This window comes from Cryptomeria japonica, chromosome 4, assembly GCF_030272615.1.
Source record: "Cryptomeria japonica chromosome 4, Sugi_1.0, whole genome shotgun sequence".
In the NCBI taxonomy this organism is placed as follows: Eukaryota; Viridiplantae; Streptophyta; class Pinopsida; order Cupressales; family Cupressaceae; genus Cryptomeria; species Cryptomeria japonica.
Window position 1 is genome coordinate 494,917,951 of NC_081408.1, and position 72,089 is coordinate 494,990,039.

Sequence of the window (72,089 nt, forward strand, 5' to 3'; positions counted from 1 at the left end):
AATTCAAGAGGCACCTGGCGACTCTGGAACATTCTACCTCAAATAAGAGTCAGATTCAGAAAAGGGTAGTAACATTTTGGCAACTCTTGAAGGTTCTTCATGTGCAATCCTAACAAGGAATCAACGTACCTCCCAGCCTTCTTCCTTTGTGAATCCTTCTGGAAACAATTTCAAAAGCAAAGATCTCCCAGGTAATAGTTTTTCAAAGGTTCCCGAGGTTAAGATTTTGCAAAGGAACCATGAAGATCATGAGAGCTCTTCCTCTTCTTCCTCCTTTGATATCATTGAATTCTGTAAGGCCTCAACCATTCAACTACCTACCACTGAGTACTTAAAGCTTAACCCAAAAGAGTTGGATAAACTGGTCAAATACGTTAAAGGGGATTCCTTTTCAGAGTCTCAAGTACACAGCTACATGGAAAATAGTGATTTAGCTGCTGCCGACGAGTCTTCATCTATCCCCTCCTCATTAGCTAATCTAGCAAATTCCTATGCTTTTCATGACACAAGGTCTGGGCATGAGGTCGAGATTCTAAAACCTGAACCTTTCTATATTTCCCTCCTCCTAAATGGCCAAAAGTTAAGTAATTGCATAATTGACTCAGGGGCTTCAGACAATATAATGCCTTCTTCTATAGCTAAATCTTTAGGTTTAACCCTTACTAAAACGTTTGGAAGATGCTTTTCAATGGATGGAAAATAGGTTCCTCTTATTGGTCAGGTAAAGGATGTCCAGGCAGTGCTGGCAGCATGCCCAAACAAAAGAGTAAGATTAACTATACTGGTCGCTAATATTCTGGTGAGTTACGGAATGCTTCTGAGTAGGACATTTTGCAAGGATCTTGGAGGCAAAATCAAAATGGACTGGTCTGAAGCCGTTATTCCCCTTGGAAACCAAAAAATCAAGCTTGAACCTGAACCCAAGAATAAGTATACTGTATTTCCCTCAGATAACCCGAAAGCCCATATTCTATTTCAGGAATGTGAGTTTGGAAACTATCTTGTCCTTGCGCCTGGTGAAAAGAAAATGGATAAGACAGCTGATGAACTTGGTGGACTATGGCAGATGGAGTTTGATGGAAGCTGCGCTAACTCCGATTCTGGAGCAAGGGTGGTTTTGCTGTCACCAACTGGTAATATTTTGCCCTTTTCCTTCAAGTTGGATTTTAAAAACACTAATAATACTGCTGAATATGAGGCACTATTATTGGGATTAAGTGAGGCTAAATGTAAAGGAATTGAGTTGCTTAAAGTCAAAGGTGATGCAGAGTTAATTGTTAGGCAGGTGAGGAATGTTTATACGGTTAAGAATGATAGGTTGAGGCATTACAGGAATAGAGTTTGGGATGAGATAGAATTCTTTGACGCCTTCTCGATTGAAGCAATTTTGAGGGAACAAAATAGTAGGGTAGCTTCATTGGCCGTGTCTACCTCACTTTTATTACCACATCCGGATTTTAAAGATAACTCATATAGGATCGAAATGATCTATAGGCCTAGTGTTCCCGATAATGTAGACCATTGGCAGGTTTTTGATGTAGATGCACAGATCAAAGATTTCCTAGAATGTGCTCAATCATATTTTGAAGGCTCTGAGAGTGTTTGCAAAGAGTTCAATCCAGACCCAGAGGTGGATCCTACAAATAGCTTTATTCAGTTCAAAGGTAACAAAATTCCTAAGGGGTTAGTGACTTTAGAGAGATTTTTCACCAGAGATGACGCATTCATAGGTAATAAAGTTCCCAAGGATGATGGGAAAGGATAAGGTGAGAAAATAAACTTGGGAGATGAAGCTAATCCAAAAGAAGTGACAATCGGTCGGTGTTGTTCTGCAGAGGAAAAGAGAGCACTTGGTACACTTCTTAAGGAATATATTGATGTTTTTGTTTGGCCTTATGATGTTCTAAAGGAGTTTAGAAATGGACATTTTCAACATCAGATTCCACTGAAGCCAGGCGTCTCTCCTTTTAGGCAAAAATTAAGGAACTTTAATCCCATCATGGCGGATGCAATTTCTAAGGAAGTTGAGAAAATGCTTAAGGCCCGAATCATATATCCAATTCACCATTCCACCTGGGTAGCTAACATTGTACCCATAAGAAAGAAAAATGGGGAAATTCGTATTTGTGTTGATTTTTGAAATTTGAATCAAGCAAGCCTCAAGGACAACTACGCCTTACCAAATATGGATCACATATTACAAACAGTGTCTGGGTCGGAGATGATGTCGATGTTGGATGGTTTTTCTGGTTATAACCAGATATCTATAGCAGAACATGAGCAGCACAAGATAGCATTTATCACTCCATGGGGAACATTCACATACAACTGCATGCCTTTTGGTTTAATAAATGTCGGAGCCACTTTTCAAAGGGCTATGGATTCCTCTTTCAAGGATTTTTGAGATAGAATAATTGTAGTTTATCTAGATGACCTCACGGTGTTTTCAAAAAGAAGGACAGATCATTTTCGGGATTTGAGTGCAGTATTACAGCGTTGTTGTGAACACGGGATTTCTCTGAATCCTAAGAAATCAGTTTTTTGCATCACTGAGGGCAAATTGTTAGGACATATTGTCTCAAAAGAGGGAGTCAAGATTGATCCCGATAGGGTTAATGCAATTCAACGTCTCAGTTTACCCTCTAGCCGAACTAGAGTAAGATCGTTCTTTGGTCAAGTGAATTTCCTGAGGAGATTTGTTCTAGAATTTGCTGAGATCACAAAACATATTGTTGGTTTGCTAAGAAAGCAACATCCTTTCAAGTGGACCGAAGAAGCCAAAAATGCTTTCGAGAAAATTAAAGGATCAGTTGCAAATGCGCCCACTCTTGTTAACCCAGATTTCATGAAAGATTTTATTCTGTATTGTTATGCATCAGACCATACTATGTCTGGAATTCTGTTGCAATTGGATGAACATGGGGCTGAAATGCCTATAGCGTTCATGAGTACTCCGCTCAAGAAGCATGAGCTCAAATATTCATCTATGGAGAAACATGCATATGCTGTTGTAAAAGCCGTGAAACAGTTTCGATATTATATCCTGCATTCTCACTCTGTGGTTTTTGTTCCAGATTCAGCCGTGAAAAGCATTTTGACTCAACAGGAAGTTGGGCTAAATAAGCGAGCAACATGGGTGACGAAAATTCAAGAGTATGACTTAGATATTCGCCCAACGAAGACAATTAAAGGGCAGGGCTTATGCAAGTTGATAGCGGAAAATGAGGTGGAAACTAAAGCGGAGTTACCATTAACTCTTTTTGTTGGATTGCAGGATACTTGGTTCTCTGATGTGGCCTACTATTTAACTTATGGTAGTTGCCCAAATCATCTGTCGGCTAAAGAACAAAGGAATTTAAAATTAAAGGCTGCAAAGTATGTAATTTGGCAAGATGTTCTATACAAAAAGGGGTTAGATGGAACGTACTTAAGGTGTGTAGATAAACCTCAACAACAAAAGCTCCTGGAAGCTTATCATGGAGACGTTTATGGAGGACACTTTTCATCATCTATTACTGCATTCAAAATTCTAAGAAATTGTTTTTACTGGCCCGACATGTTTCGGGATGCCTATATTCACGTAAAAGAATGCGAAAAATGTCAATTGTTTTCTAGGAAGCCACATTTAGCAGCACTGCCTCTAAGGCCTGTAGTAATGGATGAATCTTTCATGCAGTGGGGCATTGATTTCATAGGCCCAATAAACCCTCATTCCAGTGCAGGTCACATGTATATTTTGACAGCCACTGACTACTTTACAAAGTGGGTAGAAGTCATTCCTACCAAAAAGGCCAATTCAGAGATTGTGTGTAGTTTTCTCATGGATTACATCCTAGTTCGTTTTGGGGTACCCCAAAAAATTGTGACAGATAATGCGTCATATTTCTCCTCTGAAGAGTTGACCATGTTTTGCTATGATCATCAAATTTCACTCTCACATTCTTCTGATTATTTTCCACAGGGCAATGGTTTGGCCGAATCTAGCAACAAGAATTTGATAGTCATCATGAAGAAGCTAGTTGACGAGAATGCTAGGAATTGGCATAAGAAGTTATATGAATATTTATGGGCGGACAAGATCACACCCAAGAGGGCTATTGGGATGGCACCTTTTGAACTTGTGTATGGTGTAGGAGCGAAACTTTCTCTGCCACTGGAGTTATCAGCAACCAAGCTGCAAACAGTAGTGGAAGATTCCTTCTTTCAAAATGCTTTGGAGAAAAGAATGATGTATCTGACAAAGTTAGAAGAAGAGAGGGAATTGCTGGTGGATAGGATTTCAGAACATCAGAGCCGAGTAAAGAGGATTTTTGACATGCGAGCACGACCAAGAGGTTTCCTGGTAGGAGATGAGGTGCTGCTATGGGACAAAAGGAAAGAGTCCAAAGGTGCTCACAGCAAGTTTGATTCATTATGGAAAGGTCCTTTCAGAATTTGTGAAGTCGTAGGACAAAATGCATTCAGACTCAACTATGTTGATGGAACGATCGTGCCTTATACCTACAATGGGCAAGATCTCAAGCTCTATAAATTATAAGTCCAGTGTTTGAGTCACTTGTACATAGTAGTCTAGATATTTTTGGTTGTGCTTTTAACCCTTTCCCCATTGTTTTATGTTTTGCGAAACCAGAGTCTGTGAGTTCTTTGCATTTTCCTTTGAAAAATACAATCCCCAGTCAGAGCCAATGTTACCGCGTCATTTATTCTTCATGCCGAGAATGGGTCATAATTTCCTTTTTTTATGTTGGAGTCCTAGTTCATACCATATTACCTTGGTTCGAGTCTTTAAACGCGGCCTCAAGTCCTTTCTCTAGTCATTTTCATTCAAGTTCGAACAATTCATTGCACTCCTTGAACGCGTCAAACCGTTCTGAACTAGGTTCAAGATGTTCATTTAGGTTCAATAGGTTCCGAAGGGTTCAAAAAAGGATCTTCGTACTAACATTTTCTCTAAGTTTTTGCAGCAGCTCTTTAATAAAGTTTTTCTTGTTCGGTGACATAATATTTGTGTTCAACTTGTTGAACTAAGTTCAAAGGGTTCAAATATGTTCAACGTGTTCAACACGGCAAAGCAGTCAACAATTTGACGCGGCGTACATCTTGAACTACTTGAACACTCAAGAAGTTGGTTCAAGATGTTCGCACAGGTTCAAGGCTGGTGGGTCCCGCCTTTCTAATGTTTCGAGAAGTGCATTTATTGCTAAATACGGAGAGGCAGAACCATATTGTAAAGTGATGTCGTTCTTTTCTTTTTTTTGAAGTAAGTGAACGTTGCGGGAACTGGCAGTTTCTTAAAGTACGCCGCCATGCATTCAATGCATGCGTGCTGGGGTCTAATCTATCAATTTGCCGCGTTCGGAATGAAATTGTGAAATCATTGCATTTAATGTGTCTGCATTATTACCTTTCTTTATAAGGTATGAAAATCATTTGTGTTCTGCGTTTGCTCTTGCTGCTGGATTTGTGTTTATATTGTCCTTGGATAGGAGTTTTTCTTGCCGCTAGCCATCGTCCAATTATACAGCTGTGAAGGTGAGTTTTTCCTTATTCTCTCCAGTGTTTTCCCTTGCATTTTCTCTCATACAGAGGTTTGGTTTCATTGCAATCAAGTTTGGGTTTCTTGTTTTGAAATCATGAAGTCCACCCTGCACTTGTTTGGAAACGTCTTTAGCATGGCGTCCACAGAAGCCATAGTTAGTGATACTGACCTCAAGGGTGAGAACCTTGAAGATTTGAAAGAAAGGGTGTTCAGGGGTGTTGATAAGTCTTTCTGTATAGAGATTTTGAGTAGTGGACTTTTAGAAGCTGCAGCCTTTCCTCCGGCAATCCCTTGTCCAGAGCTTGTTCGGGAGTGTATTGCCAGATACGAACCTGTATCTGAAACCATCAAAAGGGATAACAACGAAACCCTTCTCGCCATTAACCGCGAAGTGATTGCTTCGGTGTTCAAAATACTAGATTATCAGTTTTCTAATTTCTCCCCTGCTCAATCAATTAGCGAATTCAATGCGGATAGAGCTAGACACAGGAATAATGTGGTGAAGTACTGGTTGAAAGTCCCTCAGAGAGGTGGTTCTAGACTGCCTAAAAATAATAACAAGAACCACATGTTGCCGCATATCCACGATGTAATGCTTCTGTTACATCGAGCCAGAGGTTCTGCCGAAGCTTATAGCTTTGATGATTGGATATATTGCTATGTACAATTAGTTCTGGAAGGAAAACAAAATCTGGATTGGGCGGAGTTAATTGCTGATTTGATGAAAGAGCAGTTGAGTCTAGCCAAGCAATTTCAACAAAATTTCTTCATGTCCTTGTATCTTTTGTATTGTCTAGCCTGTGTTAAGTAGTTAACCGACATACCCAAGCAGCACGCTGAGGAAGATGTTCTGGTGTATGAGTTTTATCCAATGCTACAAAAGGACAACGCCCTACAAGATTTTAGAAGGGTACATAATGCATTCCTGGGTGATATGTGTCATGAACTGAAAGGTACAAAAGCCAAACAGATTTCAGATGAGGCACAAGCTTTGATTAAGAAGTTCGGAAGCTTTTACATCCAGTTTCCATGCTTTTGCTATATACGAGTGGGAGAATTTGAAGAGGAACCCTTCAAACTTCCGCATTTCTGTTTTGATTGTTTTTTCCTAGCAGAAGTATGCAGACGACTGACTTTCGTGGTCAAGAAGGCATAGCCAAAGGACAAGTGGGAAGGCCATTTTCCAATACACTTGGGAGTGTTATCCTGTAATTCAATGTCTGATGCACTAAGTATAGGAGCAGACCTTCGAAATTTTAATTTCTCTCTATATGCTGAAAGAAAAGGGTTTGACAACAAAGGATTTTCTCAGAGCCTTGGTTTAATGCCTTACCTCCCCACACCACAGTTAGAAGATTTCTGGGAAGACTGTTCAGATGAACTTGAAGTCTTCAAAAGAGAAAATATGAGACTGGTGCTGGAACAGGTTATTTCTCTGCAAATAAAGATAGATATTAAAGGGCTTGAAGAAGATTATCTTGAACTGTTTGAACCAGGGTATTTAGCCCACGCAGAGACTGAAATGCCCCCAATTAATTGGGATGAAGATGAAAATGATGACATTCAATCAAGAATCGATCTAGTTTTGGATAGAACAATGGCATGGGTGACCAAGAAGAAAGCAATGAAGCCAGACGCCAAGCCTCTTTCTATGAGAAGTATGTCTTCACCAAAACATCCTTCTAACAGTGCTCCTATTCGTGCAGGTAAGGAAATCAAGTCGGCTCAGCCTAGACGCAGACCTAGCCCAACTCTGGATTTCAGTACCCCTCGGTATACTCGATCACGTAGTGTTGCCCAGAAGAGGATGGACCAGGTCAAGGATATGGGAGCCAAAGATGTCGTACTTGAAGCTCAGATCTTTGAAATTGCAGATTTGGATGGTGAAGTTGCTTGTGCTCTAGACTCTCAAACGGTGACTATAGCAATGACGCCACTCCCAAAAATGATTGAAGGAACTTCTCATTCTGCTGCGACTCCTAAATGGTTAACAACCTCAGTGAACAAGAAAAGGAGCTCTCTTCCTGTGACCATTCCAATTCAAGAGATGGTTGCCAAGCACTCTGAGAAGAATCCAAAGCCAAAGAGGTTCAAGACCACCACGCACCTAAACAATGACGAGGAAACTGGTAAGTGGACGGCGGAAATTGCTTCTTACAAACCAAGAGATGAGAACAAAGAGGCCGATTCTAATGATTTTGAAATAACAAAAATAGAATTGGGAAAGATGAGCCGGGATACAGATAACCATTTTTTCCAAGTGTCAGCAAAGAAGATGCTTACCTGGTCAGAGAAAGATGGACAGGAGAAAAGAGAACTTAAAAGACATATCAGTGTTTTGGCTTAGTTCATCGAGAGCATCGGTTGCCTTGGAGCAATGCCAATATCCCATGCCACTGAGAATTTTGACCCAACTTCTCCAGAAAATAGGAAGTTGATGGATCAAGTTCAACGGGCTAAGAGCATCACTGAAGCAGTTGAAAAATGGATTGAACAAGTAATCAATGATGGTGAAAAATACATTACTGACTCCCGGAAGTTGTGTGGTGAGGTACAGGGCCTGATTTTCAAAATCCAAAATCAGCTTGTACCATGGGAGAAAGAAGAGCACAAATGGCAAAATGTCCTGCCTCTGTTTACCAAAATCAAAGAGTACGGAACTACCAGATTTCTCACAAAACATTCAATTAAGCTGGTATTAGATGAATGCCAACTTTTCGGGCTTAAGAAGACTATCATGTGGTGGGTTCTCACCTTTTAGTCAATAATTGCGGATGCAAAAACCTCCGTCTATGAACTCCAGGATTTGCAGAGCAGTATTGTCAAAGATAATAAAGTGGTTAATCCCGATTATGACTAGGAACTAGGAATCTGCAGGGCAAGTACACAGGAAGCAGTCAAGTCATTTCGGTTGAACATGGAGAAGATTAGAGTTAGGAGTAGTTTCACATCGGAGGATATAACCAAAGTGGCTAGGAGCGAATCAATGGTATTCATTGGGAATGATTAGTTGCCGAAGCATTCAGAGAAAATGGTGCAACACAGGTGGAATAAAGAGGTGGCAAAGGCGAAGCTTAATGCAATGAAAGTCCCAAGCCAATCAATGATCTAAGAACTCACGGCTGCTCATGACGCTCATGAAGACAGAGAAGAGGTTGATGATGAGATATAACATAGTGCATCGGCTTTAGGCTTGTTTTCTTTATTTTTTAAAACAAAACATTTTTCATAGTTATGCAAAAACTTTGGGACAACTGTCCCAAAATATTTTCTGTTGGTTTCGTAACTGTTTTATCGGGGAGTGGTCAAGTTTTCAAGGAGACCCCCCCTGTTTAGACTATAAATTAAGTAGAATCGATGGTAGAAGGGTTAGATTTTTAGTAACTGATTTTAAAGAAAACTGAAACGTGTGTTTATTTTTTGTATTTTCTCATTCCTAATTAGAGGAGGAATCAGATGGTTGAAATCTGTGGTGGAAAAAGATTAGCAGATGTATCGTTATGTCTTTGATTACATAAAGATATATATATGAAATCTGGTGATATTGTTTTTGGGGAGAAGAAAGATCTGTGCATTTTGAATCCGAATAGATAACATGTCTTTGCACATGTTTATCCGATCAAGAAACAGTATTTGATTATTTCATTGCAGTTTGTCATTATTCCTCTGATGTTTTTTTTCCTTTGAATGTGTTGATTACTCTGGAAAAGATTCATGTTTGTGGGTGCATTCATGTTCTCTGAATCTGTTCGTCTTTATTTGGAAGAAGTATATTGAACTTTGTTTTAGTTACTGTAATTACATACTTTGAAAATTAAGAAGATAGTTTCTATTATTTATGAGATATGAGGAAAGTTATAGCCTTTCATCCAAGAATGATATAGGTGGCCTTATACGCTTTCTGGTTAAAAGCTTTCATTTGGATATAAATATAAAAACAAAAACATACTTTATGAAAATCTAGATAGTGAGTTGTACCTAGGCAAAAATTCAGAGGGAGGTGATTGAACAAACGCCGACCCAACTGTTCAGTGAACCATTTGTTCTTAAAAGAAGGTAACAAAGTCCTAAAATTAATCATTTAAATGCAAAGAGCAAAATTTGTTCACTAACAGGTCCCATCTAATGTTTTTATTTTCAAAGTGTCAGGAATGGTAGCATATCTAGATGCCTGATGAATAAGATTCTTTCATTGATTTCTTGAAAGATCAGGAGACATGTATTGGTCATTTAAGTATGCATATATTTCATTATACCATGGGGATTTAGGACCCATGATCACGCACACATATTCAGATGATGGGACCTCATATGCAGGTATCATCAATTGTTCTACTAAGAACTCAAACTGAGTTTCATTGTTCATCATATCTAATAGAGAACCTACAATTGGCATTGCATTCATTTCTTTGTTTTGTATCTTTGGAATCTGCTCAAAAGTTATGTGGTTGAAGTATTGTTTGAAAGCCTCCACCATCTATTTTTAGGGCATCAATTCTTCATCCTTGGTGTTATAATCATCATTGACTCGATTAACAATGAGCTAGTAATATCCATAAACTTGTAGTTCTATTATCTTCCACTATATGGTGATGTGAAGTCCTATGATGAGGGCCTCATACTCAGCTATGTTATTTGTGCATAGAAAGTTGATTCTAAATGACTTCGAAATCGAATCACCTTGAGGAGTGATGATGATAATTTTGACATCTACTCCATGGTTTGCGTAGGAACCATCAAATTATAATTTCTAGCTTGTGGATGTTGTTAATGTGAACACAGACTCATTAGGAAATTCTATCAAAAGAGGGTGACTATCTTGTATGGGTGATTCCGATAATTGATCTGCTATGATCTGACCTTTGATTGTCTTTCTATGCATATATTCTATGTCAAAATCACTCAAGATCATGACCCACTTGACCAATCTTCTAGTTAGTGTTGCTCTACTCAAAAGGTACTTAAAAGGATCAAAACGTGCAATTAGTTGAACTTTATGAATTAACATATAGTGTTTAAGATTTTGAGATGCGAAGATCACTACTAAACATGCTCATTCTATGGGAGTGTAGTTGAGTTCATACCCTACAAGTATTCTACTGATGTAGTAGATATCTCTTTCCTTCCCTTGGTCATCATGTTGTGCTAAGAGGGCTTCCAAAGATGAATTTGTCGCTACTATATATAGGAGAAAAGGTTTTCTTGGAATTTTTGGAACTAGAATTGGTGTTGTCAAGAGATAATCCTTCAATGCCTGGAATGCTTCTTGTAATTGATCTATCGACTTGAAGGTGACTCCTTTCTTTAGTAGGTTTTGGAATGGGTGATATTTGTCAGATATCTGTGCAATGAACCTCCTTATTGATTGTAATCTTCCTTACAATTACCTTAACTATTTGAGTGTGAATGGTGGCGAGATTTCAAGAATTGATTTTACCTTTGCGGGATCCACCTCAATACCTCTATGATAAACAATGAAACCCAAAATTTGCCAATTGTGACACCGGACACACAATTATTTGGATTCAACCTGAATTTTTATTGTTCAAGTATGTCAAATATCTTGGGAAGAACATCTAGGTGACCATCTTTGGTTATGGATTTTGTTAATATATCATCCACATAGTCCTCCATGACATCATGTATCATGTCATGCAACAATGTTGTCATTTCCCTTTGATAAGTGGCACCAATGTTCTTGAGGTCGAAAGGCATTACATTCCAACAGTAATTCCCCCATGGACAAGTGAATGTTGTTTTGTTTTAGTCCTCTGGAGAAATTCTGATTTTATTATAGCTCAAGAAACCATCCATGAGTGACAACATTTTATTTCCAGCAATTAAGTCAATAATTGTATCTATATTGGAGAGTGGGAAATCGTCCTTAGGACATGATTTGTTCATATCCCTGAAATTTGTGTAGATTCTTATGCCCCCAATGGGTTTAGTCACAAGTACCAAATTTGATATCCATTAAGCATAATCAATGGGTCTTATGAATCCCACGTCTAACAACTTTTGTAATTCCACTTTTACTAGCAAAGCAATCTGCGGATGCATCTTACGAAGTCTTTGCTTGTATGGCTTGATTCCTGGTAATAATGGTAAATGATGTAGTACTAATTCTGGATCAATCCCTGGCATATTAGCATATGACCAAGCAAATTTTATCAGTCATTGTTTGAAAAACTGGATGAATTTGTCTTTCCCTTTAGGATTCAATGATTCAACCAAGTGTATTTTATGTACCACTTCACCTTCTCCTATATTGACTTCTTCTGTCTTTTCCACTAGCAATGCAGAAATTTCTTGTTCAATAGGAAGATCATCTAGTCTACCTTTATTGGTGTTTTCAATCTCATCATGATCTTGTGAGGTAGAGGGGATTTCTTCTCCAAAGTATGATGTCTTGTCTAGGTCTATTGTAAATCAGGCTTTATGATCATCATATGGGAATACATCTCTTACACAAAGGAATTTTGCTATAGCTTCATCATTTTCAAACCAATCCAAATGTGGTTGTCCTTCTTGCCCCCAGTCTATAAAATGTGGATATATGAGACAAAGGTCTTTATCTTCATCAAAAGAAGGTGTCGTTGATATCATGCAAGCCCAGCTATCATAAATGTATTTTATTGACTTTGGATCTAGTTCATTATCTTCATAAGTAATTCCATCATCAACAGGTGGTTGATTGTCATAATATTTGTCTATTGTATATGTGATATAGCTATGAAGAGATAGGAATTCATAATCATGGAAATCCATTATACTTTTGATTGATGTCTCAATGTTCGATCCTTCTTCATATGGTTCATCAACCTCCTCAATTGGAGAAAGTAAATTTTTAGCTATATTGATAAATAGCGAGGCATTCCCACAACTTTTAGATCCTTGTTCTATGAAGGGGATACTTCTTATTTTTGGCATAAGGAGTTCTAGTCCTTCGACACTTGAATGAATTGATGGTGCCTAACCCATTTCCATTACTATATTAGCTTGTGATGATGATGCAAGTTCCATATGTGAATCATTGGCGGGCACTACACTGGTTTCTTGAAGGAGTTGGAGGTCTTCATCACTTGGTTCATTAGTAGGGTATTCTTCAGTTAATTCACTTGTTTGAGATGATGGCGCAAACACCATCATTGAGAGATTAATTTGAGATGCTAATTCAAAATTTTGTGTTGTCGGAGTAGGAATATTTAGTATAGCCAGTGTATGTTATCTATCCTTTGATCTTTGTGTTATATCTCCATACCCTAGACCTTGATTCCTTGGATTCTCTTGAGGAAAAATAGGTTTTATTCTTCTTTTTTTTGTGGTACCAGGCCCATTGTACCATCATAGCCATGTTTTTGCAACATTCTGAAACCATTTCCATATTAATCTAGCGGAAGCTTGATATTAGTCATGTCGTCCTCTTCTCTGTATAGTCATTGGTTCACATCTTCATCCCCAAATATTCCTCTTGTAAATCACCCCATCGGATGAAAGAGAAAGATTATGAGTATCTAACTATTTCCTTTCATTTGTCTTGTCTAGTTGGAGTAGATAGAGGCCTCCCAAAAGATCTTAGGGAGAGAGATAATTGTCTAACAGTTAGTGTGTCTGATATGGAATACTACCCACATCCTACTTCTTTGATTTCCAAAGAAGGTGCAGTCGGTGTATGAGGTGTAGATGCCTGCGTATCTATAACTATTAATGACCCCAACTTTGATGTGAGAGGAGCCACTTGATTAATAGGCACTTATTATCAATACTTTCCTTCAAATAGTTGCAATGTTGGAATGGGTTAGGGTCACTGGGTATTGTGATCTCAATGTCATTATATAATAATTTGACATAGTGATAAAATGTTGATGGCATGACCTACATTGTATGAATCCATGGGTGACCTAGCAGCATGTTGTACCCTATCTCTCTATCCAAGACTTGGAATGTAACATCAATTGTAACATGACCTACTTGTACTAGTAGAGTAACTAAACTTTTTGACAGTTGTTCATCATCATCATATGCCTTAATGTTTATCCTTTTTGTTGGATCAATATGTAGATATGAATATCCCAAAGCCTTGATCAAGTTGAGTGTACATATGTTTAAACTATCTTCACCATCTATCAACACTCTTCTAACCTTTCTCTTCTATATGAAAACTTCCAAGTGTAGCAGATCATTATTTAAAGGTGTGTTTTTAGGAACGTCCCACTCTGTAAAAGTAATGCAGGTACCAGTAGACAAATTTCCAACCATGAATTGGAAAGTGTTTTCATCTATATCATGGGCAAAAACTGAGCCCTGAAGAGCCTTGTCTAGAATAACTCTATGATTTGGCAATATTGAGAGCAACTCAAAGAGTGATATCTGTGTTGGAGTCTTTTTTAGTTGATCAACCACATTGTAATTTTCTATTGTCGGAGGTGGATTAGAAGGCACTCCTTCTAGTGTAACTTTTGACCAGAACATAATTATTGCATAATATATATTCCTTGGATTTACAGTGATGGTAACAACTATCTAATTTCTTCAACTGAGAGTATTAATGGCATAGTCATATGAAACCTTAGTATAATTTGCAGTATTTTCTTGTTTCCCTGAGCTCAAAGTATTTCCCTTATCATGTTTTCCAAAGGGATCTTTAAGATATTATGATTTGTATTAGTTGGTCCCTTGTTGGTGTCCATAGTTATGTCACCTTGGTCTATAAGATCTTGAATCAAGTTTTTCAGTTTGTAACAAATTGATGTCTTGTGGCCCTTTGTGCGATTATAAGCACAGAAGTCATTGTTGTTCCACCACATCATTTTGAAGGGACCCAGTTCGTATACCCTGATTTCTAGCAAAGTGATTACATTAGTCTGTATCAGTTTCTTAAGAGTCGACTTAATCGGTTCTCCAAGTGGTGTGTAATTTCTTCCTGGGGTGTTAACCCTTGGAGTTCTTGCATTCGTTGAAGCCGTATTGTTCTATTGAAACTGATTTGTATTTGGAAATGATGATTGGATTGGTCCTTGTAATGACATCACTGGATGAACTCTATTCACTACACGAGCATCCACAACACCATCATTGGTCACATTTTTGCTCTCTAATCAAAACTCTGGTTTGTCATTGTTTGCATTGTTAGTTGAACCATCATACTTCTGAATGCCTTGTTATATAAGTCCCTTCTCACAATTTAGGGCTTTTTCAGTAATTTTCTTGAATGAGGAAAGACGTTGCATTTGTATCGAATAGTTGAGTTGAGGCATTAGGTTTTTTGTGAAAATGTCTACTTGTTCAATTTTTGGAATATGACTTTAACATTTGCGATAAAGTGATCTGCACCATTGTATAAATGATGCAAAGGTTTCACTTTCTTTTTGCCTTGTGGCACATAGATCCATTAAAGTCACTGGGGTGTCAATGTTATGTGAGAAATTCTCTATAAACTGTTCAGCTAACTCACTCCCATGATGCAATATTTCATGGAAGATGTGAAAACCATTTCAAGGCGGAACCTCCAAGACTTTTGGGCAATAACCTCATCAAGTATGTATCCTCATAGGCAACCTCAATACAAACATTGAAAAATTCTTTAATATGATCCCTGGGATCAACTTTTTCCTTTGTATCTGTCAAATTTGGGAGTTTCAAAATGAGGAAACGTCAGCATGTATAATACGTGATCAAAACGATACGAACGTATATCTTGCATTGTATAGTTTTTCTTGCTATTTCTTGATTGGATGTTTGTCATTTGTTGTTGAAGGTTTTACACTTGTTGAGAAAGAATCTCCATTTGAGTTAAGGGTGCATTATGTGTGTACATATTGCTAACAAATGGATTAGTGTTGGTATATATCGGAGGTTGTTGAAATGTGTCATAATTATAACTTTGTGTGTTCGAAGTCCCACTAGGCAGAGTAAAATAAGCAAATTTTGTGCTAACATTTGGTTGAGTTATGCCAAACAAGCTAGTGGGACCTGGATTCACATTCTCATGACTATACATTGATCCAATTGAATGGGAAATCGTAGGTTGAGTTGTACTTGTTGGGTTTGAAACTTGTGATGCTTGTGTTTGAATCTGTGTAGGAGTACTTGCTATAGCTGGCGTAGTTTGGGAAGTGACACTAGTCTGTGTTTGAGTATTAACATTTACGCTTGATGATACCATGCCAAATTGTGAGCTTTTAGCTGAAACTATAGTTGCTTGTGTTGATGATACTTGTGCACTTTTAGTAGTGTTTTGTGTGGAGCTTGAAGCTGCAGCTTGGGTTTGCGACACACTCAGTGTTTGACTGAAATTTTGACTCAAAGTAACCCTTGGTGATAAAATTGTAACGTCAAATTTTTTGGGTAACTTAGCATCATTTTGCAATAATAGGGAAATATGTATATTTCTGTCGTTATTAATAAGTGCATTGAGAATCATGAGGAGCTGCAAATCTTGTTGCGCAGCCTCGAGTTCTTTGTGTGTTAAGTTGTGTTGGAATTCTTCTATTGTAGGCATAGTGTTTATGTTTCCAGACATTGTTGTATTCTTGTGGGTTTGACTATTTGACATATCCATGCTCCAAGTAGGATTAATTAATGGGTCACTATTTGGATCCATCTTAATTTTTGCCTTTTGTGATCTTGTTATGGGCATTAAGGACTTTAATGATGACACTAAGACCTATGTAAGACTATAATGCACCTAGGATGTTAATGCTAGACTTGAGACTAAAGGACTATAATGTATATACTAACACCCTATTGAGGATTAGGATAGGGAAGTTTTTGAGGAGCTTGTCGAGGACGTTGTTGTTGTAATGTGAGCCTCCCAAGCCTTTGTTGAAGGAGTTCTTGTGCAAATTCTCTCTCAATTATGGGGGTCTTCCTATATATGCATTTATGACAAACTTAACTCCTATATACTAAGGAGCACTCATTTTTAACTCCCAAGCAAGATTATATAAGTCGTCAAGGATTTCTCTTTGACCGTTGTTTGGTTCTAGGTTGGGTTGTTCAAACAAGAGTACACCATCACCTGGTAGATGCATCTTGACTAATGTTCTGATACCTATAATGAATATGCATCTAGTGGAAGACTATGAAGGATGTAAATGGACACTGTGCAAGGACTTATACAAGGATTATGATGATTGTGCAAGGATTTATGCAAGGATTATGATGACTTTGCAAGGACATATCCAAGGATTATGGTGACTATGCAAGGACTTATGTAAGTATTATGACGACTTACACAAGGATTATGATGACTATGAAAGGACTATGTAAGGACTATATGAGAACTACGTTGGGACTAAGGACTCTAAGAAAACCTATGATCGCCAAAGATAAGAAATTTTGTCTTGTTTTGAAAGTGAGGACATTGTTTGCACTGTTGTTGTTTGATCAAATTGCTAAATTGATTTTGTTTGAGTAACAATTTTTTTGATTTTGAGAGCACATTTTACGGTTTACAGATAAGTATGGCCAAATGAATTATGTTCTAACACACTAGGTGAATAAGAGTTACACAAGGTGAAGGGCTTAGATTATCCCGAGATCAAAAATGACTCTATACTAGTTTAAAACATGAGCGATACACATAAAATCACAACAAACATATACCTAGGTTGGAAAGTGGACACCATTCAATTGGGCCTCTATGAAATACCCAAAGAAAATAGATAGATAGAGAATCTAGTAGCACTAGCTCCACTCCATGGCACACACTTCTTGAGCATGCCATTTGCTCTTACCCTAAAGATCCAAAGATCTTATTATTGTGGAATTTTTATCTCATTAGGAAGGGTCAATGAGAGGTATCTATAGGGTATGATCCACACACCCTAAACCATCAAATGTAAGGATTTTTGGATACTCAAATTGGTTCGTATTGGGGGAACTTTTGGGGTAAATCAAGTGGTTATACATGTAGTGGCTAGCTAATTTTAGATATATCTTAGCCTATAGAACATAGGTTTTTTATGGATCTAGCACACAAGCACCAAAGGATTTTCACTTTCCTTAAGACCACAAAGGTATTTGCATGTCGATACTAAGGAAAACCATTGGTATAACACAACAGCACTAGTTGATTTATGATTTTTACCAAAATCACAAATATTTCTATAGTAGACCGAAAGAAATTACCCCTTGGGTTGTACCCTTCCAGAACTAGCAGGTTCCCAAAAGGCGAGACCTGTTTCTAAAAAATAAAATTTTGAGAGTCATTAACACTTTTTTCTTGCACCTAGGTCCATGAAAATCAAAGGGAGAGGATAGTATGTGTTAATAGTAGGACCACTCTAGACAAAGAGCAAGTGCTCAAAAGTTCTTTCCCTTAAGATATTGCAATGTGTGATATAATCTACTCATAAGCTAGGTGCATGTCCTTTATAAACCCAAAATTGAGGTGTAAGATTTGCATGTTCATGTCACTTTTAACCACCAAAATCCAAAAGTGAGATATATGCATGTCCATTTTAAGCACCAAATGAAATATGAAATACATGCATGTCCATTTTAAGCACCAAAATCCAAGTGTGAACTAAAATGTAAAGGATTCTGCAATCGCACATGTTAGTAGTTTCACAAAAAATACTTGCAATCGCACATGTTAGTCATTTCACAAAAAATATTGGACCGATCAAGCCTCTTTTTTTTTTCCTACCACACATTGCAGATAGAATATCAGTTACACTAGAAAACCATAACAAGAAAAAAAAACCAGAAATAGAAAACCTCAAATTTTTCCAGACGAATGTGAAACTCTATTTATACAAACGCGAAATGAAATATATACTAATGCAAATTTTTGATACACTAATGTGAATTTTTGATAAAATGATTGTGAATTACTGACAACGCGAATGTGCAATGATGCTAATACTAATATGAAATAGAAAGTTGAATGAGAAACAAAAACTAAGAAAACTTTCAAAAAATGAGAATCGGAACAAAATTATCAAAAAACGGAGAGCTAGAATCTCAGAGTTGTCCCCTATATTATCTTCTATCTTCAAATGTAGCCTAGGAAAATTTTACGATAACGCTAAAAAGCAATCTTATAATTGTGTTCTCTTTCTATCAACTCTGCTTTTAAGGTTCTCTGGAAATTCTTTTGTTGTCTACTATGTTCTGCTTTCCTTATAGCTCCTAAAATTTTGAATATAAATTAGATACCATAAGATTTAATGCATGTTAAGAAGCATATGAAAGTAATTTTCAAAAACTCCAAAATTGTAAACTAAATGTAGAATTGGACAAAACAAAATCACAAATACAAATGACAAAACTAAATTACTGTAAATCTACCCTAAACGGATGTGAGGTGAAACACAAACGAATGTGATATTAGAAAAGGACAAATGGAAATTTTTGTATGAACAAATGAGAAAAGTTAAATGAACGAATACGAGATGATGTAAGGACAAATGCGAAAAAGGTGTATCAACAAATGCAAAATTATATTAGCGCTTGCGAAAATCTATACGAAAACTTGCAAAACCTGCAAAAACATAGAAAAACACACAAAAAATTAGTAGCTATAGTTCACGTCAGGTTCACCAAATATTTATCAGTAAAATTCACCATAGCTAACTAGAATAATAGGAAATCACAAATCCTATTCTAGCTAACGAATTCTAAATAAATATCAAGGAAAGTAAGCAAATATGATAACAAGGTTATAAAATAAATCAAGTAAAAGCCCCTATCGCATAATTGTGTGTTGCTTCCATTGTCCTATCTTCCTTGAGTAATGTTGGCTCTTAGATATTGCGCTGATAACCTGCAAAATGGCACAAATATTTGAAGTTCGTGATTGTTGAAAATGAAGAATCGAGATTGAATTTATAGATTTTAGGAGGAGATTGATTGAGAGATGGAACTCAAGTGAGCTAAAAAGTTGTTTGATAATTGAACTGATGATTGAGAGGTGGAACTCAATTGATTGAATTGATGACTGAATAGATTGAATAGTTAACTAGGTCCAGATGACTGATTGAATGCTTTTTAGAAAAAGCTGATTGAAAGTTAGAAATAGAGATTGACGAGTTAACTGAATTGATTAATCAATTAATTGAATTGATCAATTAATTATAAATTTAGCATGTGTTGTAGGATTTTTAATTGAAATTCAATTCCATTTGCATGTAAGTTAAACATGATTTAGATATTCAATTTGATTTTGCATGTTATTGAATTTAGATTTTTGAAAAGTGAAATTGAAATGCACATGTATTTGGAATTTGGGGAAATTGGAATTCGAATTTGAATTAGAAGAATATTGAAATTAGATGAAATTAGAATTTGGGGATTTGGAATTGAAGAATAAATTAGTTGATTAAATAATTTAAAGAAACTATTTAATTATTTAGAAATTAAATTTAATTAAATAATAAAGATTATTCAATTAAAGGTATTAAATCATAATTAGTTAAATAATAAATATTTAATTAATAATAAGAAATGGGAAATTAAATGATTAAATGATGATAGAATTGGAAATTGAATCATTAGTGAGGCGAAGAAATATGAATCAATCTAGAAGAATAATAATTAGCTTAATTAAATTATTAAAGAATTATTTAACTAATAAGATGAATAATTAGTACACTATCAATGAGACATTTTTAGGTGTCAACAATATATATGTATGTATAAGTATGTATATGTATATGTATGTATATGTATGTATATGTATGTATGTATATGTATGTATATGTATGTATATGTATGTATGTATGTATGTATGTATGTGTGTGTATGTATGTATGCATATACATACATGCACACACATACATATATACATGCATGTACGTATACATATACGTATGCAAATACATATACATATACATACACACACACACACACACACACACACACACACACACACACACACACACATATTTATATACACACATATATATGCTTACACAAATATATATATGTATACACACACACATATATATATATACATACATACACACATACATACATACATATATACATTTAATTATTTAAATAATATATATATAAATTAAATATATTTAATATTTAATTTTTATATAAATTATTATTTAAATTAAATAATAAATATACACAAAAAAAAAATTTGCTCGATAAAAGGTCATAGCCAAGATTTTATTAATATTTAAAAGGAGTATTACATCTTACTACCAGACCAAAATGTTCTGGACTACTAAACCAGAGATAAGAGATTACATATAATTGCCAAAACCCAAAATGTTTCAGGCAATAAGCCTGAACTGACCAGATAAGCTAAAGAGGAGAAAGCTAAGTCCTGACTACCAGATAACCATTATGTTTGTATAAGCTACAATCCATAGATCCAAAATGAACTTTCAACATACCTAGAAAATAGACAATAAATACACCAACTAAGAGAAGCATGACATATTAGAAAGACATAGATATGATGACAGAAAGAGCCCAGAAAACCACAAGCAGAAAACCTTTAACATATAGGGATAAGTGAGGCATCCACAACAACCTCTATCAGTTCCACATTTGAACTACTACTACTTGAAGAATCAACATCATCGTCATCCCTCAATCCATTCAATATTTTATATTTCTTGACCCAAGGCACTCAAGCATCAACTGCATTGCCAATCAGAGCCTCAAAAGTGCCATCCTCTGCAAAACCCATTAGTCTTTTCAAGAAGTTTGGGCTCATCTGAATGGTTGACTTTCTAATCTCCCACAGATTTTGATTCCAAACGTATAAAATGGGAATATGAGGCACCACAATGTAATGCATGCCAAAATACCCTAGAGAAAATAACTAATCTAACTAATAGATAGAGATTCATTTTATTTTTTTAAATCTACTAATGCATCATATTACGCTATAAATACTCATATGTATTAATCATATCATCTCATGAAATCAACTTAAACATTATCATATTCACATCAACATATTCTTAACAATAACATAATACGCAAGCAGAGTAACAATGCATCTCACTAATAATCATTCCCTATGATATCTTAGTGCCATTACTTAATTAACAATACCACATAAGCAAATTCATGACTATGATACCAAACACATCCATTGCATTTAGTTCTTAATCAATTACTTCCTTCGTAATATGAGAATGCAAATCCTACATATCCCCATTATCTTTTGGGTTCATTTTAAGACACCAAATCAAATGTTCCTAGTTATCTTCTAAGAACCATCTAGCATGATAACATCTTCCTTCCACATAAGTATCATCTAATGAAATTCTAATTTATTTTCCTTTAAGAGTAACTACATAACCTACAAGCTACTCATTCATATTCAAATTCTAAAGATAACCAATGTTAGGGAATATCATCTTTTCTTTCTAGTACTTTCACTCATATATATATGTGTGTGTGTGTGTGTGTGTGTGTGTGTGTGTGTGTGTGTGTGTGTGTGTGTGTGTGTGTGTGTGTGTGTGTGTGTGTGTGTGTGTGCGTGTGTGTGTGTGTGTGTGTGTGTGTGTGTGGGTGTGGTAATACAATCACATTACTTAATCATTTAATTCTTTTCCAATCTAGAATTACATATAGAATGAAAATCTAGTTACAACAATCATAACCTATTACAACTTATCATGGACTCATCCTACTACAATTCCTATTATGATCATAATATACTAGTTACATAATCTTCTAAGCCTCAATTATCCATATATATCCACTCTTAAATTCTAAAGTATAAACTTTTCTCATTTCTGATGGAATATCCCATACAAGTCTAAAACATAATTTTCAATTCATTCACATAAGACACACATATTCCCAATCCAATAGCTTAATTACTCATCCATGAACCTTAACCCCCTAAAGCATAGATACTGATAAACCAAGATACGATATAGGGCCAACAAGGATCACTACACTATATTATATTACAACAGTGATGGTCACGACATACCACGTCATAATCCACTCTTAACCACATTAGACATACATGCAACACTAATGCACATCATTAATTCCATTCACATTATCTCTATAAATAAATTAATATCCAAAATATAACAATTACATCAATGTGGTCTCTTACAAGAGTCATAACCATATCCCAACACATCAACTATAATTACATATATGTTATCGGAGCATAGCTCTCATTTGCATTTACAATTATCTTATGAAATCCATAATACATATGCTAAAAGAATCATGTGCATCCATTTGTTCCAATATCTATCCATAAGTTAAAGAGATAAGAATCCACATACACGCACCAGAGCATCTAGTAAGAACATCCCAATGGAAGAAGGTATCAAACCACTTGAAAATGTGGAACCATAAGAAACCACCCCCCATGCTAGGAGATGACATGAGGTTCCAACTAACACTCTAGATCTAGGCTGACACCTAACAACCAAGGGACTCAACATGACATACACAAAAGATAAACCACCAAATAGTATTAACCAAATCACATCACAAGGCTAAATCAAAAAAATAAACTCCCAAAGGCATACCAAAAATCAAGGCATAAGGATCATAGACACATGTAAGGAAAGAGTGTCATCACATGTTATCCTCACAAAGAAGGGGCCAAGCCACACCTTGATAGACATGTGGAGCCATCTCAACCTTGGAGCCAATCAAGGGAGTTTGTCTTACCATTGCAATGGTCTTCCCATGCTCATCCTGAGTCATTCATCAAGGTCTATGAGGTGGGGCCACACAAACTATTCATTATCTTGATTATGTGAATCCTAAGTACCTAGCCTGCTAATCAAATTATTATGTTTATCACTTACAAATTAAACATAAACCCTCCATGTGGTCCCATGATAGGTCTAGACCCTAAGCATCCATACAAGGAATTCTCTTAGAAGCCTATTGCTCATGACCTTAGTCCTACACATGCAAGAGCCCACTCCCCCTAATCATAAACCAAGACCTTAGGGTGAAATATAACAACAACAACAACAACAACATCACAAGGAGGCTCATACATATAATCCATCAATAATAACATCACACTGATAAAATATGAAGCATAACAAGAACCATAATGCCAGCATGAAGATCAAGAGCGTCGACCATCAAAAGCGCAACAACAAACAAGAGTAAGGAAAACAACATGTTACTCAATAATATGCAAAAACATCCTCAAGAGTGAGGCAATCCATCACATTGGAGCTCATATAAAATCATCCTCAACAACAAGGCATTCTCCTTCTTGCTAGAGCTAAATCAACATATGTGCACAATCCTCAACGGCAAGGCATTATCCCTCTTATTAGAGGACAAATCATAAATAAAATAAATGATACTAAATCATAAGCATCTCAAATAAACTCAAAACAATCACTAGAAAGCCTTTGGTAAAAGCCAAATTTCAAAAAGTGACCTCAGATGGACCAAAACCATCAAACTGGCAAAATAGGGCATAATGGCACATCCATGGGAAAGAGTAGCACATCCATGGCATTCTACAATGCATACAAGGCATTATGCAACACATAGAAAGTTTGAACACATTTGCACAAAAAGACTCAAGAAACAAAATTATTGACACATTCAAGAGGTCATATAAGCTATCCAAGACACCAAAAACGCAACAACCTGATACGCAAAGGCAAATAGAAGCCAAAGAACTCATCAAAAACATCATACAACTATCCCAAGCATAGAATTGATCAAAAAATCTTAAAAATGGGACTCCTGACAGAGTCAAAAAAATAATCTACTTACAAGGAGAAATAGAAAGACTCTTTCAATTACAAAACAACAATACACTTCAAAATCCTCACAACACAATACCATTCCAAATGAAGCAAAACCATCAAGAATACACAATATAATCACAGTTTGCAAGAAACATTTCCGACATATATATATATTTCATTTTCCCCCTTTAAATTAATAATAGTATCACAAATATATATCCAGAAAACATTTTCTCCCACAACCAATTTCATTCACAAAGCATACAATCTTTTCCAAAAAGTAAAATACGTAGAGAAGAAAAAACTCCCACAACCTGGAAACCGAAGCCAAGGCAATGCGAATTTGTAGAAGAGCAAAATCCAATTACAGCTAGCTTCCCAAATCCAAAATCAAAGTCCAACCAAGCAACTCCAACTCCAAGCAAATCGAAACTCCAAAGTCGCAGAAGAATTCATTCAGAAGGCAACCCCAACAACGCACAGAGAAAGACAATAAATAAAAATTGAAACCAAAACCATAGAAAATTCCAACCAATCAAAAAATTACCAAAAACTATATCCTATACCTGCCATCCATAGTTTCGAGGTAAATATTATGTAATAGTATTATTTACTTACCTCCACAAAATCAGGCAATAGGGTAAAAGGGTAGGTAACAAATATATTATATCGATTAACCATATTATACCAAGAGAAATAATAAATCAAAGCCATTAAATAAAGTAACCTCATGGGCAAAATAAAATATAAAAGCCCAATAATCAAATAAATCAAAATCAATACAATATAAAATAATTATCACAACTATATAAATAAACAAATAAACAATAAACCAAAGGCGTAATAAATAAATAAATTAACCAAGGGCAATAAATAAATAATTAAATAACCAAGGCTCATAAGACTATAATCAACAATACAAATAAATATTAAAATCCAATAATAAATTATAGAAATAATAATTAAACAGCCAAACTATACAATAAATTTATTTTATCATTATTAAATTATATTAATCAATTATTAATTAATTAATTATAAAATCACAAACTCACCTAGCCACAAGGCAACCCAACACAAGGGTCTATTGACACGCTGCAAGACACCACAAGACAACTCAACTGAGACACTAGACCAACTAGGATATCAACTAAGACCTAGAGTACATAGAGGGAAACTTATGTCATCTCTGACAACTTGCCATTGGGATAGAGACATGCTTATACTCATGAGACCAGGTGGAGTCGATGCCTAGTACCTGCAATCTTGCAACCACCAATACCCATGATACAACATATACAACAATATATCATAAATGAATAGGCAAGTGATAGAGAATAATAACGCCATATCATGCTCGTAGTGAGTGGTATGACATCATCCCTATCACAAATATAGTAATAAGAGAGTTACATACATCATAGCATCATCTCATCCAATATATTCATTAAGTGGGGTTAGTATAACCTATATGCATCATAATCTCGTAAACAATATAATCCATCTAGAATAGTAAGTGCATATGGAACATCAAATGTAACCCTGTCATCATAATAGTCTAGGACATTGTCCACATAAATCATAGTGAATCCACCAATATCAACGAGACTATTAGTATAAAGAATGAGGCAAGAAATATCAAAACATGCACAAATCTAAAAATGTTTATCATATCCTCTCATGAAGGATGAGTCGGGGAGGGGCACTACACACAATCCCATTTTGCCTAATCACTCCATAATTGGAAGCATGGGGAATGGTTAGGTTGTGATAAATCTATCGAAGGACATTATCCAAACCCTCCAGATACTCTCACTTGAAAAATTGACTACATAACACCTGAGCCGCAATCGTAGGCTCTTCAACATTTAGCACTATGGAAAGAAAAAAGGCCAAAATATTTGGGTTAACCCTATACTTGTGGTTTGTTAACAAGAATTCCACCGCAGAGTTTTCTAGATAGCATGAATAAAGAGGTCATGTGAGAAGTTAGTGATTTCCAGCAACCTCTTATCCGTAATATGACCTAAAAAATCCATCTGCTTTTTACTAGCCACTAGAAAAATGTTGGAGTTCATCCCTAACCTGTCGCTAACAATTGAATGCAGAAAATCAAAATGAGTTTGAAGACCAACCCACTACCTATTTAATGACGTAATTGATCATCTTCTCAAGAAAGTTTCTATAATGAAAATAAATTCTAAAAAATTTGCGCATCATAACAAATCAGCAATAATCTCTCCCTGTAGTCTCCTACATGCGACGATGCAAAACCATTCGCTAGAGAATTGGTGATGGCAGTGTACTACTGTCGATGCATGGAAAAATGGAGTAACTAGATGAATAAGCTTTTTTTTTTTAAATCATCAATAAATGATGGCCCGTCTCATTACTCTATTTACCTCAACAAAGATGCCACTTATGCGGCTAGTGAGTTGGAAATCCACATAAGCCACCATGTTGGCCAGTGGGCCCTAACTTCCACTTATACTTAGAAAGAAACTAACTGCCCTACTATGTCAAATTATCATATACTTGCACTCCCCTTTAATTACATTAAATATTGAACTAGTCCCAAAAAAGGTTTAGAAATTCAACTTTGAAAGCAAACTATGGCTCACAAAATTGGCCTTGGTGCTCTAAACAATCCAACAAACTATGATTGAAGCTCCTCTATCAACTCACCATCTACCCCTTTGTCAGGTAACCCATCTGCCAATCCATTCTCTTCCTTGAAAATGTGGTTGAGTGTTACTACATCAAAGAGTTTTAAAATCTCCAATACGCTTCCAAGAAAAGCATTCAATCTCCAATTTGTGGTCGACTCCCTTCTTAGTGCATTAATCATTATAGCTAAATCTCCTTCTATTTCCAACCTCTGAATACCTAAATCCTTACATTTCAAGAGACCTAAAAAGTGCTTAAAATTTTAAAGCATTATTGGTGCCATGATCCAATGGTCTTACCACCTTAGCAATTATCTCTCTATCCCATCAATGAATAATACCTTCCCCAAATATACTTGTATTTCCTCAGGTTGAACCATCAAAGTTCAATTTGTGCCAACCCTCTTGGGGGGGCCACCCAAATATAGTCCAATTGATGCAGAGCCCTGGTATAGTGGTATAGGTATAGGATAGGTTCCCCTAATACAAGAGCACACCAAGGACCCTATAAATCACACAGCACTACAAGGGGTTCAGTAATATCAGTTGGATAATTCCCACATCCCTTTCTTCTGAAAAGACTTCCTCACAAGGTCTCTTTCATTGAGCATCTCATAAGGTCTTCAAGAGGCTCCTAAGGACCCTATGGCCAACAATGGGTTGGTCCCTTCTCCAATGAAGAAAAGGTTATTTAAGGTGTGGTTTGTTGTTCCCTAGGTCAGGGAGACCTCCTTCAATCATTACATTTAGTTTCCCTCTACCGGTTTGGGTAACTGATGCAACAAGGCTTGCTAATCCTAGTAGCCCTGCCAGACCGGTTTTCCGAACTTAACTCCTCATTTCCCCAAAATAATTAAACAAAAAATACCAAATTTGGATACCCTTTTGGGAGTTACAAAACATATCCTAAGGGTTCTAACCGATTGGGAACACAAGAATCCAAACCCTATTCTAGTTAAGAGACCTAATAGCCCCAATTAGGCCTATTTTACAAAGGAGTGTGTAGACATAGATCTTAAATCAACAAACCAACTCAAGGAACACTCTTAGGACATGTAAAATAAACCAATTCCTAAGTCTAGGGTCATGATCAAACCTCTAACCCCTGATGTGAGACCCGTTTACTTACACTTGCACGGTGTCCACATGGAGTTGCCCACCTTAATGCATCAAACCCTCACCTCCAAATGGTCCTAAACTGAAAAAGGCCTTCAAAATCATATAATAAATTGGCCATACTTGCATCCCCTCCAAAGCCATGAACCACCAATGAAGGATCAACAAGATGAGGCCATTTCTTTGCAAAACCCTAGGCAAAACTGTCAAATCTAGACCACTTCCACAAAAATATAGGTTTCTCTCTTGTCTTGGTGAATTAAGACCTTAGACTTGATGCATCTTAAATTTGATTGGCCACTCTAGCACATCCTAGTGGTTTCCTAATCCCAAAACATCTATACAGTATCGTACACCGTGTAAAATAACATAATTGTAGGAAATTCTCAGAATTATATTACTTCAATGATGCCAAATGTTTACAAAGTCATTCTCTCCCTCAATGATGATTGGGAATTAAATTTTATACCTTCCTCAATGGTTATCAAACACCTTTTGAACCAAGGTAACTGTTGGAAAGAAGTTTCTATTTGCAACCAAAAGTTGTCATTAAAAGTTGTCAACAAAAGTTGTCAAGTTTGAGCAACTTTTGACATATGTTAAATCTGCCTACCTAGATATGTTTCAACATGTCCTAAACCTTCATAAGAAATATCCAACACATAAGCACCTATAAAATACTCAACTAAATACACCTAGGCCCATAAATACCTTGTCATTGGGTGACAAGGTGGGGTTTATTACAAAAATCAAACAAACAAGACTATCTTATTACATTGATTGGAAGGTCACATTCCCATGTGTGACTTTAGCCTTTATTTATCTTATCATATTAGTCAAGAGCTGCTCCTGCACCATATTAGTCCACTTGAGATGAGGTCATGTAATGTAATTCCATGTTAGAGTAATCGGGTCTTTACTTGATTAATTAAACAACATTTGTTTAATTATTTAAGTTCCCTTTATCTATTTTACACTTAAGCTAACTTTAGGTGCATAATAATTAATTCTTTTATTAATTATTATGGGCAAGCCTAGGGTTTTCCCTTTTAGGGTTTCTTGACCTATTAGAGGTTAAATTCTTTTCTTTTGTATTATTCGATTATCAGATTACACATTTTGGTGAATATTAAGCTCTCATCTTTTTTAGCATATTTTATGTGTATTTGTTTTTCCTTTGTTGTTTCCTTGCTTCTCCTTGTAATAGGTTTATTTCACTTGCAGAGATAATTTGGGCTCTTGTGGTGTTTTATTTCTCAACTCTCACATGGTATCAGAGCTTCAGATCTACAGCTATTTGTTCTTGTTTTGAGAGTTTTTGCATTGGAAGCAGGTCAAGGGTTTTTCAGAAGTTTTTTTATGCACCTAGGGATAGGCCTTTTTTTTAGCACTTTGGGCCTAAACGGACCTCACCATCATGCTCAGAAGGCCCAAAAACCCTTATGATCATATAAAACTTGACCATTTTTGTCACTTGAGCCTCTGGGGGTGTATTTTTTTCAGTACCAGGCATGCACGCCGAAAATTGATTTTTTGCCAAAAAAAATTTAATAAACAGCAATTTTTTTTTAAAATATCAAAAATCAAAGTCTTTTGGGGTTTCCCCATGGTACGCAGGGTACCATGGGGCCCCTTGGCTACCGCAGGCCCTGTCGGTGTCAGAGCGGGCCCCCGTCGGTGCCCGCCCTCTGGCCCCCGTCAGCCCCCTCCGACCCCCACCGGCCCCCTCTAATGCCCTCCTTGCCGGTCACCACTGCAGCCCGCCCACCACTGGTGTGCCGCCCACAGGCCACCTCCACCTGGCCTTGCCTCCAGACCTCCTCCCTCTTGCCTTTTTTTGGGGGGGGGTTGGTTGTTTCACCATAACTTGGGCAAACGGAGTCATTTTTTCGAAAACAAATAAGCGTCAGAAAGCTAGTTTCGAGCCAGACCTCGTGGTGTTGGAATTTTTTTCCAATTTTTTTGTTTGACTTTACTTTTTTCCAGTCAAAGTGGGGTCTCTTTTCTGCACTTCAGAGGATGTAGAATGAGCATTTGAACTTCGTTTTTTGAAAATTTTATATTGTTGGAAAGCTTGTTCTGTGCACTTTCCAGTCATATGAGTTTTCTTTCCAGATTTTGATCTAGGAATATTTTATTCAGTTTTTTTCTTTTTAGCACTCTGGTAAATATCTTGGATGTTTCAGGTCCTAGGATCTCTTCTTTGAGTAGGATGTCTCAGTTTTGGCTGTTCTTTTTATTTCCAGTTTTCTATCTCTTCTTATCATTGTAGCATTTTTGCAAATGCACTGAGATAAAGTGCCACCATGCATTGTATACTTGGGATCTTGCACATCTTGCCTTATTGTACATGCACTACTTATAAAGTTCCATGGGGGGGTTGATGTTTGCCTTTTGTTTTCCATCTACCTTTGTCCAGTGAGTGTTCCTTCCACAACATTCACCTCATGATGTGTGTCAAGTGAGTGTTCCTTCCACGACACTATGTACTTTCTCAGCACCTTTGTTGTTCCCAGTTCTTCATCATGCAATTCTTGTTTGATGCAGAGGGATCCCCTACTCTAGAACTCTCAAGGTTCAGTCACTCCAAGTGACACTCCAGAGGACCCTTCTACATGCTAGGTGAAACCAACTTCCCATTCCAACTCCTATTGATCATGATTGATCATCTCATCATTTGCTTAAGACTGCACTCTCAATGTTTTTGTGACTTACTCACACCTTTGGACCCTACTCAAGGATCAATACTTGACTCTTAAGCCTCTCCATATCCTAACACAAGGTATACTCTTCCTACAATGCATTTGAAATTCTTACAAACCCAACCAAACTCCAAACTAGGATCACAAGGCAAAATGGCTTATCATTGTCCTATCACTGGTTGTTTGACAGTCACCAATTACCCCCTCAGGATGAACACTCAAACAATTATATACACCACTCCCAACACTAAAGGAATTTTAAAGAACATCTAAGGTCTATTCACAACCCATCGCATCCTCAAAAACCGACTAGACTTGGCAAATACTCCTCCTTGTCTCATGTTGTCCTTATCATGACAATTTGTTGCTATCTCTAGGAAAACCACCGGTTTAAGCCCTCCTTTGGGCACTCCACTTGCTCCAACACTTTGGAAAGGTTGTAGAAACACCAACCTACACTCCCCTAAGCCCTCCTAGCCTTAACATGCTCTGCCATAACAAACAAGGCCTCCACCATCTGACTGTAACAGTCAATTTGCCCCTATGACTGCAACAGTCATAAAACCATCATGCATGCATGTGCCATCTCCTTCATGGAACCCTACACACACCTTGGACAGGTAGAATACATCCTTGGCCTCATCCTTTCCCAAAATGAGGTTTGGTTATGCATCAAAACAAAAGATATCACATTTATGAGGTCACGGGATACCCTAGTTCAAGGTTATGACAGTTTTCACTAAAATGCAAATAACTTTGATAAAACACAATAAAAACAAGTACCACCACCTCCAAAGCAATGCTAAATCATTCCTCTATCACCTTTAAACAAGTAATTTGCAAGATATAAACATCAAATGCATCAAAATTAACAAAAGATCTGACTATCACGTTGAAAACTCAAAAAATGCAAATCAAAATATGGTTTTTATTGCTTCAAATGATTGTCTTCGACCAAACACTTACAATATCCCACAATATCATTGTTTTACAACCTTTTATAGAACTTGTGGCCTTCAACCCCACCATGGCTTCTCCATTCTTCCTCTATGGCTGCATACAATGCCCATAGATCGGGTTCTTCTCCTTCACCAAATTCATTCTCATTCTCATGCCATTCACCTTGGCATACCAACTCATCCTTCACCTTCAAGGCTTCCTCATTGTCCTTCTTCTTTGCTGCTATTAGCCTCTTCATAGGCCAAACTATCCTCTTTTGCACCCTCAAGTGCCAACTCTTCACTTTTCTCTCTAGGTTTTCCAACCTCAACTTCATTTGTGCTTCATGAAGTTCATTTTCCTTTCTCAATTGCTCCCTCTCTTCTGCAAGTCTTCTTAACTTCTCATCAATCTCACCAAGTTCTTTCTTCAATCTACTCAACTCTTCTTCATCTACCATCTTCCTCTCTTCTTCTTTCTTCTTTCTCTCATCTTCCTCTCTCGTCTTCTTTCTCTCTACTTCTCTTCCTTTTTGCTTCCTTCCACCATCCAAGTATTTTGTGAAAGCATTACACAACTCTCTTTCTGACCTTGTCAGATACATCTTCTCACTTATCTAGGATTCCTACACACATATCCCAGAGCTTTTTCTTTATCTGATAGCATCTGATGCGAAGGGATCCCCTACTCTAGAACTCATAAGGTTCATTCACTCCAAGTGACACTCTAGAGGACCCTTCTACATGCTAGGTGAAACCAACTTCCCATTCCAACTCCTATTGATCATGATTGATGATCTCATCATTTGCTTAAGACTGCACTCTCAAGGTTTTGGTGACTTACTCACACCTTTGGACCCTACTCAAGGATCAATACTTGACTCTTAAGCCTCCCCATACCCTAACACAAGGTATACTCTTCCTACAATGCATTTGAAAGTCTTACAAACCCAACCAAACTCCAAACTAGGTTCTCAAGACAAAAATGCTTAACACTGTCCTAATACCGATTGTTTGACAGTCAACTAATCACCCTTCAAGATGGTCACCAAAAAATGGTATACACTCACTCCCAACACTCAAGGCACTTTCAAAAGCAACTAGACTCTATCCACACTCCATGACATATTAGGAAACAACTTGTTTTGACAAAAACCCTCCTTATCTCATATTGTCCTTATTATGACAATTTGCTGCTATTTTTAGAAACCCACTAGTTTAAGCCCTCCTTTAGGCACTCCACTTGCACCAACGCCTTGTAAAGGTAGTCAACAAACCCTCCAACACTCCTCTAACCACCTATTTTTGTCATTTTTTGCATTTTTGACAATAAAAGTTGCTCAAAAGTTGTCATTTGACCAACAAAGTTGTCAACATGACCAACTTGACCCCTAACTCTACCAACACATAAAAATGGTCTTTAGATGACCTTAAAAACATTTTAAACATGTTTTATTCCTCACAAAACCTATTCTACCCTTCAAAACCCAATTTTAGCCCTTTCTAGGCCTAATTGCCAATTTTGACAATTTTACACTTTTTGACCTTTTTATTACATTTCATTGCTTTTATTGGCTCCAATGGCCATGATTACATTGTTTTAAGACCTTAAAGGCCTTTTATACTTCATTTCCACTTGATTCTCCATGAGGGCCTATCAGTGACCCTAGTGCACCTTGTCTCCATAGGTCTTCATAGGTGCTTCATAGGTGTTCCATAGGTGCTCCTGCACCATTGTTGGTCATTCTTTTCAGTGTACATGTCCCTCTCCCTTTTCAGCATTATGGGGAAGTTTTTCTTGGTGGTTCTAATGCTTTCGTGGTTCGATCGATCAGTGCTTCAGGCTTTGGTTTCTCATGCCATATGTATCATTGATTTTAGTTGTTTGTCTTTGTTTGCCATTTGATTCGAGTAGTGTCATTTGAGGGCACTCGTGCAGATTATAGTCTTCTCTACCTAGTCATGTTCTATTTCAGTAGAGGTTTTTCATATCAGCAGTTATTCTTCGACAATGTTTGCAGGTTCTTCATGCTTCAGTGATTCTTTTGATCTTCTCTTGTTCCTATCTTTTTGGAACATTCTTGTTTGGAGGCTTTTTCAGTCTTTCACTTGCCTTTTCCATCTCTTTTTGGAGTAGAGTTTTTTTTTCCCACATGGTTTTCTCTATTTCTTCAGTTCATAGAGATTTGGTTGTATTTGGGTACCTAATTAGGACTTATTGTCGGGACCCATCTTTCCTGCTTTCAGTAGTTGTTCTAGGTTTTAGCTTCTCCCTAAGTCTAGCTTAAGGGGGGTGTTAGAGTAATCGGGTCTTTACTTGATTAATTAAACAACATTTGTTTAATTATTTAAGTTCTCTTTATCTCTTTTACACTTAAGCTAACTTTAGGTGCATAATAATTAATTCTTTTATTAATTATTATGTGCAAGCCTAGGGTTTTCCCTTTTAGGGTTTCTTGACCTATTAGAGGTTAAATTCTTTTCTTTTGTATTATTTGATTAACACATTACACATTTTGGTGAATATTGAGCTCTCATCTTTTTGAGCATATTTTATGTGTATTTGTTTTTCCTTTGTTGCTTCCTTGCTTCTCACTGTAACAGGTTTATTCAGCTTGCAGAGATCATTTGGACTCCTGTGGTGTTTTATTTCTCAACTCTCATAGTAATGTAGTGTCATGCTTCTTGATCTGATCTTCATCCAACCAAATGGCTTCAGAGTCTGGTTTTCCTTTCCATTTGACCAAGTATTTTTTGTACTCAATATTCCTAGTCTTCTTTACAATCTTAGTGTCCAACACTTTCTCAAGCTTAGGTGGCTCATGTTTGGGAATGCCTATATCTGCTACATCTTCTAGGTCTTGTTGTGAGTTGCCTGTATTAGAGTCACCTTTAAAAGGAGTTAGATCACAAACATTAAAAATAGGAGATATGCCAAGGTCTAATGGTAATTGAATTTCATAAGCATTGGTGCCAAACTTCTTCAAGATTTGACATGGTCCTACTTTCCTCTTCATGAGCTTAGTGTGTTTGCCCTTGGGTAACCTTTCCTTCTTCAAATTTGCCCAAACCAAATCTCCAACTTGAAACTGTACTTCTCTCCTTTTCTGATCTATGTGTTCCTTGTACTTGTCTGATGACCTTTGAAGTTGTATTTTGACCTGCTCATGAACTTCCTTAATATCTTCAGCAATCCTCTCACCATCTACGCTTATGGGATACGTATGGGGTATTTTTTCTAAACTCCAACACCCCTCTTGGATGCAACCCATACACAATCTAAAATGGTGACTTCCATATGCTTCTGTTTACAATGTCATTATGGGCAAACTTGGCCGAGGTAAGATTGAATCCCACTTTTCACCATGCTACCTTGTAAGACATCTCAGCAAATTCCCTAATGGCTGGTTTAATACCTTTGTTTGTCCATCTGTTTGTGGATGAAAGGCTGATGAGAAGGATAGATTGGTGCCAAGTTTCTTCCATAAAGTTCTCCAAAAATGGCCAACAAATTTGACATCCCTATCAGACACTATGTTTAATGGGAGTCCATAAATCCTTTCTACTTCTCTGAAAAACAAATTTGCTATATAAGATGCATCACTAGTGGACTTGCATGGCAAGAAATGTGTCATTTTACTAAACCTATCCACTACCACAAATACACTGTCAAACCCCTTTTGGGTCCTAGGTAAACCCATGACAAAGTCCATTGACACACTTTCCCAAGGTCTTGAGGGAATGGGAAGGGTTGATAGAGACCAGCATTGGTACTTCTTCCTTTTGCCTTTTGGAAAATGGTGCATGCATCTACAAACTTTATTACATCAACCTGCAATTTGGGTCAAAAGTAGTGCCTCCTTACCAATTCAAGTGTCTTGTCCAAACCAAAATGACCTGCCATAGCCCCCCTATATTTTTCCTTGATGATATTAGTCCTCATTGAGAACTTTGGTATGCACAATTGCCCACCTTTGAAAAGAAGTCCATCTTGGATCAGAAAATTAAAAAACTCCACATGATACCTTTCACCAAATTTATTACATGCCTTGTAAATCTCCTTAAAGTTCTTATCTGCAACATACATATCTTTCATTGCATCAATCCCAATGCTTTCTAATTAGATTTTAGATATGGTTAGCACTCTCCTACTCAGTGCATCAGCCACTTTGTTGGTTACTCCTTTCTTGTGTTTTATGGAAAAGGTATAGGCTTGTAGGGATTCTACCCACTTCATATGCCTATGGTTTAACTTTTCTTGGCTATTAATGAAACTCAAGGCTTGGTTGTCAGTATAGACTACAAATTCCTTTGGTAGCAGATAGTGCCTCCATTTTTTCAAAGTTTGAACTAGTGCATACATTTCTAGGTCATAAGAAGAATATTTTCTCTTTGCCTCATTGAGATTTTCACTAAAGACTGTTATAGGTCTGCCTTCTTGGCTTATGACTGCTCCTATGGCCACATGACTAGCATCACATTCAATCTGAAACACTATTAAAATTAGGTATAGCAAGTACCGATTGTTGAGATACCTTTTTTCTTGAGAGTTTCAATTGTCTCATCCGCCTCCTTTGTCCAAGAGAACCTGCACTTTTGACCACCTTTTATAGTTTCCAACATTGGATCACATATCTAACTGAAACCTCTTATGAACTTTCTATAAAATATAGCTAAAACATGGAAACTTATAACTTCACCAATAGTCTTAGTAGTAGGCCAAGAAAGAATTACATTTACCTTATCCTGGTCCATCTTCAAGTGACCTTTGGAGATCACAAATCCAAGGTAGATGAGTTCTTCCTATATGAACAAACACTTCTCCATATTGATCATCAATTCCTCTTCACTCAACTTTTTCAAAACCATGTCTAGATGCCTCAAGTGTTCTTCCTTGGTCCTGCTAAATACTAAGATGTCATCCAAGTACACTATTACAAACTTCCCTGTGATTTCTTTCAAAACTTCATTCACGAGTCTCATGAATGTACTTGGGGCATTAGACAAACCAAATGGCATAACCTTCCACTCATACAACCCTTCATTTGTTTTGAAGGTTGTTTTCCACTCATCACTAGGCCTAATCCTAATTTGGTGGTATCCACTCTTCAAATCAATTTTAGAAAAATATTTTGCACCCCCCAAACAATTAAGCAAATCCTCTATCCTAGGTATTGGAAATCTATACCTTATGGTAATCTTGTTGAGATCTCCTGAGTCAGAACAAAGCCTCCATGTTCCATCCTTTTTGGGTGCCAAAACTGCAGGTACTGCACATGGGCTAAGACTCTTTCCAATCAGATTAGAATCTAGCAACTCTTGAATCTGCCTTGCCATCTCCTCATTTTGTTGTGGTGTGAGTTTGTATGCATCCTTGTTAGGCAAAGTAGCCCCTGGGATCAAGTCAATACAGTGACTAATCTCTCTCATTGCTGGCAAACTCCTTTGTACTCCATTTTCAACTATGCCTTGGTATCTACCAATGATCTCCTTCACTTCCGGACTAAGATCCTTGTCCTTTCCTTCTACTCTGTCATATGTAGCAGGCTTCTCCTTTAAGGTTGGTATCGGAAGCAATGCAAAGCATATTCATTCTTCCATCTTTATCTCCTTGGGGAATGGCCATTCTTTGTGATGGAGTAGGTATTCCTAAATCCATCATGGTGTGCTTTGATATTGTACTATCATGGTCTTCCAAACAAGAGGTGACAAACATCAATGTTAACAATATCAAACAAAATATTATCTTTATATGCACCTATCTGGAATTCTACCCATGACTGCTCTTCTACAAGTGTTTGTTGCCCCTTTGTGAGCCAAGACACCTTATAGGGGTATGGATGGGGTATCCTCCTCAATTTCAACTTCTCTGCCATTTCTATTGACACAAAATTCTCAGTAGACCCTGAGTCAATCATAACTTTACATACCTTTCCTCATGATTGGCAAGTGGTGCGGAAGATAGACTTCCTTTGAGGTGGCTCCATAGGTGTTGGTACCTTCAAGAGGGTTCTTCTCAATATTAGTGCCTCTCTGGTCTCTGGATAACCATATGAATTAGATTTACTACTACCTTGATAATCTGATTCTTGGGTTAGATGGGCTCTCATTTCTCCTAGGGAACTAGACCCCATCTTCTTTGGGCAACTGCTGGCAATGTGTCCCTCTTGGTTGCAGTTAAAAATTTTTATTGGTCCTGCTCCTCTTCTTGATGATCTACCTCTGAAATCGGGCCTTCTCCCTCTGAAGTTACCTTTGTTGTTGTTGTCATTCCTTGAGGAGTCTTGACTGCTCTCTCCTTGAAACTCAAAATTTGATCCTCTTCCTCTGAAGTTGTTCCTTCCTTGTGGTTGCTTACCCCTTCTTCTACTGCTCTGTTCTCGTCTTCTTTTGAGGTTCTCCTCCACCTTTAATGCTAATTGATAGCATTTATGAACAATGTCAAGGCACAAGAGGTCCAACTCTTCTTGTATGCTCCACCTTAGGCCGTTTAGATACCTTGCCACTCTTTCACTTTCATTTTCAACCTTCTTAGGCTTTATACTCAAGTTTTTTTATTCTTCAGTATAGGCACACACATCAATCTCTTTCTGTCTAAGATTATGCCCTCTCTTGTGTAATTGGACTTCATAGTCCTCAAGTACATATACTCCCTTTATCTTTGTAATCATCTTCTTCCAAGAGGTGATCATTCCTCTTCCCTCTTTTACTCTTTCTCCTTGCACAAAGTTCCACCATGTCAAGGTTGCTCCCTGCATTTTTGACTTTGCAATCTTTATCTTTTGGTTGTCAGCAATGTCTTCACATTCAAAGAAGTTGTTTAAGCACTCTATCCAGTCCATTACTCCATCGACATCCATCTTCCCATTGAAAATAGGAAGGTTTGATTTCTGGTCCATGGTTCTCCTCTCCATAGACTTCAAGGCATTGACCAGGTACCTATGCTTTGCAGGAACTTCCTCTTCTTCCTGCCCTTGTGGGTTCTCCTCTTCTTCTCCCACTTCCTCTAAGTCATCAGGTCTCTCTAACCTACCTTCCAAGTTCTCAATCAACTTTCTAAGTTGATCATTCTCTTCTCTGTTCTCTTGCACCATCCTAGAAAGTTCCACATTTGTCATCTTTGGAGGAATTCTTCTAGCCCCACCCTCTGATTCTTTTGCTGACATGTACTATTCGTCTTCCCAAAAGGATTCCTCCTTTGCTCTGATACCAATCTGATGCAAACTCTTGGTATAGGTATAGGATAGGTTCCCCTAATCCAAGAGCACACCAAGGACCCTAGAAATCACACAACACTACAAGGGGTTCAAGAATATCAGTTTGACAAGTCCCACATCCATTTATTCTGAAAAGACTTCCTCACAAGGTCTCTTTCATTGAGCATCTCATAAGGTCTTCAAGAGGCTCCTAAGGACCCTATGGCCAACAATGGGTTGGTCCCTTCTCTAATGCAGAAAAGGTTATTTAAGGTTTGGTTTGTCATACCCTAGGTCAAGGAGACCTCCTTCAATCATTACATTTAGGTTCCCTCTACCAGTTTGGGTAACTACTGCAACAAGGCATGTTAATCCTAGTAGCCTTACCAGACCGGTTTTCCGCACTTAACTCCTAATTTCCCCAAAATAATTAAACAAAAAATCCTATATTTGGATACCCTTTTGGGAGTTACAAAATTTATCCTAAGGGTTCTGACCGGTTGGGAACACAAGAATCCAAACCCTATTCTAGTTAAGAGACCTAATATCCCCAATTAGGCCTATTTTACAGTGGAGTGTGTAGACACATATCTTAACTCACCAAAAAAACTCAAGGAACACTCTTAGGACATGGAAAATACACCAATTCCTAAGTCTAGGGTCATGATTAGATCTCTAACCCCTGATGTGAGACCTGTTTACTTACACTTGCACGGTGGCCACATGGAGTTGCCCACCTTAATGCATCAAACCCTCACCTCCAACTGGTCCTAACCTGCAAAAGGCCTTCAAAATCCTAGAATAAATTTTCCATACTTGCATCCCCTCCAAATTCTTGAACCACCAATGAAGGATCAACAAGATGAGGCCATTTCTTTGCAAAACCCTAAGCAAAACTGTCAAATCTAGACCACTTCCACAAAATTATAGGTTTCTCTCTTATCCTGGTGAATTAAGACCTTTGAATTGATGCATATGAAAGGTTATTGGCCACTCCAGCACATCCTAGTGGTTTCCTAATCCCAAAATGTTTGTACAGTATCGTACACCGTGTAAAATAATAGAACCGCAGGAAAATCTTAGAATTATATTACTTCAATAATGCCAAATGCTTACAAAGTCATCCTCTCCCTCAATGATGATTGGGAATGAATTTTATACCTTCCTCAATGGTTGTCAACCACCTTTTTAACCGAGGTGACCATTGGAAAAAAGTTTCTATTTGCAACCAAAAGTTGTCATTAAAAGTTGTCAAGTTTGAGCACTTTTGACATATGTTAAATTCACCTACCTAGAGATGTTTCAACATGTCCTAAACCTTCATAAGACATCTCCAACACATAAACACCTATAAAATACTCAACTAAATACCCCTAGGCCCATATGTTGGCTTATCAATTTGCCAAATCCATGTCATTGGGTGACAAGGTAGGGTTTATTACAAAAATCAAACAAACAAGACTATCATATTACATTGATTGGAAGGTAACATTCCCATGTGTGACCTTTAGCCTTTATTTATCTTATCATCTTAGTCAGAAGGTGCTTCTGCACCACCAATCTTACTTGATTTCTCTCCTTCTCCCCTTTGTCGAAGAAGTGAGGTGCTTTGATTCCATCCAATCAACTTCTAGTAATGTCATCCCAGTTCAATAAAAGTTGGAATTCTTATGAGAGAGTTTTTCATTTATACTGTTAACTACTTCCACAATTGTAGATTCTATCTTTTTTAGGATGCAATCTTCATGCATTTTAACCCCTTTGAATATCCTACTATTCATTTCCTTCCATAATTCTCAAGCCAAAATTGAGGGGCTAACTATCCAAAAACCACTAAATAGACTAGACCTATTGAGATTGAGTCAGCTCTGAAAATATTTTGAATATCCAAAGGCATGGCTATTGACCATCCTAATTTCACATATATCCACTGCCAACATCTTAAGGAGAAAGGACAATGAAGGAAGAGGTGGTTAATTGTTTCTTCCTCCTCTTCATACAAAACACATATGGAAGGACCACTAAATCCAATCTTTTGAAACCATTCCACTTTGAGGATCCTACCTTTTAACATTACCCAAGCAAACATACCTGCTTTTGGTAAGCACTATTTACTCCAGCATAACTGAAGAGGCAGATCTGACTGAACCCAATTCTACTTCCTAATGATATCCCTATAGCCATCTTTAGCATTATAAGATCCTAATTTGGTCCCCGCCCATACCAATCTATCTCTTGTATCCCTAAAAGCTAGGGACTTGCCCTGAAGAATATCATTGACTTTCCCAATGTCAACCCTTCAAAGCCAAAGGTCCTGAAAGGATTTCCAAGCCCACCCTAATGCTTTACCTTCATTGTTGAAATTCATATAATCCTTCACATGAATACCCCAACTCATTTCCATTGCTTCTCTTAATCAAGTTGTGTCCATAGAGGCATTGATTAGGGCATAAACACCCCAAAAATCACTCCAAAATAGAGCCTTTGAACCATTTGCCACATCCTAGGATAGTTTATCCGTAATCACACCTCTACACATTAAGATGAAGTTCCAAACCCTTGACCCTCTAGGAGGGTTGTGTTGAAATCAAGGAATACTAAGAGGGGGGGTGAATCAATGTTCTACCGATAAATAAATTTTCAAACTTATTCTCAAACCATCAGAAGAAAATGCAAGAAAGTAAAATGCAGAAACACGAGATAATCAACCAAAAAATCATAACACCAATATTTTTATGTGGAAACCCAGAAAGGGAAAAACCACTGTGGGATTGGAACCCACAATATTCATATACTGTGATCAGGAGTACATAAATATTACATAAGGGGAATGCACATGCATTCAAGCACACTACTTAGAACCAAAGGTTCAATTATAATATGGAAGTCTCACTGACTTACATATCATTTACAATGATAACTATAGTGATTGAACTCCAAAATAGCATCAAATAATGCCTGGATGAGTTTCAGTTAAGTGCAAAAGGTATGATTGTAACACCTCTATAACTCTGCCCTATTCTGCTTCTAAATCAACTACCTGATCAAGAATGTGAATGTGAAACTGTGCCAAATAGGTTTCTCGATCACCACTCGCTCATAAAATTGCCAAAAAGGATCTTCCACCTCGGTCATATATATCCACAATCACAAAATAAAATATTCATCAAGTCGACCAAGCATAATAGGCAATGTAACATGTAACCAAGTGTCAGCTTAGACTGGATCGCGAAAACATATGCGGATCAACCAATGATGTCAAAATGATTTCTACATGTCGGCCCTATCATTCCATGCATGAATCCAACCACCGCAATCACCGCAAAAATACCAAACCAAAAGTGCTTTGCTTATCTTGAAATATCGGAGACACATTACCAAATCATTTCATATACCGGTTACCAAAAACCATGACTACCAGATAGAATTTCCAAGGAGATTTTCCATCAATGACAATCCTAATCCATTATCCATGAACTAGAATCCACCATATGAGTGTCAATTGCCAACAATATCCCCCTTTGGCATTGATGGCAACACTCATGAAAAATGACTAAGTGTTGAATCCTATATACCGGATCAAAATTTCTAAGGCTCCCCCTTAGACCAAAAACTCAAAAACTTATATCATTCTCTATACATTTTTCACTCTACTCTCCCCTTTTGAAAACAATGCCAAAGACGGGGTGCTGCTCAAAAACTTATATACAAGGATATATATCGGATATTATACATACTTGAAGATATCTGCAAAAAAATTCTTCAAAAATCCTAAGTGGGTATCCCACCCATTCTTCAAGTTATCCAAAATTGTGATAAAAGCACTGAAAACATAAGCATATATCTCCACATCCTTCAATTTTGACAAAACTGGTTGTGCCATTGTCTTCAAGCAATTAGCTTTGTTGCTCAGCATGGTGTCCATCTAGGGAGCAATAAGGTTTCAGAGTTCACCAACCTGCCTCAGTATCTTGTCCTTTTCTGAGTTTAGGCTCAATATTTGATTAGTTAGAGCCATCACCTGACCTTCTATGTTGTTAGCAAGGGCTACATTGGAATCAAATAGCTGAGATATACTATCAAGCTTGCCCTGGCAAACATTGATCTGCTTATCTATATCTGAGGTGAATTTGGGCAGTATAAGGCATGACTTGTATATCTTTCATCCTTCACTCAATGCCTCAGAGATAGTCTACATTCCTTTTTTCAATCTAATTTTGTCATCTTCAATCATCTTTTGGAAGGTCTGCATGCGCACCTCCTTGAATTTGTCCAATACTTTCTTGGTGGTTGCCTTCTCCAATGACTCAAAATTGGTATTGATATTGTTGATTAATTGTCGCAGTTTGTCGGAGGGGTTAGAATTTGCATCTAATTGCAATTCCAGTACCACCTTTTGCAAATCGCCTACAGACATCTCAATCGGCTTCTTGTCCTCAGTCTCTGATTTAACCAAGTACTGACTAGATTGAGCCTGGACTGCTGCAACAACCATCAACCTTTTAGCCAAAGACATCTGACCAATATCAATAGGTCTATCAAAATTGATGAAGATTTGCGGGAAGCTCTTTTTTCCTTGGTCCTTCGATGTGTCAATTGCCATGATTATCAGGACATTATCAGATTTATGTTTATCCTTATTGACCTCTTCTCCCTTGTCTTGTACCTTGTCCTTCTCTGTTTCACTTTTTCCTACATCCTTTTCTTTATCCTATGTATCAATGTCACCACTTGGTGCAGTATCATCTTTAGGTGTCTCTTGGGCCTCTTCACCTTTCATTTCCACCATCTCTAGGTGATCGACTAGAGAATTTTGACTATCTGTTGCATCAAGGGTTATATGGCCCTGGTCTACCGGATGAGAAGTATCTTCCTTCTAAGATTCATCATCATTGATTTGCAATCGATTGTTCTTTAGAAACTTTTTCCACATCTCTTTAGTTTCTTTTCTTACTTCCTCAACCCTACCAACCATAAGCCTGTTTACTCTGTTTTTTCTTCTGAATTCCTTTTTGTTGGCTAGCTCCATGAGTCTATCAACTTCTTCTTCATAAATGCAAGCACTAATATTGATCAATTCATGCTCTTTCATTTCCTTATCTAATTGGCTTGCAGTCAGCCTTCTAGCATCAAGAATGTTATATAAATCTTTTGGAATGTTGTGTTCTAACTCAATTAATGATTTGCTGAAGTTATGCAAATGCAACACAACAACTTCCTCAATTTCCCTCTTATCATTCTCATCAAGATCATCATAGTATGCACTAATATTCTTGAGATTACCATCATTAACTATTTCATCAATCAATTCTTTTACAGACAATGGGGGAATAAAGGTATATTTACCTTCCACCTTGCCAGATTCAAGATCTTTATCAAACTCTGTCCTTAGCTTTCTTGCTCTTTTAGACCTACTGGTTAGAGAGGGTTCAGATTTTGTCTTTTTGCTTTTCTCACCACCGAACTATGGTTTCCTAATTACTCTAACAAATTCCCCTTTCTTATTTTCTTTCTCTGCTTCCTCGTCTGACTCTGTCTCATATGCAATAGGAGATACAACTACATAAGTTATTTTTGGCTTCTACTTCAACACTCCTTTTCTAGATGAGCTTTGAGTTGTTGATGAGTTCACTGGAGTGGGAGAAGACTTAGTCTCCTTAGGCTTTGCTTGGGAGGGAACCGGTTCAGTCTTAGGATTTTTTGATTCCATATTTGCTTCCATCTAAGCCTTCTTCTCCTTAGCTTTCTTGATCGTTTCTCTAGGAAAGCCCATCTGTTTAGATACAACCTCGACCATTTTTGTTACTTTTGTTTTTCTTTCAGGCTGAGTGAACTTCTTATGTAATTCTATATCTTTTTCTTTGAGTGTGCCAAATTCTTCTTCTCGAGGGTCAATTGGTTTTCTCAAAAGATGTTAAGAATAGCTTTCAAGAGTTTCGACATCAACCTCATAGTCCATTGGCATTATCCATATTGTTCTTGGCTCTACAACCTCCATATGGCACTAGTCTTTGTCCACCATGAAACAAATAGTATCTGCATATTTATCCACTACTTCCTTAGGGATCCTTTCCCATTCTGTCTTGGAGGGTTTTGAAGAAACTCCATAGGGCAGCTGTCTGATTCTCTCTATTTCCTAGTCTCTGCAAACCTTGTTTGATCTGAGTGGCTACCAGTAAGTCATATGCCCATTGGACCTTGCATGTCTCAGGGATCTCATTCATGAAGTACAATGCTAGAAAAACAATTAATGAACTGAATTTGAAAATATTCTTCTTGTCATTTTTTATTTTCTTTAAGTTTCTCAGGAGCTCTTCAAGAAGAACTGTGCACAAGTCATACTGCATATCCTCTTTCACCATCTGATAGGCTACATATATTGCAGTACTAGAGAGTGAATTCAATCTGCTTGATTGATAAACTTTTTATCGAATAATCATTTATGTAAATTTAACATCATGCTCCAAGATATCATCAATCGTCATTGATCTGCTATCAAATTGAGCATTGGTTAGTTTTGTGACGGTAGGGTTTGTTACCTTCCTCAGATTGGGCTTTCCACCGGTTTGATTGAGGTATGTGATTGCATGGATTGTCTGCATGGTTATCTTGTACGGTTTGTCTAGCCATATAAATTCATCGTGAACACAACTCAAAATTTACCTTACCCACTCATCCTAATCGAATATTGGAAGATGAACAAACTACGTGAAACCCTTCCTTTGTAATTGTGCATATTCCAGTTTGGGATTTTCAACTTCATCCATTATGTGGTCAGTATATAGGGTTAAGATGTCCATACTATTAGTTTCCTCAATCATGCAATGAATGTATGCCCTAACATCATTAACGTGCAAAACTTCGTATGGCACGGATGAAAAAGCACCATTGGGATCATCCTCAACAGACTTAAATGGGTGTCTTTTGAATTTCGGCCTTGCTCGTTCAAAAAATTTACTACCAAAGGTGTATCAACAGAAGAAGATGCCATTTCAAGAAATTTAGGGTTCAAAGGATAAACATGCTTCGGTAAATACCTTTTTCTCATGTCAGATGCATAAGAACTTCTTGTCGGATCACCTCAAGCCTTCTGATCACCTTGAAAACTGGTTCACATTGCTCAGCAGCTTCAACTCTTCGCTCGCAATGTGAGAAATGATTCACATTTTGACCTTTTAACTTTACAAACCCTAACTTTAAGTTGAATTAAATGCAACTGTAAAGTTCAACCGGATGTCCTGTTCAACATAATCCATTCCATCGGATTCCAAGATTGGTATGAAGAATTCCTGATAATCATCTCCAAGAATCTGCAATCAACCTTTATCAATCACATATCTCTTCAGGGGGTTCTGCAAGATTGTGCATGAAGATACCACCCCCTAAGGACAAACGCCTTAGTTACCAAATGAAGATCCTGCAATGGATTTAGGTGCAGATCCACTGTTTGGCTTGGATTCATTTTTTTTAACCCACTTCTTCTCATGCTTGTTCCAGATCTCTTATGCCTTTGTTTTGCCTTTCTCATCTGATTTGCTTTTGTTTACCGAATCATTATTCTTACTTCTGTAGAATTTTGCAATGTGACTGATTTTTTTGCATGCACGACAAACAACATTTCTGCATAGGTCTAAAATTCATCTGATTTGGTCGCATCCTACATTGGTTAGAGATATGTCCAAACATCCCACAACCATAACATCTCTTGTTTTGAAAATTGTTCATTACTGCTCTGCACATGTCTGACTTGTGATCAAAATTATTGCATATGAAACACTGACTGGTAAAGGTAGGACCACTGTTCATATTGTTCATTCCATTAATCATCTTACTTCTACATTTAATTTCCATGTGACCAAATTTATTGCAAGTAAAACATCTACCATTGAATTTATAGGCATTAGGTTGTCTTACTGGAGGATTCTTGTTGTTCTTATGATTAGGCTTTGCATTGCTTTATCCAGATTCAGAGGATTCTCCTTTCTCATATCCAAGTCCTCTCGTATCTTTTCCATGTATTTGACTTTCCAGCATCTCATCAATCCTTGCTGAGCTAGTATTGAATTTGTCTTTGTATTCATTTGCAGTAGCAAGTTCATCTCTTAGGGAAACAATCTATCTTTCAAGTTATTAACCATTATTCCTTGATTGTGTCAACTCAAACTTCAACTGATCATTCTCATAGGTAAGCCTAAAGCATTCATCTGATATGTCTTTCAATGATTGACTCAAACTTTCTTCATTCTTCTTCCGGTCTTCAATCTCCTTAGTCAGCTTCATCACAATCGATTGCATCTCATTCTTCAATACAACATTCTCTCTAGCAAGCTTATCACATTCATCATCTTTGTCCTGATTTTCCATGCTTTGTTATTCTTTCTCCTTCAGCTTGTCCATAAGTTCTTTCCTCTTATCTCTTGAAGTGTTGACTTGATCTTTCAGATCATTAATGAAGTATTCAGTTGCATTCAAGTTTCTCTTTAAGAAACTTATTTCATTTCTTGTTGCATCAAGATCCTCAAGTGCCACACGAAGTTATCTCTGCAAATCAGAATCCATTGATTCAATCTCCCAAACCTTCCTCAAGCGGTTAGGCTTCCTCGGAGGAACTAGGCTCTGATACCAATTATTGAAATCAAGGAACACTGAGATGGGGGTGAATGAGTGTTCTACCGATAAATAAATTTTCAAACTTATTCTCAAACCACCAGAAGCAATGCAAGAAAGTAAAATGCAGAAACACAAGATAATCAACAACAAAATCATAACACAAGGATTTTTACGTGGAAACCTGGAAAGGGAAGAACCACAGTGGCATTGGATCCCACAATATTCATATATTGTGATCAAGAGTACATAAATATTACATAAGGGGAATGCACAGGCATTCAGGCATATTGCCTAGAACCAAAGGTTCAATTACAATATAGAAGTCTCACTAACTTACAGATCATTTACAATGATAACTACAGTGATTGAACTCCAAAATAGCATCAAAAAATGCTTGGATGAGTTATGGTTAAGTGCAAAAGGTTTGATTGTAATACCTCTATAACTTTACCTTGTTTTGTTTCGCAATCAGCTACCAGATCAAGAATACGCATGTGAAACTACACCAAATAGGTTTCTTGATCACCGCTCTCTCATAACATTGCCAAAAAGGATCTTCCACCTTGATCATATATATCTTCAATCACAAAATAAAACATTCATCAGTCGGCCAAGCACAATATGCGATGTAATGTGTAACCGGTTGTCGGCTTAGATTGGATCACTAAAACATATGTGGATCAACCAAATGATGTCAAAATGATTTCTACATGTCAGCCCTGTCATCCCTTGCACAAATTTGACCAATGCAATCACCGCAAAGATTCCGGACCAAAAGTGCTTTACTTATCCAGAAATACCAGAGATAGATTACTGGATCATTTCCTCTACCTGTTACCAAAAACCATGACTACTAGATAGGATTTCTAAGGAGAGTTGTCATCAATGACAACCCTAATCCATTATCCATGCACTAGAATCCACCAGATGAGTGTCAATTTCCAATAGGTTGACCGTCCTAAAAACTGCCTTAGGGTCATCTCCTATTAAATATTTATTTTGCAATATTCTAACCCACTTAAGTTGTGGTTGCTCATAAATTTTCCACACCAATTTTTTCCCTAATACCCTGTTTTACTAAATTTGATTCCTCAAACCAACCCCACCATTCTCCTTGGGTCTGTAGATTGAATCCCGTGCTATTAATGCTAAAAAAATAAATCTGAAATCCCTTTCCAAAAGAAAGATCTCATTTTACTGATTAACTTTCCATTGGTCACCATTGGTAGAGCTAAGCGTGACATAAGATATATTGGTAACACTGATAATAATACTTTGAGCATTACAACCTCGCTTGACCATGTCAGCCATCTGCCTTTCCATGTTGACATTTTCTTATCCAACTTTTCCTCTAGAGGGATCTTTGAGGGTTGAATTCCTTTATCCAGGGGAAGACCATAATATTTGCAAAGGAGGGAGCCTCTTCTAAATCTCAAAATTCTCAAAATCTCAATTTCCATCCAAGGCTGAAGAAAGAAAAAAAAAACTTCTAACTTTTCCATGTTGATATGTTGCCCTGATGCCTTGGTATACATCTCCAAAATCTGATTAAAGTTTCTGACCTCCTGCAAAGACCCAACTCCTAGAAGCATTGTCTCATCTATGAATTATTGATGTGATACAGTAGGAATGTTGATAGTTATTCTAATGCCTTTAATGATTCTATTTGTTTGAGTTTTTTTAATGCTTCTACCCAAAGCTTCTGTCGTGATGATGATAAAAATGGGTATAATGGATCTCCTTGTCTTAATCCCCTAGAGGCCTCAAAGAATCCCTACAATGCGCCATTTATAATGACTGAATATCTTGGGGGTAAATATGTAGTAAGAGATGAAATCAATCCATTGTTTGCTAAATCCAAAGGATTCTAAGCATTTGCATAAGAATCACTAGTCCACTTTATCATATGCCTTTTTAATATCTAGTTTGATCATCATACTTGGTTGTCTCATACTTTGGATAGAATGAATGGCCTCCTAGGAAATAATGACTCCATCTAGAATATACCACCCTTGCACAAAGTTAGATTGTTCTTCTAATATGATTTGAAGCAATGATATTTTTCACCTATTCTCTTAGGCTTTCACTAAAACCTTATATAGTGTGTTGCATAAGGATATCGGTCTATAGTTATCTAACCCTCTTCTTTGGTATCAATATAATAAATGTGTTATTTATTTCCTTCAAGAATATGCCCCCATTTATTGTCGCTTCTAAGGATTCCACCATTTCTTGTCCTAATATATGCCAACATTTCTGGTAGAAACCAACTGGGAATCCATTCCGACTAGGGGCTTTGTCTGGATGTAACTAGAATAGGGGGGATTATATCTCTGATTTTGCAAACTTCTATGTAAGCTTACAGTTTCGAGCCCTTGAGATCTGGAAATAAATACTAGCCAACAAATCTATTTAATTAGACAAATTGGAGCCCTCCCTATTATTAGAGATTTCCTTGAAATAAGATACCCATTCTTAAGCAATCTCCTCTAGCTTATCTAATACCAAACCATCCTCTTTTTTGATACTTAGGATTCAATTTGTTCCCCTCATCACTTTGGTGATGGCATGGAAATTTTTTGAATTTTTGTTTCCTTCTTCCAACCAAATCTCTCTGGATTTTTGCCTCCGAAAAATTTCTTCTTTGGCCAAAAGATCTTCATACTCAAACATTAACATCTTTTCTTTCTCACATCGGACTGTGTCCATCCCATCCTTGATTACTTCTTCACTAACTATAGTCAATTTCTCCTCAATCTCCATTTTCTTTGTGAAAATATTCTTGAAGTGCTCTTTGTTCCACTTCAATAGTTTTTGTTCCAAGGTCTTTATTTTGGATACAAAGAAAAAGAGTTTGAACCCTTCAAAGCTCTCCTCCTCCCACCATATTTCAATAAGTTCAAAAAACCTATTGTCCTTCATCAACATTTTCTCAAATTTAAAGGGGTTGTTGGAGGTCTTTTGTTCCTCGGTGATGGACAATAAAACTAGGAAATGATTTGAGTCTACTTGAGCTACCACAGAAGAATTAATTTCCTTCTGAAAGGATAAGAGATCAACTCTAAAAAAGAATATGTCCAACCTATCTTCAATATTTCTAAAACCCTTCCGTCTATTATTCCAATTATAAATGTTGTTATCCAACCTAACTTCAATAAGGCTATTCCTGTTGACCCAATCTCTAAAGTTGATTTGAGGTTGCAATCCCCCCTGCACTCCACCCCTCTTCTTTGAAGGATGCAAGATGGTATTAAAGTCCCCTCCTATGAGTGTATGTGGAAAGTAATTGTTGTTGATAGAATCATCAATGTCATTTCATAGTTCCCTTTTTTTATCAGTTGGAGTGGGACCACAAACATTGATCAATTTGAATCTAGCACCACTACTAATTCTCTTAACAAAACCTACCATCCAATTGCTCCTTTCTATCAAAATTTCAAAATATACTCTCCAAGGGTTCTAGAGAATAGCCAAACCTCTAGAAGCTCCCATAGCTTGAACGGCCTGCACTTCACAAATCCTTAAACTCTTCTCACATCCATCCAAATTCTCCTTGTTTAGTTTTGTTTCTTGTAGTAAAATAACCTCATCTTGGATCATTTTAACCCCATGCTTTACTAAATGCCTATTGGTAGGGGAATTGAGACCCTTAACATTCCACATTAGTAGCTTCATGACTCCTTGGGAAGGTTCTTCCCCTTCCTTTCATTTAACAATGAAGTTATCTTAGTTTGATCTATGGAAAATCCATCTTTTAGCCTTAGTTTAGCTAAAGACTTTCTCCCTCTACGTTTCTGTGCTATTTTCCAACAATCTGATTTGTCCTTTTGAGGGTAGCATTGGTATAATCTCAGACATTCTTCCTCCTCCTCCTCCTCCTCCCTCGAAAGGGCAGTTTCTCTATCTAGAGGAAGATCATGTTCCGTTAATTCAATCCCTACATTTTCCAATACACTTTGCACCAATTTGAAGTTAGCTTCCCTAAGCTCCACTGAATTGAAATTTCTTGATGTGGATAGACCTAAAAATTCACATACTACTTCTATCTCTATAGGATGATTTTTGAATCTTGATTTTCCTAACAGTTTCTCACTTGTCTACTTTGGATCTACTAGCTTTGATTAGGGGTCTCCTGCTATCTCTCTAGACTTATGACTCCCTTCGAGATCATTCTGTTGATCCTATACTAAAACCATAAACCCTTGATTGTATAATCCTAATCTTCCATTCCCATTGAGGAGAGACATTTGTAGTCTGATACCTTCATTTAGAGCCTCAGTGTCTTTCTTTAATTCATTGAGTTCCTCTAGGCTCGTCACCCTTATGATACTTTGATCATCCTTTAGCGAGGACTTCTCATTATTCTCCAAATTCTGATTCAATTATTGAATTGGCGCCTCCAGATATTTAGCAAAACCAATGAAATTTGTACCTATCTTCTCTACCACATCTGGACCAGCCCCTCGAGTCATTTGACCTAGCTCCACCTCTTAAACAAACTATATAATAGACTCATTCTCCCTAACCCATGTGAAGCCCTGAGATTTATCCATAGCTGAATTAATTGGCATTTGTAATTGCCCTCCTCTAGGAAATTAATTCCTTTCCCCTTAACTATTTTGTCCATATTCATTCTCTGATTTTCTTCTAAGGTTACAATATCTTCTCTCCCAAAATTATTAGTAGAACTTCCATCTTTCATGGCTTCCCTCTCAAACAGCTACCAAGGGTTTTATTCTTTGTCACCTCATTTTTTGTGTCTCCTTTTACCAAATTCAGACAAAATTTCTATCTCCTTGTAAATCCCCATGTCTAAGTCGATTTCAACATATATGTTTGCTATGTCACCCGATTTCCCATTTAAAAAATATTCCTCAATGCCTAAAAAGGCTCCCAGAGCATCACCGATCCTCACCAAGGATTCTTCATTCCAAAAATTCATCGGGAGTCCAATTAAGCTAATTCAATTTTTTTTTTTGTTGTTGAAAATATGTTTAGATGGACTGAAACTAGGGTTCTAGTTTAGTCTATAAAAGCTAGAGCCTTGTAAAAAACCAAAATGTCATACAAAAGATTCATTTTTATATTTAAATCTATAAATTCTATCAAGAAAAAACCTTTTTGCAATGGTTGAATATTCAACTTGACTGGAAAGGATAACCTCCACCAATCTATGATTTCCTCCTGCGAACCGCCCATCATGCACCATTTGACAAACAAATCCCTTTCCTTTAGTAATTATACCTATTAGCATCTTAACCATTCTCTCATCCTAATTGGTATAATTGTTGCCTTTTAGTGTTTTATTTTTTACTATTGATTTTGCCAATTCCCCAATGAGTGCCTCCATCTTGATTATTAAGCTATCCCTATGCATATATTGGTCCTTGAATATTCTTCTATTGCACTCCTTCCAGAGTTTCTGGATAATTGATGAAGGGATTATTTGCCACAGGCATCCAAAAAATCCTTTTTCTTTCCATTTGGGCCACTTACTAAACCAATCACTCAATTTGAGTGGGATGGGGCATTGTAGATTGAGAATTGCAGTAAAGTGTTTCCAACAACCCTTTGCATAAGGACATGAGAGTATAATATGATCAACATCTTCATCTTCACACTTGCAAAGTGGACATCTTCCAAGGCTAGAGATGCCCAACTTGATCAATATGTCCTATGGCAACATTCTGTTTTGAATTGCCATCCATGAAAAGACCCTGACCTTCAGGAGACAATATTTCCCCCACAACAGATCCTTGGGCCAATGCATGTCTAGAATTGTAACTAATCTTGACTTTATACTCCCCATTCCTTGAAGCACACCATTTTGTGAGAACCTCTTGTTCTGAAAAAATTGATGTATCTTAAGCTTAATATTTCTTTCAATTTGTCTTTTTTTTTTTATCTCAATGGGCATTCAATACATTCAATGATTTCTATTCCCATTTTGGGATGTTGTTAATCCAAGTGAAGCTCCCATAATCACTGACTTTCCTTCCCCACACACTATTTGTTTCCCTTATGATATCCTTCAAATCTCACATTCTCCAAAGTTACAGGTGACCATCCCATGAGTCATCCCAAAATTGTGCCCTTCAACCATTTCTTACATCCCATGTGATGTGTTTAGTGATAATGGACCCCTGTAGTCAAGAATAAAATTCTAAATTGCAGATCCTTTAGTGGGATTTATGATATTGAGGATACGAATAGGATCTTTAAAGTCCAAGTATTTCTTTCTCAAAATCCGGACCCATTTGGAGTTGCCTTGATACATACTCCAAACAAGTTTGGCACCCATAGCAGCATTCATAATATTGAGTTGTTTGAATCCGACTCATTTCACATCCTGAGGTTTACAGACCTTGTCCCACGAAATGAGTGAGAATTTTTGGGTATCATTTTCTCCATTCTAAAGGAATTTCCTTAAGATGTTAGTTAAGCTACCTACGACTGCCTCATGGATCTTCATAGAGTACATGGAGTAAACTGGGATGGCAGATAGTACTGTTTTCATCATTAGTATCCTGCCTACAGAGATCAACCATTTGCCTTTCCAAAGTTCCATCATTTTCTTAAACTTTCTAATTAGGTCATCTCAATAACATTTTTTGTTTATTACTGTGAATAGGGGAATGCCCAAAAATTTCCCAAGTGTAATGGATGGAATTTGTCACCTTAGGAAAAATGAATCCCCAAGGGCAAATTGTCCGTTTGATTACCTCTTCGAACAGGCACAACGTTGAGCCATGAGAAAAAGGAATGCTTTGGATCTATCAGAGAACTGAGATGAACCTCAGTGGAACTCTACAAGGTTTTGTAACCAAGACAATAGCGCAGGCCCAAGACTGCAGTGCAGATTGCAAAATGCAGCGTGGTGCACTAGTATCCTAGGTGGACATAACACAAAGCTAGACAAAGATGCCTGGTTCTTACAGACTGAACACAGAATAGAGACATAACTAACAAAACTACTAACTATCTAATGAGCTAACCAACTATGAATGAATAAATATAGTATGTACAGAATATGGGTGAAAGAATCTGTGAACCGCTTAAATAGAAAGGATAGAGCAAATAGGGAACCTGGGAAGCTCTCGAGTTTAGAATGCCATTGCACTGCGTTGTCGTATGTACATCTAGAAAACAATAAATCCCAGAGTCCAAGTGTTGAGTCAAACCTGTACCTGTGCATATAGAAAAGGGGGAAATGTTGGGGTTGTATAGGGGCCTGCCTCAGTCAAACACCGGCTTAGGTGTTTCCACCACCACAGGAAGCCAGATTGGTATAGATTGAAAAATAGATAACTTGGAACAAATTGGTAAATTGGTATATAGATGCAAAAATAAATTTAATTCCTATTGCATGCAAATAAATATTGGAATATTGGTAAATACACTTATTAATGCAAAGGACTCATTGCATGAAAGTGAAATGGAGAGAGTAAGTTCAGAAATCAAACCCCCCTTGATATTTGGCACTACAAGAGTGATGAAGCCCACTTGATAGATGAATTGGTAAGAAACCACCACGAGGTCAAGAAGCTTGTATTGGTATTGATAGCTTGCTTTTGATGTTGATGTTGCATGAACCAAGAGTTTTCCAAAGAGAGCTTGAGAGAGCACAAAGATCAAGAGCCAAGAACCCAAAGTGGGAACCCCCCCAAATGAGTTGGAAAGGGTTTTTAATTCAAAACAAGCGTGAAGACTCGTTACGAAACAACGTGGGCCAAAAGACACGCATTGACGCGCATCTGAGTCACCAACACTTTTAAAATTTGACTGTTTTTTGGGAAGTTAGCACAACGCGCTGACGTCCTTCAAGGATAGGTCCCAAAGGGCTGACAGAGCCAAACAATGATCTTTGGGATGATGGTTCTATGATGACAAAATGTTGCAATTTTGATCATAGGGTCATCATAAGTCCTTAAGTGTCATGCACAAGTGTCATAAATGCATCAGGTACAATTTAGGACACTACATTTTGCCCCCACTTTAGTGGATTGATTAGCCTTAGGGATCAGTCCCACTAAAGTAGTTTAGAAGACTTATTTGTCAAGCTCACGCCACGCAATAAATGTGGCTAGGGAATTAAATGCACTTTAAAGACGTTGTGGGAGTCGCAAAAGTCAGGTCCGTGATCACGAACGATGCCCCCAAGTTTTTGTGAAGAAAATGTAGCATCTCAAAAGACAAAGAACATGCTACAAAACAACTAAATGTGTCAGCACAAAAAATGGAAGAAGCTACTCAAGCGAGAAGAATGATTAAGACGTGTTAGTCTAGAAAGAAGTGAAAAAACAGATGTAGGCAAGTATATGTCCCCTCATGTTTTGCCCCTAGAGAAGTGGGGAAAACAAGAAGGAAAACGAGCTAGAATTGTCCCAAATAAGGCAGAAGCCATTTTGGACAAAAATTTAGCCTATATACTCAAAAGTGGGCCCATGGAAGGGTCATTTTTACTATTCACTGCAAGCATTCGAGCTCAAAATTGTATAGAGCCAGAGCAAAAATGCCTTGCATATGGGAGCTTAGGGTGACTATCAAGCAGGGTGAGGATCCCGACCAGGTACACTTTGAGTCATACTCATTTTTGTCGTTTTATGTATGTTTTGAGGATTTTTTGCAGTACCGCAGTGCATGCATCCAGAGGACGCGTTGTCGTCCTGCCAACGCGCATATGTCCCATATGAGCAATAGCGACCGAAGGACACACTATCATCCTTTTTGGACATTGTCATCTAGAAGATGCGATATCATCTTCTGGGCGCACTAGTGTCCACCAAAAATTATGAGGAAGGAAACTGATGAAATATTTTTCTATTGTTCACATGTGCAGAGATTGCCCAAGATGCGGGAGCACACTATGGGGCATTTGTTGCAGATGCTATGAGACATATTAGACGATATCACATAGGCCAAGCAGCGACTACTACGTAGGGTCGGCTTATGGTAAACGTATATGCTCCCTAAGTTCCAGTTCCATGCCCCCATGCTGCAGGCACTGATGGAGCATTGAGATGTTGATACCATGTCATTTCACCTACCCATGGGGGAGATGAATGTGACATTAGTAGATGTCTACTACATTCTACGACTTCCCATCAGAGGAGAGCAAGTCACCATGATGATCCTATCGCAACTAGAGCTCATCGCCCAGCAGGAGTGGGCCTTAGGTCGGTGGATAGACAACACAAGGCATGTGTACTTGCAAGCATTAGACCAGGGTCGAGTCATCATCCCCCTTGTCCGGAGCATCATGATAGCAACCGTAGCACTGCAGGTCCTAATAGATGACCGAGAATTGGAGCTAGCAGTAGGGTTTGTGCCACTGATTAGAGAGATGGAGGAGAGCCAGACTGTATACGCGTGGGGCCGCAACATGTTGGCTCATTTATACTATGCATTTTCACAGTACCTGCATCGTGAATATTACAGTTTTACTGTGTGCACTCTACTATAGGTATGGGTCTTCGAGCACATCACGTGCACCCAACCTGTAGCATTTATGATGTCGATGCCCTTGGACATGTCATGGGCACACACCTATCCTCTATGGCACAGAGTCTGGCGCATAGGAGTCCTGACCTTCTGGCACATCACATTTGACTAGCTTGGGATCGGTGACGTCGTTTGACAGCCGTACTGAGAGATGGGGGTTTGGGTCATAGATCGACTACAACTACCGTGGATGTAGAGAGATCGATTCTTACTCGGGTGACAAGACTACATGGTCATGTCATACTACTGGCACCGATGCATGAGGCAATTTCGATAGGTACAGACAGTGCCACCCATCACTCCTACCTATGCAAAATCAACTAGGAGCGCTCTGAGACCCCAAGACCAGTCTTGTCCCACCATTGGGGACCTGCAGGTCGACTCCAAGGGTAGTGATGATGACGACATCGATCCACAGCTAGATATAGATGATGTCGAAGTCACTACCAACTTTGCAGAGTGTTGGGAGAGAGTTGCCTTAGCACCGATCTTCCCACCAGATGCAATAGGAGGAGATGCGGGGGCGTTAGGAGAGGAGGAGTCTTAGGGCTCATTAGAGGTGGAGGACGATAGACCAGGCTAGTGGTGGCGGACGAGGAGCCCAAGTCTAGATAGACTGGTTGGCTGGGAACTCCCAGCAGTACCGATTGTACCACCAGCAGCCACCGTAGTTGGCAGGTAGGGCTCTAGCAATAGGGCTCCTCTGCGAGATCCAAACTGGCAGGCGGGTGATCCTGGTATGCACATGCTATTTTTTATTTATGTACTTTCAATTCTTTTGATACTCATATGCATAGATATAAATTTTTGATATGATGAGGTACTGATGTAGAACCTTTTTGTGTTTGCAGAGGGCATGGCGAAGTGGTTGAGTTTTGTTTATCAGTCACTCTCAGAGATTATCCTGGATGTACAACCTCGGGGTCCTGTACTAGATGCTTATCGACCCATCTAGTCGACAGGACGACTGCAGACAATATATGAGGAGGGTCGAGTGAAGCTGGTATAAGGAGCATCATAGTTGGCCACTGTGACGAGGCAGCGGGATCAGGCCCTACAAGAGGTACGAACTATCTTGAGAGAGAGAGTCCAAGCAGTGACGTGAGTAGAGAGTGTTGAGAGGGTACATGACGCTCTGTAAAGCCAGGTCGATGACCTTCAGCGATAGTTTGATGTCGCTCAACAGGTGTCATGGGTCATCTAGACCACCCCCGAGTGCGCTAGCTGATGATAGACCTAGACACCACACATCAGCGATAGATCAACCTACGCGAAGAGGATGATGCAGCGGGAGACTATTATGGAGCTATGAGGGGAGTTAAGGGGTCTACGCTCGTGGAGCACTATAGTTGCTAGATCGCAGTCCACCTTAGTTTGGCAACCTCTGAGGAGAGACGAGGATCCACCAATGCCAGCTAGTTTAGGGACACATCCCCCAGTCCGACATCCACCAACACCAAGCCGAGATCCTTCAGCACCAACATGCTGATATATTTTTGATGTAGATGGATGATTTATAGCATTATTTTTTATATGTACACAAATGTATCTTACACATATACATTGACATCACGTGTTTTTGTAGTGATGTGATACATGTACACGATATATTATACATATATATGATGTGATTCGACATTTTGATATTTTCTCTTGTGTCATCATGGATGGATGTTTTCATTTGTATTATATGTTTATGTGATGTATGATGTATATTAGATGGCTATCATGATTTCATTTACATGTCGTTATGTTCATACATGCATGGTGAAATACCATGATGATCCATGAATTTTAGAATAGAGCATATGTACACATGCGCACACACATGTGGATATGGCTATGCATAGTCACTTTATAACACAATAATAGAGGTTTGTGTTGACAAAGGATACGCATCAAGACATGACCGCTATAGGGAACTAGGCATCATGTGCAAGACACATATTACGTATTTTTCTATGCATAATGTCGACACAAGTGCACAATGTTGATAGGCTCTTTGAGAGGAGTGTCATCCATGGAAGATAAACCATAGGTGCTAGAACCATACATAGAAGTGATGATGTAAGGACCTAACCAATTCAAACTAAACTTTCCATGTTGGTCGGGTGGCGCATTGACATTTCTCTGGTTCTCATAGAGGACCAGGTCACCTATTTGGAATGTTCTAGGAAGCACACTTTGGTTATACTGATGAGATTGAGATTTCTGATAAGCCTGGAGATGTTGAAGGGCCTTGAAATGAAGCTCATCTAAGAGCTCCAGTTGATTCAGATGAAGAGTGGGATAAGAATCATCATCAATAACCCCTTTTAAGGAGATACGCAAAGAGGGGATCTCCAATTCGAGAGGCATGATGGCATCAACACCGTACATGAAGTTATAGGGCATCATTCTCGTAGTTGTACAGACACTCATGCGATAGGCCAATAATGCATAAATCAGTTGTGAATGCCAATCCTTACCATGTTTAGTGACAGTCTTGCATAAGATCTGCTTGGTGGTTTTGTTAGATGCTTTATCTTGATCGTTGGACTGTGGATAGTAAGGAGTGGAAAAGTGATGCTGAATGTGGAACTTCTCGAGGAAATGCTTGACCTTCTTGTTCTTAAATAGCATACCATTATCAGAAATAAGGGTAGTAGGTATACCGAATCAAGAAATAATGTTATCCATGATAAAACCACAAATCATGTCAGTGGTAGTCGAACGTAGTGGTACTGCTTCGACCCACTTCGTGAAGTAATCTATGGCGGTAATAATGAAGATATGACCTTTAGATGATGAAGGAGATATTTTACCAATAATATATAGTCCCCAGGTCTGAAAAAGGCCATGAAGAGACTTGACTACGAAGCTCCTGTGCGGGGGCTTGAACAAGTTGTTGTGTTGTTAATATTGAGGGCATTTCTTAACAAAAACGAAGGAGTCTTGCTCCATTGTTTGCCAATAGTACCACATATAAATAAGTTTGTGCACCAAAGATTTACCACCAAAATGACCACCTCTAGAACCCGAGTGGGCTTCTTGAAGGGCCACAGGGATCTCGACTTTTGTTAAACATCACAAAAGAAGACCATTATATGATCACCTATATAATATGTCAGATAACAGGATATAACTGGTAGCTAATTTCTAAATTCACATACACAAACTTCTACTAGCATCTTCGGGGAAAACTTTTGGTCTTTACATAATCGAATATATGTGCAAACCATTCTCCTGAGTAGAGATGAGCACATATGAAATCGTCTTGATATGCACTATCTAAAATAGTTGAGGAGCAAAGGACTTGCACCACAAAGTGGTACTCATCCTAGCCAAAATCAGGGCCTGTAAGGGAAGTCACGCTTGCCATTGCATCTGCATGATGATTTTCTCTCTGGGGGATGCTATCGATCGTGTAAGTAGCGAATTGTTTCAGTATAGTCAGAACTAAATCCTTATACTAAGACAAATTCGGTTGTTTCATGCGATAAGCACCTGTCACTTGATTTACAATGAGTTCGGAATCTCCATGGATGTGTATATGTTTCACACCCATGGCAATCGCAACACAAAGTCTTGCAATCAGGGCCTCATACTCAACGATGTTATTGGTGCAATGAAATTCCAAGTGGAAGGATAGGGGAACTGGTTTTCCTTCAGGTGAAACAAAGACTACACCTTCTTCAGAACTAGTTTGACATCTTTAACCGTCAAAATACATGTCCCATACAGGGTCTTGATTAACGATCAAGACGTGCTTGTCGGGGAAGAGGTCTAAGGTGGGAAAATATTGCTTGAGGGAGCGTCGACCAATTGATCAATGATAACCTGTCCCTTAACTAACTTCTGAGAGATGAACTTCAAGGCAAATTCAGAGAGCAACATTACCCATTTAGCCAACTGTCTTGAAAGATCAGATTTAGCAAAAAGGTGCTTAAGGAGAACATTTTTGGCAATGACCCATGTTTCTGCAAGGAGAATGTAATGTCTTATCTTTTGGGTCGTGAACGCGAGAGCTAAGCATTGTTTCTCTATGGCAGAATATCGGGTCTTATAATTTATCAATGTATGACTAACCTAATAGACAACTCTCTCTCAACCTTCATCATCACGCTGAGCTAGAAATGTTGCCAAAGCATGAGATGTAGCGGAGATGTATAAGAATAAAAGTCTATCAGACATAGCCGACATCAAGATAGGAGAATTAGCCAAGTAATCCTTGATGGAATCGAAAGCCTTTTGACAATCTTCATTCCATTTAAAGTGAACATCCTTCTTCAACAATCATGTGAAAGGGAGATTTTGATCAGCCAGTTGTGCCACAAATTGATGGATGGCTTGGATTTTCCCTTGCAGACTATGAAGATGAGAGATGTCGATGATAGCACCAATCTTATCTATACTATTTCAATTCCTCAGTGAGAGACGATAAACCCCAAGAGTTTCCCTGTGTCAACATCGAAGACACACTTAAGAGGGCTTAGTCTCATTTTATATAATCGAAGTCTTTCAAAGACCAGACTTAGATTTTCAACATGCATTCCTCGTGCTAGGGATTTTACCAAAATGTCATCGACATAATCTTCTAAGATCTTATGTATGAAATCATGGAAGATGAAAGTCATGGCTTGTTGATAGGTTGCTCCCACGTTCTTTAACCCAAATGACATGATGACATAGCAAAAGGTCCCCCATGGGGTTGTGAAGGTGGTCTTATACTGATCTTTTGGGATAATGTGGATTTGATTATAACCCGAGAAGTCATTCATAAATGAAAGCAAAGCATACCCTACGGTCGAATCGACGATCATATCAATATTTGAGAGGGTAAAGTCATATTTTAGAGATGCCTTATTCACATCCCGAAAGTCAATGCAAATGAAAATTCTCCTATCGGATTTGCTCACCGATACAATGTTCAAGATCCAAGGTGAGTAGTCAATAGGATCAAGCCAACTTCTAAGAGCTTCTCTATCTCGGGCTTGACCAACAAGGCCACCTTAGGATTCATTTTTTGAATCATTTGTTTCACCGGCTTAGCATCAAGACTAAGCACAATGTTGTGTACCACAATTGACTAATCAATGTCAGGCATCTCTTCATAAGACCAAGCAAAGATGTCAAGGAATTGGTGTAACAACTCAGAATATTATTTCAATTCTTCAGAGGACAAGCACTTCCCAATCTTTACAACTTTATCAAGAGCCTTATCACTCATGACAACATCAGTAGTCTCCCCGCATAGGAGCACACTACTGTTGTCTGGATGAGAAACAAATATTTTCTCTTCATTACGAGAAATAGGTGCCCCGTATGCAGCAGATTCTCCAAAGTAGGCTTGAGTATTCAAGCAATATGGGAATCGACGTTTATGGTGATAAGGAGGTAGCTCCTCGTAGACACTTAGAAATTCATTCAAGGATTCTTTTGAAGGGAATAAGTCCAAAGGAATCTCAGCAGGTGATGCACTAGTATCAATGAGTTCTGGATGGACAAGCTCAAGAGGCAGGGGATCGATCGAAATCATGTTCACTATCAACCATGGTTTCGCCTTTCATCTCGTATGATGGTACCCTAGTCCAATGTTGTAGTGGCGAGGTTCGGCCTCTAAAGGGATCCAAATGCCTTTCTCATTAGGCCCACAACCCCTTCCATCATACCCAAGTTGAGAGACCAACTTGTATCTAGGACCATAGATCTCTTGAAGCTCCTTTCCTGGTGGTAGTTTGGTATAGAAAAGATGATCCACATGGTAAGTGTCACCCGACTTTATGGATACATAATCATCCTTTGTAGCTGAAGTGAATGCTATCTTTGCAAAACTCCAATGTTGGAATCGGTGAAGTCCAAAGAACCCCAATCGTTGCCTAAGCATGCACTGACTTTCGATGGAGAAGATGACTTTACTAGAGATCGTTGCTTAGGCGGCGGCTCTAGCATTTTCGTCTTAGGAGTGTATATTGTGAGAGACTCGGATGACTTCTCCTTTTTAGTGACTTCCTTAGGGATCTCTTCTTTCTTACACTCTTCCTTTTTCGGGGAGGTGGCAAAAGCAGAAGTTATCACCGAAGAAGATAAGCTTGGTACCCAATTATGAAACGAGGGTGTAGTAGCAACCTGACCCACCGCGGCAATCTAACATAACTGCATAGCCTCAAGGTCAACTCTAGTTGTGACAACCCAGTTATCAAGTACAAACTTGACTACTCCATGAAGCATAGAAGAGATGGCTCCCAAGGCATGAAGCCAAGGTCTACCTAGAAGAAGGTTGTATGATAAAGGACCTGCCATAACATGTACAAGGGTTGGAATGGTTAAGGGTCCAACCTTCAAGGACAGTATGATAGTTCCTACAATGGTTTTTCCATAGTTACCAGAACCTCGAATGTACAAAGAGGATGCTGCCAAAGATACTCACACCATTCACATGGACAATAATCATCAAAGGATCCGCTAGATTCCTCACCTTGGGAGGCGGAAGTTCATGTAGATAGAAAGTAATATTTGGTGAATCCACACGAATATGATCCATCAACGTATTCACGTCAGTCGGTCTCACAAAGGAAGGTAGCAAGATCTTTTGCAAAGCTTCATACAACATACCTTGGTATACTAGGGTGGTTTGAAGCAAATCCCACAGTGAGATTTTAGCTAGAGTAACCTTAAATTGCTTGATAAGATCATAATCACTCGATCGCTTGTTCGTCGACATAGGTGCCTTAGGAAGAGTCGGTTGAGAAGGTGGTAAAGAAATTTGTTGTTGTTGTCTGGGAACTTGCTTGTTATTACAAGTGTTATATGTGTGTGCAATGGGGTTACAAGACGACTGTCTAGATTGCATAAATTTGGCATATAGATCATAAGTTTCTCCTTTGAAAGGCTTTCCATTAATGGATTTAACCTTCTTCAGGGAATGACTAACTGCTATCACATGAATGAAAGGTCTCTTAGGTCTTTGAGGGGCTGCAAAGACAACAATGACATTCATGGATGTTTTTTCTTCCCATGCAGATGTTGAGGAAGGCGACTCATCTTTTGCACTCCTTTTTGGAGGAGGTGCATCAAGGAAGTCGTCTAAGACTTCATCCAACATATCCAAATCATCTTTTGAAAATGCCTTATCAAAGGCATTAAAATTTGAAAGGAAGAGATCTGACATCTACACCTTTCATGTCAGGTTCACCAAAATGTAATGGATGAAATTTGCCACCTTAAGAAAGATGAATCTCCAAGGACAAATTATCCATTTGATTACCTCTTTGAACATGTGCAACGCTAAGTTAGGAGCAAAAGGAATGCTCTATATATGTCAGAGAATTGAGACGAACCTCTGGCGAACTCTTCAAGGTTCTGTAAGAAGATAATAGCGCTGGCCCAAGACTGTAGTGCGGATTGCGGACTGCAGCACAATGCGCTAATGTCCTAAGTGGACATAACACAGAGCTAGACAAAGATGTCTGGTTCTTATGGACATAACACAAAACAAAGACAAAATTAACTAAACTACTAACTATCTAACGAGCTAACCAAATACGAATGAATAAACATAGTATGTACAGAATATGGATGAAATAATCTATGAACCGCTTAAACATAAATTGAAGCAGAAAGGATAGAGCAAATAGGGAACCTAGGAAGCTCTAGAGTTTAGGATGCCAGCACGCTATGTTGTCATCTGTACATCCAAAAAATGATAAATCCTAGAGTCTAAGTGTCGGATCAAACCTGTACTTGCGTACACAGAAAAAGGGGGAGAATGTTGAGGCTATATAGGGGTCTGCCTCAGTTAGACCCACGCTTAGGTGTTTCCACCACAACAAACAACCAAATTGGTATAGATTGAAAAATAGATAACTTGGAACAAATTAGTAAATTGGTATATTGGTAAATAGATGCAAAAGGAAATTTAATTCCTATTGCATGCAAATAAATATTGGAATATTGGTAAATACACTTATTAATGCAAAGGACTCATTGCATGAAAGTTAAATGGAGAGAGTAAGTTTGGAAATCAAATCCCCCCGTTGATATTTGGCACTTCGAGCGTGATGAAGCCCACTTGATAGATGAATTGGTAAGAAGCCACCACGATGTTGGGAAGCTTGATGTTGGTATTGATAGCTTGCTTTTGATGTTGATGTTGCATGAGCCAAGAGTTTTCCAAAGAGAGCTTGAGAGAGCACAAAGATCAAGAGCCAGGAACCCAAAGTGGGAACCCCCCAAATGAGTTGGAAAGGGTTTTTAATTCAAAACAAGCGCAGAGCGTCGTTACGACATGACGTGGGCCAAAAGACATGCGTCAGTGCGCATCTGAGTCACCGACACTTTTAAAACCTGATCATTTTTCAGGATGTTAGCGTGGTGCATGGATGTCCCTGCATTGCGCTGATGTCCATCAGGAATAGGTCCCAAAGGACTGACAAGGCTAAAAAATGATCCTTGGGATGAAGGTTCTATGATGACAAAATGTTGCAATTTCGATCATTGTATCGTCATAAGTGCCATAGGCATCATGCACAAGTGTCATAAATGCACTGGGTACAGTTTAGGACACTACACCGGGGAGGCTTGCTATTCTTAAACCCAGAATCCTAACTATATCTCTTTGACTAGGTTGGGTATTCAGGAAGAAAACCTATAATTTCCTTTAGTTAAAGGATTGGCCAGAGGCCATACTAGAATCATCTAATACCTTTCTAATCGAACTTGCCTCACATGTAGAAGCCTGTCCAAACAATGTGGTGTCATCAACAAATTGTTGATGGGTGACTATATCCATTCCACTAGTAATTCTTATGCCCTACCATTGACCCTCAAGCTTGCATTGAGTAATGGGTCTGCCTAGTGCCTTAGCCATGATTATGAACAAAAAGGTTGATAGTGGAGCACCTTGTTTAATTCCTCTATTTGATTAAAAAAACCCATGAGATTTACCATTCACAATCAACGAAAACTTTGGAGTATGAATACAACTCCCAATCCATTCAATCCATTTATCTTGAAAACCAAATTTATTTAGGACACTGAGAAGGAAATGTTTGTCCATCAGATCATAAGCTTTAATTATATCTAGATTCACAATCATACAAGGAGAGTGGAGCTTCCTTGCAGAATGCATTGCTTCATGTGCCACAATGATTCCTTCAACAATCAATCTTCCTAGGGAAAAACCACTTTGTTCCTCTGATATCACCTGAATGATTACCCCTTTTAGCCTATTTGTAATGACTTTAATGATGATTTTATAAGTCATGTTGTAAAGTGCAATTGGTCTATAATCATTCATGCTCTGCGCTTCCTTTTTTTGGGACCAGTGCTACGAATGTATGGTTCTAGTAGATTTATTTCAAGACTTTTCCACTACCAGCTTCCACAAATCATCCTTCACAATGTCCCAGAAGAATTGGTAAAATCTAGCAGTGAACCCATCCAGGCCTGGTGCTTTATCCAGATTGAATTTAAAGGTGGCTATCTTGACTTCATCTAATGATACTGGTTTGTATAGTTGAATGGTGTATACCTCACTGATTAGGGAAGAAATTCTATTTAAAAAACTGTCCCTTTCCTCATTTTGGACTGGAACAACTCCATTCATTATTACCTGAAAGTGCCTTACTGCTTCCTGGTTTACCTCCTTTGTAGATTGAGTTATTGAGCCATCCTCCTATATTTCCACAATTCTTTTCCTGCTCTAGTTAATATTTGCAAACTTGTGAAAGAACTTGGTGTTTTTATCCCCTTGTTTCAACTAGATTTCTATGGACTTTTGCCTCCAAAATGTTTCCTCTCTTGCAAGAAGCTCAGTCAACTGGGCCTTTAACTCCTTTCCTTTTTCAAACTCCAGGGAAGTCATACCATTCACGATAACAACTTCATTTAGTTGTTGTATCTACTCTTCTACACCGGATTTCTCTTCAAAGATGTTTTTGAAGTGATCTGTGTTCCATTGTTTTAGTTTATGTTTGATATGAGAAAGCTTTTTAGTTAAAAGGTAAAGATTTGAATGATTGTCAACTCTGATCTCATCCCACCAAACCTTCACTAGGCCCATTAAAGAGGAATCCCTTAGCCGCATACTTTTAAATTTGAAGGGGGCACCAACCTTCCCACCCTCAGGCCATATGGAGAGTGCTACAAGAAAATAGTTTGATCTAGTATATGGTAGTATCTCCACTTCAAGGGAATCTATGTTATCTGACCAGTCTCCATACAACATAAATTTGTTTAGTTTTTCCAATATACTAGTGAACCCTTGTCACCTATTTGTCCAGGTAAATCTTCCATTTTTAGTTGGAATGTCCACGAGATAGTTCCCATCTACAAAGTTTTGAAAGTCCAGTTGGACTCTTGTTATAGCTTTAAGTTCACCTTGTTTTTCTAAATTGTCCAGGGTGGCATTGAAATCTCCTCCTATGATGATTTTGGTGTCATTTTGCAATTTAAGCCAGTTGGAGATGTTTGTCCATCTTTCTCTTTTATCTATGGTGGAAATTGGACCATACACATTGATGATCATAAACCTTGTGTTTTGATTGAGCAATTTATAATTGACCACCATCAATTCTGATTTTGCACCAAAAAGTTGCATTTGGTGGATAAAGGGTTCCATAAGAAGCCTAATCCACTAGAAGCCCCATCTTATTCCACAAAAAATCCATCCCAAATACGCCACGATCTCATCCTTTTTTGATTCTCTTCCATACTCCATTTGGTCTCTTGTAGAAGGAAAACGTTTGCATTACTAGAGTCTATTTGATGCTGAAGTAGGCGCCACTTGCTAGGGGCATTTAAGCCCCTAATATTCTAAGTAATGAGCTTCATGGCTCCTTGGGAAGGAGTATCTCCTTCCTATTTTTGAGTTTCCTTTGTTCCATAGCATTCCCTACCATTTCCAACTTTGCCTTGTTAGACATACAACCCCTTTGTTTTTTCTTTTCAATGTTGGGCTTCTTTATAATAGATTATGTCCACATTATACTCCATTTTGTCATGATGTTCATAGAGTTCCCCTCAAAACATTTTTCAGATTTTGAGTCCAATTCATTAGTATCTGAGTCAAACTCATTTGACTCCATTTCTTCATTGTTAGTGATTGGTTCCTCTTTATCTGTGGTGGTTACAAGGAGGACACCATCCTTCATGGCAATGTTCTCCTCTAATGTGTTTTGTCCCTGCACTAGACTCCTATCTTCTTCTCGATGCTCTTCCACACCAAGACCCTCTGGTTAGAGTTTGCATCGGATTCCATTCTTCTTATCACATGTTTGTTCATTCTAGTTTAAGCCTCCAAATTCTTAGCGGAGAACTCTTCCCTTTCATACATGACATTAGATGGGTTTTGGCTGATTGGGGGAGCTTCCTTATTTAGTGACTCATCTTGAGTTATAGTCATATTTTCCATGAAGGAAAGGGATGGGGGATCCATCTTGAGCTCTTCCCCGTTCAAAATAAATTGCATCATTTCTAATTCACCATTCCAGTCTATGCTTCTATTATTGTTTGGGTTGTTTAGGTTTTGGATCATGTCATGGAGGAGAGTTTGAGTATATTGGTTAGCCTTGTTAACTTCTATTGATCTATTGAATTCCACCTACTCATGTCATTTGGATTTGCATGTGGGAAAAATGGGCATAAGATCTTCTCTCTCTATTTCTGAAGCTAGATTCCCTCCATGAAAGACATTTCTATCTCAACGGGTAGGTTTTGGTTGGGGAGGATGTCTATACATATTCTAGCATATGCACCTCAGGCCCTATCTTCAACAATTGGATACACATATATCACATTACCCAAACCTTTTCCAATATCCTTGAGAGTGTCATCTCCCCAATATTCTACATGGATGTTGTATAATCTGATCCACACCAGACATCGATTGATTTTGTGTTTCCATGGTTTGAAGTGTGGGTACCATTCAATAAGTGCAGAGCAACACTATCAAGATAGTGCAGACCACTATTTAGGGATTTTTATTTTTCTGTTAGGATGGAAAATTCAACCAAGAAATAAACATTGGGTAAATATTTTATACTTGTCTGACTCCCCCAACTATGGTGACACCAAGTTTCAAAATTTCCAATATCAATCGTTCCTCCTCCCATTTAACAAAAATGCCTACATTTTGTAGCCTTTCCCTATCCTTATTTAATTTGGATTCATCAATTTGAACATGGGGGATTGAAGACATACCATTTTGGTTCAAGTTAGGGTTAGATGTGCCCGCTTCATTTGTATTTTTGTTGATACTCTTCCAGGATTTATTGGTTCGAGCTCCACCACTTTGCCTTAACCCCAATGTGTCTTTATTTTTCCAATCATCAGAAAGATTCGCCTTAGATGCACCAATTTTATTGAACCACCCATTCCTACCTCTTTGGAATCCTTGCTTATAACGACTTTCTGATTGTCTGCTTATAACCTTTGGATGATTCTTCCATTTCCTTTGGTGAGGAGGCCAGCTTGGATTTTTGAAATTGGTTTGCCCCCGCTTGTGCATCCATGTCAATTCCCATTTGCCTCGAAATCGATTTGATCTCCCGTATGTGCCATAATTATCTTTTCAGATTTGCATTGGTCATTTCTCCTTACAAGTTCCTTGGTATCCAACTGTTACTGGATCACACTTGTTCACCCATTGGCCACCCTCGAAAACCCATTGAGGGTTATGATCCATTTGCCACCCATGTTTAAGGCTTTCCATGTTGGCTTTTTCTCTTACGCATAGAGCATCCATAGGGACTTCCCTGCCCACTTCATCACTCCATTTGTTGCAGTTCGGATCTTCAATCCTTGCTCGATTGTGTATGTCAACCCGATCGTCTGCTGGGAGACAAACCCGATCGACACCATTGCTCTACACACCCTTGGAAATCTACTCCTGCTCCTTCGCTTCATTTATCCATTATTTAAATAATAACTTTATATATAATACATTTTAATTATTTAAATAATAAATTTATGCATACAACATTTAATTATTTAAATAATAAATATATTTAATAAACCTTATTCAAAGATTGAGCAACATTAGTTTTTCGCTCTGCAACTCCGCCTACAACTAGGGCTCGACATCAGGGGTTGCAGGGCCATAGTCACTGACGTGGGGGAGTGCTTTGGTCCTCCTCCACGTAGGTAAGTGCTTACTTGGTTTCTTGTTGCGTGTCTTTACTTATTTTTTGTGCAGGTTTCATTACCCCACGTCCTTCTCCGTCGTTGGTCTCTCTCATCTCTATGCGAGTAGTTAATGCGACCCGATGGAAAGCTCATCTGGAGGCGCTGGAAAACCTAATGAAGGAGCGGCAACAGATGCAATAAAGATGAAATTGTTTAAAGATGTAGTTAATCACTCCTCTCTCCTTGTTGCTGAAGGTGCGAGGTTTGTGAGTAGTTGTAATGGCAACCCCCATGGAGAAGGTAAGGGCCCTAACTGTGCACTGGAATTCATCTCCATTTCCCCCAATGTGTTAATGTGCAATGAAATTAACATGGAAAATAATAGGCTTAAAGATATTGCTATTTTTTTTGCAGTCGTAGATGTAGATAAATGTCCTGCTTGTAAATTTCTTGATGATTGGTTCAAAAATGTCTAGAATACTAAATTAGGATATCTTGTTTCATTTTGTAGACTTATTCAAAAAGGTTTATTTGTAATTTTCTTTAAAGATCATAAAATTCTAAGAGAGGTTCTTAATAAACAATATTGGACTATGGGCAAATGCACATTTCGTGCCCTAGAATGGTCGCCGGAAGCGGTCAATGAGGAAATCCTGGCACTTTCGTGCCCAAGATGGATTTTGATTAAAAATGTGTCTCCATTGTTATGGAGATTTAAACCTCAAATAGTTGAAGTGATAGGAAGGGCTATCCGAGTGGATAACTCGACCTCTCTCATTCCTCATCTGGACGTTAGGGTTTTGATCTCCCCAAATCGGTTAACATCAACTTAGATTCTGAAATTGTTTCATGCCCAATTGAAGTCCTCGGCGGGGTTAATGCTTGTTTTCTCTGCAGAAAAGAGGGTCACATTCGTAAGAATTTCCCTATAATTAATCGATTCAAGGGAGCAAAGAAACCCCGTAGCGAACCAAACAAGCTGCCTCCTGTACACGAGAAGCATATCACGAACATGGAAAATCTTAATGCTATTAGCAAAAAAATCAATAGTATATTAAATGGGGAAAACAATAAATCCCTGGAGTTTGTTAAAAATACTAACTTTGGTTCCTCCGGATTTGACCCCACAACTCATTCTGCTATTTCAGATGCCCTAAAACAAATGAATGAAGATCTGCAGGACGAGTTTCAAGTTGTGGGGAACAACCCTAGGAAAAGGAGGAAAAACGCTCAACAATTAGCTATGGAGAAAATCAGAGCGAATAACCCCAATACCTCAAACTCAAGTAAGAATAAAATATCTGAGGATAACAGTTTGATATCGCCTATGGATGACGATGTGCAAGAGGTTCCCCAAGAGGTGAATTTTTTTAATTTAGCCTCTGGATCAAATAACTCTGTTAATCAGAATTCTGAAGAGAGAGATGGTGTGAGTGGTGAGTTGGGTAAGGAAGGGAGTTGTCCTGGGATTGTGAGTGCAGCTTCTCATAAGAACTCGACAGACATGGATGTCTCCTTTGTCTTTGCTTCATCAGATGTCTTGAACTTTGTGCTAGACCCTCCCTCCCTTGCTGAACTCACCCCTGACACGATCGTTGCCCTTCCTCCTAAGAAGTTTGTTGAATTAGAGGACAAGTGTGTGATCGAGGTAATTGTTGTTGACCCTAATGTTGGTGATGCCAAAAACCTAACAAGTGAAATAGAAAATCTAGACTCGTCTTGAAGGCACTCGAACCCTATTCTGAGATCCATGAGGTCCCCAGTTAGGGTGACATTAGGAAGGCATCTGGGGTTGAGGAAGAATATCAGAATGAGGATTCACAGGGGAAGAAGGGGAATGGATAATGGATAGTGAGAACCCTGAGGCTCTACCTAGAAGAATAAGAGGTAGACCACTGGGATCTGAAAATAAGGGCTCAAGTAGTAGAAGGAATAATGATGATAAGAAAGAGCTCCCTAGATGCTTTAACAAGTTTAAGGCACCCAAAGAGTAAAAAATATTGCATCTTGTTATGATGAAGTGCATCTCTTTGAACATTA